Below are 63,475 nucleotides of genomic sequence, written 5' to 3' on the forward strand. Positions count from 1 at the left end.
TACCTTAACTGGCAATATTAAGTCCTGCCACTGAGAGGAAATGGGAGCTGGAGACATAATTAACAATGAAGCAGAAAATTCTGAGAACTACTAAAGAGACATTAATGAAATAAATGAAGAGCCATACTATGTTCATGGATTGGAAAGCTCAAAATTTTGTTAAAATGCCAGTTATCTCCAAATTTTTCTGTAGACTTCATACATTCCCATTCAAAATTCCAACAGTTTTAGTTGGGGAGAAATTGACAAGCTAATTCTAAAGTTCATATGGAAATTCTAAAATATTCATAAGGATCTAAAATATTCATAAGGATCTAAAATATTCAAGAAAACCATAAAGAAAAACAAAGTTGGATGACTTAAACTACCAGATTTCAAAACTTACTATAATGCAATAGTAACCAAGACAGCATAGTTTTTAGTGACTAGAGAATTAGGTCAATGGAGTTCAGAAACAGATCCTCACCTATATAGTTCACTTGATTTACGACAAAGGCTCCACTGCAACTCAGCGGACAAAGATATTCTTTTCAATAAATTATGCTGAAGCAATTGGATTTGGTTATAGGGAGAAAATGAAACACAATCCCTACATCACATACAATACATAAAAATTAATTCAAGATGTGTCATAGACCTAAATTTTACAACTTAAAAGTTTTTTTTTTAAAAAAAAAAGGAAGAAGAAACTATCTTCAGTACATTGGGATAAGCAAGGATTTTTCAAATTGGACACACACAAAAAGACACTAATCATAAAAGAAAAGATTTAGAAATTAGTGTTTATTAAAATTAAGAACTTCTAATATTTATTAAAAATCGGAGAAGGCAATGGCAACCCACTCCAGTACTGTTGCCTGGAAAATCCCATGGATGGAGGAGCCTGGTAGGCTGCAGTCCATGGGGTCGAGAAGTCGGGCACGACTGAGCGACTTCACTTTCACTTTTCAGTTTCATGCATTGCAAAAGGGAATGGCAACCCACTCCAGTGTTCTTGCCTGGAGAATCCCAGGGATGGGGGAGCCTGGTGGGCTGCCATCTATGGGGTCGCATGGAGTTGGACACAACTGAATCAACTTAGCAGCAGCAGCAGCATTTATTAAAAAATAAGTATGAAAGTGCTCTACAGACTGAAAGGAGATTTTAAAACATAATATCTGATAGAGGACTTGAATACAAAATATATAAATAGCTCCTAAAATTAAATAAGAAAAAAGGAGGCAACTTAATTTAAAATGGACAAGGAACCTGCATAGGCACTCTGCAGAAAAAGATCTCAAAATGACCAATAAGTGTGTTCATCTTTAGCCACTGGAAAAATACAAAGTAAAAACCACAAAGAGCTACCCCGACATGCCAAAATGGCTGAAATATAAAAAGACTAACTACTCATATGTTGATGAATTTGGGGAGCTCATCTTAGAGATTACTGGTGGGAGTATGTTTTGATGCCGCCACTTTGGGGGAAAAGAAATGTTTCACAGGATATGTTAAAGCATACAGTATATAACCTAACAATTCTGTTGTCGGATGTACACCCAACAGAAATGAGTGAATATATCTATCAAACCAGACATGTACACGAGTTTGTTATGACAGCTCTACTCATAAAAGGCAAAAACTTGAAACTCAAATGTTCACCACAATAGAATAGGTAATCAAATCATGGTATATTCATTAAAAACCTTCCCTGGATTGAGAAGATCCCCTGGAGAAGGGAATGGCTATCCACTCCAGTATTCTTGCCTGGAGAATTCCATGGATAGAGGGGCCTGTTGGGCTGTAGTCCTTGGGGTCACTCCTCTGTGCACTGGACTCACCTCTATGAACTCTACACATCCCCTGGGGGATCTTATCCACTGCTCTTGCTTCATTTCATGGTTTATTCATTAGGTGCTTATTGGCTGTGTGTCCAGGCTCTGAGGATGACAGACGTCGGCAAAATCCCTGATCTCATCTATCCCCATCCTGACCATTCCCAAATCCCTGTCTTCTACCCAGAGCTCTCCTCTGAGAGCTTCAGCATCTACTTTCACATTCCACTACAGTGACACTCACACCATTTATCAATCAGTGTTGCTACTGACTTGGCAGCTTCCCAAGACAAAATCTGAGAATCATTCTTAGTTTCTCCTCTGCCTAAGCCCCAGATGTAATCGTGCCCCACTGATTCTGTCTGTTCTAGCTTTCTCAGCTCAGTCCCCATCCATCTTCCTTCCCAGCACCTGTGAACTACCATCATCTTTCACCTGCATCGTGGCATCAGACTCCTGACCCCTAACCTCTGTCTTCAGACCCAAGCTAGGTCAGCCCGTATCTGAACTAGATAGAGCCCAAGAGATTTTAAATACAAAAGCATTTATTGCTCTGCTTTAAGTCAGTAGGAGCTCTCCTTACCCTCAGGGTAAAGTCTAAGATGCTCTTGGAAGGTTTATAGAACCCAGCCCACTCACTTCTGCAGCCTTGACTCTGCCTGCCTCTTCTTACACTTCACCCAGCAGCCATACTGAACCTCTGTGACACCCCTCTGTTCCCTGCCTGCCCCACCACTCTCCTATTTGTCCTGCTTAGCTTCCAACCCTCCTTCAGACCTCCATGTAGACACCACTTCCTCCAGGAAGCCTTACTGGCTCATCCTGGGCTCTCAGCACACCTGCATATCTAGGGTCCCACCTCCACCCTCCTGACTATCACCTGTCTCCCTGGTCATCATCACCACTGCATTCCACCATTTTCCTATCACTGCTGCGACCAGTTACTATGGTGGACAGGGAACTGATGGAATGCAATGGTCCAGTTACTATGGTGGACAGGGAACTGATGGAATGCAATGGTCCAGTTACTATAGTGGACAGGGAACTGATAGAATGCAATGGTCCAGTTACTATGGTGGACAGGGAACTGATGGAATACAATGGTCCAGTTACTATACTGGACAGGGAACTGATGGAATGCAATGGTGAAGACGATCAGGGAGACTGATGACAGTCCGGAGGGGCAAGGACAGGACCCCAGATAAGCAGGTGTGCTGAGAGCCCAGCACAGGGCCTGTAATGCAGGAGACTCGGGTTCAAATCCTGGGTCTGGAAGATCCTCTAGGGAAGGGAATGGCAACCCACTCCAGTATTCTTGCCTGAAGAATTCAATGGACAGAAGATCCTAGTGGGCTACAGTCCATGGGGTTACAAAGAGTCAGACACAACTGAGCAACTAATACTTTCCCACTTCCTAGAGGTCAGGAAGTCTGCAAGTCTACTGGCAGGGCTGAATTTCTTGGGGAGGCTCTGGAGAAGAATTCATTTCCTCTCATTTTCTAGCCTCAAGGGGCTGACGCATTCCTTGGCTTCTGACCCCCTCCTCCATCTTCAAAGCCAGCAGCGTAGCCCTGCCAATCTTTCTAACTGACTCTGATCCTCTTGCATCCCTCTTATAAGGACCCTTGGGATTGCAAGGGCTTCCCAGATAGTGTTATTGGTAAAGAATTTGCCTCCAGGGCAGGAGACAGAGATGCAGGTTCTATCCCTGGGTTGGGGAAGATCCTCTGGAGGAGGAAATGGCAACCTACTCCAGTATTCTTGCCTGGATAATCCCCATGGACAGAGGAGCATGGTGGGCTACAGTCGAAAGTATTGTAAAGACTGACAATCTTTCACCACTGAAGCGACGTAGCACACACACCTGTGATTCCATGGGACCCACCAGACAAGCCAGGATAACCACCCCTTCTCAAGACCCTTAACTTAATCCCTCTGCGAATCCTTCCTACTGTGGAAGGTGACATATTCACAGGTTCCAGTGATCGAGGCGTGGACATCTTCCGGGCCATTACTCTATGGACCACAACCTCCCAGTTCCTCGAAGACGGCAGTGTCTTATTCAGCCCTGACCCCCTAACACATGGCACAGTGCCTGGCCGGTGGCAAGTGCTTGTTAAATGTTTTATAAATGAATGGATCAGTTAATGAATAAGGGCATGAGGTGGTTTGTGTGTATGTGTTTGTTATATGTTGTGCGTAAGTAAAAGGCGTGAAGCAGAAGCCTCTAGCCCAGTGAAAAGCCACAGGTGCTGGAAAAACTTCATCCCATGAACTAAAGTTGTGCATGTTGAGTGGGTGCATCTGATCTATAAAAGAACCTGGCATCCAGACCCCAATAAGATGGTTATTTTGAGTCGCTAGCCTGCCATCTTGTCAGACAGTTGGCTTTCTGAATAAAGATTCTTCCTTGCCTCAACCCCTCATTTCTCAGATTCATTGGCCTGTCGTGCAGTGAGCAAAAAGATCTTGGACTCGGTAACAGGAGAGAGATTTGAACTCAGGCAGTCTGGGCCCCATAGATAGCTCTGAAATCAGCGAGTGTAGTGTAGGGGACTAGCCAGGGTGGCCACTTGGCTCTGCATCACTTCTCTGCCCCCAGCCCCACTCCCACCTGGCGTTAACAGCACAGAGAGAGAAGCTAGAGGGAAAAAGAGGAGCCTAGGGTGGGAGCTGAGAGTGGTCAACTAAGGCTTCCCTGGTGGTTCAGACATTAAAGAATCTGCCTGCAATACAGAAGACCCAGGTTCTATCCCTGGGTTGGGAAGATCCCCTGGAGAAGGAAGTGGCAACCCACTCCAGTACCAGTATTCTTGCCTGGGAAATGCCATGGACAGAGGAGCCCCGCGGACTACAGTCCATGGGGTCACAAAGAGTCAGACATGACTGAAGCAACTAACACTAAAAGGTGGGAGCTGAGGGTGGTCAAAGCCCGCCCATACCTCCTTCACCAGAACCACCTGGCAAGGGTCTGCTCACTTCCTAGAATGTGGACGCCAAGCTGGGGGCAGCATGTGGACGGGGTGCCAGGCAGAGTGAGACAGCTCCACCCTCCAGCCTAATGCAACTTATGGGTCTGGGTCCTGAGTCAAGCAAATCAAAGGTCACAAGATGTTGACGAGACAGTCAGAGAACTTTGAACGCTGAGTAGATATTCGATATGTATTAAGTAGCAAGAACTGGGAGAAAAAGAAGTTTTCCTGCTTCCCGGTGTTGAACTTTTCCTCCAAGAGGGCTGCCATCTCACCCAGCACAGAGCTCTGCATTGCTCAGAAACAGGCCCCTTGGAGAGCAGGTCTTCACTGGTTTTAACTTTTCAGTTGTGACATGTGGTCATACTTATTTTTAGAGTCCTTATCTTTTAAATGGGCTTCAACAGTGGCTCAGCTGGTAAAGAATCTGCCTGTAATGTGGGAGACCTGGATTCGATCCCTGGATTGGGGAGATCCCCTGGAGAAAGGAACAGGTACCCGCTCCACTATTCTGGTCTGGAGAATTCCATGGACTATACAGTCCATGGGATCGCAAAGAGTCGAACACAACTGAGTGACTTTCACTATATTTTAAATACTAAAATGTTTGAGGCTTTCCAGTGGCTCAGTGGTAAAGAATCTGCCTGCAATGCAAGAGATGGAGATTCAATCTTTGGGTCAGGAAGATCTCCTGGAAGAGGAAATGGCAACCCATTCCAGTATTCTTGCCTGGAGAATTCTCATGGACAGAGGACCCTGGGGGGCAACTGTCCTTGGGGTCACAGTCAGACATGATTGAAGTGACTCAGTGTTCCAGGGTAGCCACTTGGCTCTGCATCACTTCTCTGTGTGATTTAGCATGCACACATGCCAAAAATATTTCCAAATAAAATGGTAGGATATCTGAGGTTTGTTTACCACTGGGAAGGAGTGGGAATAGAGAAACAAGATTCAGAGAGCTGACAATTGTCCCTGGGAATTGACAGGGCCATTCTCTTTTCTTTTGTGAATTATTGAAATTTTCCAGAATTAAAAGGTCTTTTATGGATGCCTCTGGTTGTCCAGTGACTAAGACTCCACATTCCCAGTGCAGGGTCCCTGGGTTCCATCCCTGGTCAGAGAACTAGATCCCACATGCTGCAACTATAGATTCCCCATGTTGCAACTAAGACCCAGGGCAGTCAAATTAATCAATAAATACTTTTTAAAAAAGACTTTTGAAAAAGTCTCTGACCTGCACAATTGTCAACATTTTACTTTCGAAAGGAAATTTGCAACTACAAGGAAAGACGTGCGGAAGTTACTGAGAGCTTCACTCGCCTGGGTCTGGGGGATGGGAAGGACTTGGCAGCTCATCTGGGCCATGAAGCAGGAGGTGGGGCCAGGACAGAAAATATCCAAAGTCTAACGCTGTAAAGATGTTCTGATCTTCTGGCGCTGTCTCCGTGGGACTGAGGCAGATCCAGAGGGCACAACCTGGCTGGAGCTCAGAGCAGAGGTCCCGGGCCAGGTGAGTGGACCCCACAGTGTAAACAAGGAAAGAGGGTCTCCTATCAGGTTATCTAGAAGTGGAGCCTGAGACAAGCATTTGGCATAAGTGGCTTATGAGGGAGTAGTTTCAGGAGTTCGAGTAAACTCCAGGGGTTGGTGATGGACAGGGAGGCCTAGCATGCTGCAGTCCATAGGGTCGCAAAGAGTTGGACACGACTGAGTGACTGAACTGAATTGAACTGAGTCTCAGGAGAAGAGCAGGGGAAGCAGGACAGGGCAGGGGAAATAAGCCAAGGACAGAGGTGGTTTCAGCTGCCCGCTGGTTTCAGCAGATCCCGCTGGTGTCGATTCAGAAGCACAGACTGGGTCTCACCATCAGGCCAGGGGGTAGGCCTTTTCTACCCCATCCCAGCCAGTCATTGGCTGCAGGGTTGGGGGAGGGAATGTCTTTGTGTGTGTGATTAAGAATATTATATATATATATATATATATATACACAAAGATTATATATAAAAGATTCTTAATATGATATATATATATAATTGTTGCTGTTGTCTACTGGCTCAGTTGTGTCCGACTGTTTGCCACCCCATGTACTAAAGCTCGGTCCATGGGATTCTCCAGGCAAGAACACTGGAGAGGAGGCTGCCATTTCTTCCTCCAGGGGATCTTCCTGACCCAGCAATCAAACCCGAGTCTCTTGTGTCTCCTGCATTGGCAGGCAGGTTCTTTAGCACTGAGCCACTTGGGAAGCCCCTAAACATGTGCATGTGTGTGCATATGTATATATGTATATGATATGTATATCTGTATTTACTTATTTGACTGTGTTGGGTGTCAGCTGTGGCATGCAGGGTGTTCGTCATGTCATATGGGATTGTTCACTGTGGTGCGTGGACTTTATAGTTGTGGTAGATGAGCTCAGTAGTTAGGGCACATGGACTCCAGAGCGTGCAGCCTTAGTTGCTCCAAAATATGTGGGAGCCTAGTTCCCCAACCAAGGACCAAACCTGCATCCCCTGCATTACAAGATGGATTCTAAACCACTGGATCACCAGTGAAGTCCCTGGAGTGTCATTTAAACTTAAAATTTAAAGGGGGCAGCTGTGAGCCCTTCAGTTCAGTTCAGTCACTCAGTCGTGTCCGACTCTTTTCGATCACAGCACCCCAGGCCTCCCTGTCCATCACCAACTTCCGGAGTTCACTCAAACTCATGTCCCTTGAGTCAGTGATGCCATCCAGCCATCTCATCCTCCGTTGTCCCCTTCTCTTCCTGCCCCCAATCCCTCCTAGCATCAGGGTCTTTTCCAATGAGTCAACTCTTCACATGAGGTGGCCAAAATATTGGAGTTTCAGGTTCAGCATCAGTCCCTCCAATGAACACCCAGGACTGATCTCCTTTAGGATGGACTGGTTGGATCTCCTTGCAGTCCAAGGGACTCTCAAGAGTCTTCTCCAAAAAAAAAAAAAAAGAGTCTTCTCCAACACCACAGTTCAAAAGCATCAATTCTTCAGCACTCAGCCTTCTTCACAGTCCAACTCTCACATCCATACATGACCACAGGAAAAACCATAGCCTTGACTAGACAGACCTTAATCGTCAAAGTAATGTCTCTGCTTTTCAACATGCTATCTAGGTTGGTCATAACTTTTCTTCCAAGGAGTAAGCATCTTTTAATTTCATGGCTGCAGTCACCATCTGCAGTGATTTTGGAGCCCCAAAAATAAAGTCTGACACTGTTTCCACTGTTTCCCCATCTATTTCCTATGAAGTGATGGGACCGGATGCCATGATCTTAGTTTTCTGAATGTTGAGCTTTAAGCCAACTTTTTCACTCTCCTCTTTCACTTTCATCAAGAGGCTTTTGAGTTCCTCTTCACTTTCTGCCATAAGGGTAGTGTCATCGGCATATCTGAGGTTATTGAGATTTCTCCCGGCAATCTTGATTCCAGCTTGTGTTTCTTTCAGTCCAGCGTTTCTCATGATATACTCTGCATATAAGTTAAATAAGCAGGGTGACAGTATACAGCCTTGACAGACTCCTTTTCCTATTTGGAACCAGTCTGTTGTTCCATGTCCAGTTCTAACTGTTGCTTCCTGACCTGCATACAGATTTATCAAGAGGCAGGTCAGGTGGTCTGGTATTCCCATCTCTCTCAGAATTTTCCATAGTTTATTGTGATCCACACAGTCAAAGGCTTTGGCATAGTCAATAAAGCAGAAATAGATGTTTTTCTGGAACTCTCTTGCTTTTTCAATGATCCAGCGGATGTTGGCAATTTGATCTCTGGTTCCTCTGCCTTTTCTAAAACCAGCTTGAACATCAGGAAGTTCATGGTTCATGTATTGCTGAGTCCTGGCTTGGAGAATTTTGAGCATTACTTTACTAGCGTGTCAGTGAGTGAGTGAGTGAAGTCTCTCAGTCATGTCCGACTCTTTGCAACCCCATGAACTGTAGCACACCAGGCTCCTCCATCCATGGGATTTTCCAGGCAAGAATACTGGAGTTGTCACTGTGTGAGATGAGTGCAATTGTGCGATAGTTTGAGCATTCTTTGGCATTGCCTTTCTTTGGGATTGGAATGAAAACTGACCTTTTCCAGTCCTGTGGCCACTGCTGAGTTTTCCAAGTTTGCTGGCATATTGAGTGCAGTACTTTCACAGCATCATCTTTCAGGATTTGAAATAGCTCAACTGGAATTCCATCACCTCCACTAGCTTTGTCCGTAGTGATGCTTCCTAAGGCCCACTTGACTTCACATTCCAGGATGTCTGGCTCTAGATGAGTGATCACACCATCGTGATTATCCAGGTCATTAAAATCTTTTTTGTACAGTTCTTCTGTGTATTCTTGCCATCTCTTCTTAATATCTTCTGCTTCTGTTAGGTCCATGCCATTTCTGTCCTTTATCGAGCCCATCTCTGCATGAAATGTTCCCTTGGTATCTCTAATTTTCTTGAAGAGATCTCTAGTCTTTCCCATTCTGTTTTTTTCCATTTCTTTGCATTGATCGCTGAAGAAGGCTTTCTTATCTCTTCTTGCTATTCAATATGCTATTAGCAGTCAACAATTATGGCAGCTGGAAATGGGCATCCCCACCCCAGTAAAGAGCATCTGGGAAGTAGGGAGAACCAACAGCATTCTCTCCCCGGCGAGGAATTTACTTCTTGCCTGGCAGCCCCATCCTGCTGCCAGTCACAGACCACAGGAACTAGAAGGAGCCTTGGTCATTTCCATTCCAACCCCAGAAACTCACACATAGAAACAATGCTGAGGACACTGAGCCCGAGAGAGGGAAGGGAGGTGTCCAGGACCCCTTGGGGCCAGAGCTGGAATCCAAGTGTGACTCCATCTCAGAGCAGAGGCGTCTGTCTCCCGCAAGGACCCTGGTTCCTGACAGTGAACCCCTTTGCACCAGCACCTTGTTCTGATGCCCTGGGGGGAGGCTGGCTTTGGTGAGTTTGTGGCTGATTTCTAACTGGCATCCACTGAACCCTGATCCTCTGCAAGTGTCCCTGGCCCTCTCATCCTCCCCTCGGTCACATGGTGTGTCTCTGTGTTGTGTCTCTCAACCCTGCCTGTCTCTGCTTGGCATGCATGCAAACATACACACACACACACACACATCCTGAGAAGCTTGCCCTGTCCTCTAGGCCTCCACAGTACAGGTTTTCACTGTCTGCTTGATCACAGACTCCCACGGCCAGATCTTACTCATTGCTGCCTGAGTCCCTGGGGTGTTGAGCTCAGGACTCTAGATAAATCTCCGAGTACTAGCTCTGTATCTGCAGTGCTCTCCTGCCCTCCCCGAATCCCGCTCCCCGACCCCTAGAGCCCAGAGCTCTCACGCTCTCTCCCCCGACGATCACCCCTCCTGATGATGAGACCAGGGTGTCTCAGATCTTAACAGAGAACCAGTCAGGACAAAGTGGAGCCCAATGGCAGTATTCTAGGCACGCAGCAGGCAGGAGGTGATGCCGGCCAGCGTCAGGCCCTGCATGTTACATGTTACCCTGCCTAGGCCTCACAGCCCCGCCCCACCCCCATCCCCAGGATAGGCACCAGCCATCCTTACATAACAGGTGAGGAGACTAAGATGCTGAGATATTATCATCTCATTTGACCTGCCCAAGGTCAAAGTTCATGGGAACAGACCCAGGACCAGCCCAGGTTTGTCTAGCATTCATGATCTGGACCTGGAGAAAGGCAATGGCACCCCACTCCAGTACTCTTGCCTGGAAAATCCCATGGATGGAGGAGCCTGGTAGGCTGCAGCCCATGGGCTCGCTAAGAGTCGGACACAACTGAGTGGCTTCAATTTCACTTTTCACTTTCATGCATTGGAGAAAGAAATGGCAACCCACTCCAGTGTTCTTGCCTGGAGAATCAGGGACAGGGGAGCCTGTGGGCTCCTGTCTTTGGGGTTGCACAGAGTCAGACACGACTGAAGCGACTCAGCAGCAGCAGCAGCATGATCTGGACCATTCTTTGGGAAGGGGGTGGTGCTGGAGGGTCCTGCCTCCCGCTGTCCTTGCCTGCCCTGCCCCTGGGAGCTGAAGGTACAAAGGAGATATATTTGGGCCCTGGTTGGCTCCCTGGGGTGTCAGGCTAGCTGGACCTGGGAGTCCTAAGCTGGCTGAGGAGACTGGAGAGGGGTCAAGGCTAAACATGTTCCTCCCACTGCCCATGACAGTCTCTAGCCATCTCCCCTCCCAGCCACCTCCACCCCTGAGCAGCCTATGCCAGGTTCTGGCGGTGCAGTGGACAGGACAACAGGGCACCTGCCTCCTAAGGACCCAGAGTCCACGTCCTTCTTAGAGATCAGGATCTCAGCTTCACAAACAAGAGACTTTGGTTATCTACACCTGCCCTTTGCACCTCTCTCCCCTCCTGCTGTTTAAAGTTCCTTCTGTCTCATGAGAAAATTACTGAGTTGGAAGTGACCCTAGAGACCACAGTCCAATCCCTGCCTCCACCATGATATACACATGAGAAGATTGAAAGGAGGGTAAATGCAAGTGTTAGTCGCTCAGTCACATCCAACTCTTTGCAACCCTTAGGACTATAACCTACCAGGCTCCTCTGTCCATGGAATTCTCTAGACAAGAATAGTGGATTGGGTGGCCATTTCCTTCTCCAGGGATTGAACCTGGTTCTCCCACATTGCATGTAGATTCTTTACCATCTGAGCCACAAAGAAGACCAGGATTTAAAGTTTATAAGTTTAGGGCCAATTGCCCATAAATATTCCCCACAGAGTACCAAGTGTGTAGAATCACTGGACTATGAGAAAAAAAAATGTTCATTTATCATGGCCTTTTAAGTTTGGGAAATGCCCTAAATATTACAGTAAAGTTATTCCATTGCAGGAATTCTCAGAGCCTTTAACATGCTAAAGAGGGGACTGAAGTTAGATATCCAGGGTTTCCCAAACTTATTTCATCATGGAACCCTTTTGCTACTGATCCATTAGGACCAGTGTTCCATGGAACATACTTTGAGAAAGGTTACTCTGGATTCCTGAAAAATGAAAGCCAAGTAGAAGCACCCTTCCAGTGATGGGAGACTCACTATCTCCCTGGACAACCTGTCTCATCCAAGATGCCTCCACCAAGAAGTCTTCCTTCTTTTGTGCTTCCCAGTGGCACTGAGGCTCAGGTCTAGGTTCTGCCTGTCCACGTGCAGGGGAGAAATCTGGTTACAGTCAGTGGATGATCATACTGGCCTCTGCCACTGACCGCACCCCTGGGTCCAGCTCACTGTGCCAGAGGGGCGCTGGGGACTGACATAGGGGTGGATTCCCTTGCAGAGCTGGCCCAGGTCCCAGAACAGAGTCATGCCACCACGTGTCTCTGGGCTCTGCTTCTGGAGCCCAGCCAGGAGAGGGGCCCAGCCTTCTCAACCACCCCTGCTAAACCAGGGGTTGTCACCACAGGCCGGTGAAGATACTGCTTACACATCCCAGCAGCCTGGGCACAGAGCGCTGGAGTCGAACCAATACACACAGTCCTAATCCCAGGCACTTCCTTGCTTGTGTGACTTTGGCCAAAGCACTTGACATCTCTAAACCTCTTTCTTTTTCTATGGAATAGAATTAATCAGCTTCCTGAGAATCAGGGAGGTCGGCATGCAAAAATGCCTTCCCGCATAGTGCCTGCATGGAGCTGGTGCTCACCAGCCCTGGGGCCCCATCCGACCCTTTGGCTCTGAAGGACTCGCAGTCCAGCATCTAGTCATCTGGGCTTCTTGCGCCTCCCAGCTTCTTTCCCTCTTCCTGCATCCCTACCTCCTTGATGGGAAAACAGCAAAATGTGGATGCCCAAGCAGGATCTCCTGAATTCACACAGAATTAAAATCAAGAGGAATGTGACCTCCCCCACCCTTTTTTTAACTAGAAAGAATGGGAACAGCCCAAATCCAGCTCTCTCCACCAACTCTTTTCTCACTGAGTCACCAGGAAGCCCCCAGGCCCTGAAGTGCCCCGGCATCAACCCACGATAGAGTCATCAACCCCTCAGCAAGTGGCACTTTCAGCCTCCTGCAAAGTTTTCCCCCAACCCCTTTCTCATGCCTGTTAAAACATCCAGAGTGTTCATTTTTATTCACTAAGGCAACTGTGCATAAAAGATGGAGGCCCCCAAGCTCTGGAACCAGTCTGCCGAGCTCTGAGTCCCAGTCCAGTCATTCACTGGCTGTGTGACCTTCGTCAGGCAGCTTAATCTCTCTGAGCCCTATCTGCAAAATGGAAGGAAGGATACCATAGGGTTGAGATGAGGATGCAATCAGATAATGCATATAAAATGCTCATCCTGGTGCTTGCAATAGAGAAAACTCTAGTAAATGTTGATTTATTGTCATTGCTAAATGGCTTCCTGGCTCTCTGTTGGCTCCTTGTAAGCCCTCAGCAGAAGTTTCCTTCCCTTCCATTCCCTAATGCCCCACACCCAAGAGCCATCACCATCACCCCAGGTGGGAGCACAATTATTTGGTTCCCATCTGCCTTCTTCTGGCTCATCCTAATCCAATGGAAATTAAAAGACGTTTGCTCCTTGGAAGAAAAGTTATGACCAATCTAGATAGCATATTAAAAAGCAAAGGCATTACTTTGCTAACAAAGGTCCATCCAGTCAAAGCTATGGTTTTTCCAGTAGTCATGTATGGATGTGAGAGTTGGACTATAAAGAAAGCTGAGCACCAAAGAACTTATGCTTTTGAACTGTGGTGTTGGAGAAGATTCTTGAGAGTCCCTTGGACTGCAAAGATCAAACCAGTCCATCCTAAAGGAAATCAGTCCTGAATATTCATTGGAAGGACAGATGTTGAAGCTGAACTCCAATACTCTGGCCACCTGATGCAAAGAGCCAACTCATTGGGAAAGACCCAGATGCTGGGAAAGATTGAAGGCAGGAGGAGAAGGGGACGACAGAAGATGAGATGGTTGGATGGCATCACCAGCTCAATGAACATGAGTTTGAGTAAGCTCCAGGGCTTGGTGAAGGACAGGGAAGCCTGGTGTGCTGCAGTCCATGGGGTCACAAAGAGTCGGACAAGACTGAGCAACTGAACTGAACTGAACTGAAGCTAATGGATGGCGGAGGGGAGCCGGGGGGGGGGGGTGCTGGTTACAAAGATATCCCCACTTGCCCAACCCTCCTGCACCCTGGGCTCTTGGCCAAACTGCAATCAGCCAGTTTGGGTGGGGGTCAATCTGTCTTGCAATGATGGGGAAGTGTGTCTGGTTCTCATCTTTCTGCCCTAGAAGAGGCAGAGGCTGTGAGTCAGCTTCTCCCCATGCCTAGACCCAGCGGATTCCAGGTCAAAGCAAGTTCAGGCCAGCTGCTATTCTGGAAAGTCCTGGTCCAGAGGGCAGACGGGACAGGCACCCAGGCACGAGCCCAAGAAATGAGACAGTTTTGACCTAGCCTTTCTCTTTGGCCAGGAGCCAGGTCCTCAGCTGGAGTCATGGCAGCAGCAGCCGATGGAGCGTCCACAGTTACTCCCAGGTCGGAAGCTGAGGGATGCCCATCAGAGGAGGTCCTCAGCCCTACTCCACCTGACTTGACAGCAGCCGATGGAGCGTCCTCAGTTACTCCCAGGTCGGAAGCTGAAGGATGCCCATCAGAGGAGGTCCTCAGCCCTACCCCGCCTGACTTGACAGCAGCCGATGGAGCGTCCACAGTTACTCCCAAGTCGGAAGCTGAAGGATACCCATCAGAGAAGGTCCTCAGCCCTACCCCACCTGGCCTGACAGATCTACCTGAGAAGGTGACCCAGCCTGCCTTCCCACCTCAAAACTGGCACCAGGAGAAGCCCAGGAAGAGTAGCCGGGTTCTCAAGGAGCTGGGCGTGAGTGTCCATTTCCTGCAGTGCGGTACTGGGGTGGGGGTGGTAATGCAGGGAGGCCTGAGGATGGAGGGGGATTGAGACAGTGCTGAACACTTATTCTAAGATTTAAAAATCCATGGAGGGATGGGAGAGGCAGTCTACATCCACATGACACTGGCTCGGTGTGGCTCATAGAAGCCTCAGTAGAAGAAGCTTCCTCCCCTTCCCCTCTCTTTCCTATCCGCACCCCCCCTCAGCCCCCAGAGACACTGCCATGGCCACAGGTGGTGGGACAGGTACGTGACTCCCACCTGCCTTCCCAAGAAGCAGTCCTTCCTTGCAGGCCCACCAGGATCCTTAGAAGGCAGGAAGTGAGCTCTGTGCAGCTCGCTGGTCCAGGAGCTCAACGACCTCCATTAGGGCCAGTTCCCTGACAGCAGCTCTCTGTTCCCTGCCCCTGTCTTGCCCAGGCCGTCCATGTGGTCATCGCTCTGGTGTACCTGTTCATCGGAGGTTACCTGGTGGCTGCTGTCAAGAACCTTCACCTGGTGGTCCAGAAGTGTTGGTATCCGTTCTGGGGGGCTGCCTCTGTGAGTAGATGTCAAAATGTGGGCCGGCTTTGGGGATGCGCAGGCAGGCCCAGAGAACCTGGCTTTTGGGAGGGGGTGCAGGGTGGGGCGGAGTGAGTGAATAGCAGTGAGGCCACCTGGGCCCCTGCCCAGCCTCCTAGCTCCATGTCCACTCTCTCAGTCACCCTGGAAACAGCTTCTTCCCAGGGGCTCCCGCGAGCCTGCAGCCCAAGAGAGCAGCCCCCAGGCTCTCGGTGTACGCGTGCACTAAGTTGCTTCAGTCGGGTCTGACTCTTTGCGACCCCGTGGACTGTAGCCTGCCAGGCTCCTCTGTCCTGGGGGTTCTCCAGGCAAGAATACTGGAGTAGGTTGCCATTTCCTCCTCCAGGGGATCTTCCTGACCCAGGGACTGAACCCAGGTCTCCCTCATTGCAGGCAGATGCTTTACTGCTGAGCCACCAGGGAAGATCTTGGTACCCTCCTCTAATTACCAAGAGCATCCAGCACAGAGGAGGGTGAATGTGAGCTGGGGCAGCCGCACCTTCCCCAGGCTTCCTCGGAGGCCTTCGGATCTGGCCACACATCCCTGGCGCCCAGAGTCTCTGTCAGGGCCAATATGCAGAGCACAAGCCTGTTGGCCAGGGTGGGAGGAGAGAGGAGACCACTGCCCACACCTTCCCTGGAGGCTCCCCAGGGCATCCTCTTCCATCCCGGGTCACAGTGGAGTCCTGCTTCCACACCCGGTACCAGCTCCCAGAAACCCTCCTGGACACGTGTCCTGGCCCTTCACCTGCTGCCACTTCAGTCTTTTGATCCCACAGCTCCCACTTGAGCTTTCTGCGCACAGTGGAGAAACTACTGTCCCCACATGCGTGCCTATCCATCCCTGTGCTCCCAGTGATGGGTGCATAGTAGGCGCTCAGCACACATATGAAAGAATAATCGCAGAAAAATACCAGAGACCCTGGAACCAAGGGCTAATATCCTCCAAACTGTAGGATCCAGGAAGGGAGCGAGGCTTGGAGTGGAAGCCATAGTTCAGTTGCTTGCAGAAGGGTGGTCTGGGCTGCTACAATGGGGAAGCAGGAGAGAAGAGTAGCCTGGCTGGAGTGGGCCTGGGATGGACTGTGTAGGGGCAGGTGAGCTCCCTTTGTTGGAGGAATGATGTTCCCTATCCCACCAGCCCCCACAAGTTGTCTTTTTTTAAGATCATAGTGGGAAGGGAATTTGTGGGTTTCAAGGAACCCCAGCCTCTCCCTTAAGACTGTTTCAAATCTGTTCCACAGTTTCTTATTTCCGGGATCTTGGCAATAACAATGGAGTCGTTTCAGAAAAATTATCTGGTAAGTTGGAGGGTTAAGACTGTTCTCTCCCATCCCAAGGCTGGGCTAATGTCACCTAGGGCATCGTGTGTAGTAGGGATTCCAGAGGCAGTCTGCCAGGATTTGCCAGAAGCAGGTATAAGCCTTCTGGATGGCACAGAGGGTCCAAGCAGAAAAGCCCCTGTCGTGGAGGTCTGTCTCTCACCCTGACTCCCTGTGTTCTCTCCACCTGCTGCCTTTCCTCCACCCCAGCTCTGGCCACCATCCCATCAGGCCAGGCCTGGAGGTGTCATCCAGCCTGTTCACCCAGCAGCCTGGCTGACTGTTCTGGCAATCACCCCTCAGCTCCCCTGTGCCCTCGGCTTACCTCCCATGTCAGCAATTCTGAGAGTCCTAAAAGCCAAGCCACAGCTGGGAGTCCACCAACCTCTCACCTCTAAAACCCAGCCAGACACAACTGTTTCTTGCCTTGTTCTGTGCTATTTTCTGCCAGAGTACCTTACCCTCTCCCCACTGGGCATTCTCTCCCGGCTTTGACTTTCCTTCTGATCATTCTTCAAGGCTCAGCTTACATGTCTCCTCTTCCAGGTAGTTTTCCTGATCTGCCGTGGCTGGCTTCTGTGTTCCCACTGCTCCTTAGACCTCCTGTCTCCCTCTCCCATGCACTAAGCTTGGGCAGCAGGTGTCTAAGCATCTTTCTAGCCTGGGGTGGCCACGGGAAGCAGAGTGGGCACCCTCACAAGCCTGAGTGGACGGAGGTGGATGGAGGATGGAAGGACCATCCCACCAATCCTGTGTCGTGGCCTCAGCCCAGCCTCCACCCCCAAGCCCTGGCTGGGTCCACACTTATAGCCCCCCAGCCTGGGCTGAGCGGTGGCTGCCCTCTTCCCTCTCAGGGATCACATCAGAAGGGTATAGTGCCATTTAGCAGAGCAGAGGCAGGAGATGCTTGGCAAAGCCCTGGCTCTTCCTCCTGGGCTGGGCCCCTTGCAGAACCAAAAGCGTCCCCATTTCCTACACCTGAGCCTAGGGAAATACCTACTGCAGAGAAATCCATTCTAGCACAAGGGCTTGGAGGAGCCTTATGTTCATACTCTTTCCCTGTTACAGGGGTTTGCATTTGGCAAGAAGCTCATGGAATAATGCACAAATAACCCAAGATAAGGATGAACAGAGTCATTTCAGGGCCCATGGTGGGTGGGGGAGGAGGCAGACCTGAGTGAGAGAGGATAAGGGACTATCGGAATTCGTCGTGTCCTTTCGTGTGGAGGATGGGGGCATTTGGATGCCTGAGAAAGTGAAAGTGAAAGTCGCTTAGACATGTCATGTCCAATTCTTGGCGACCCCGTGGACTATACAGTCCAAGGAATTCTCCGGGCCAGAATACTGGAGAGGGTAGCTGTTCCCTTTTCTAGGGGATCTTCCCAACCCAGGGATAGAACCCAGGTCTCCCACATTGCAAGCATCAGTTGGCATATCTGATGCCAAGATGACTGGAAACCTAGGGACCCAGTGGCAGTCCTTTGGTTCTCGTGATCCCACCCAAGAGAACAATGGTACCCAATCTTTTTTTCCACAGACTGGGGGCGGGGTGGGAAGGTTTCACAATGATTCAGAAACATTACATTTATCGCACACTTTATTGCTATGACTACATCAGCTCTATCTCAGATCATCAGGCATTAGAACCCAGAGCTTGGGGACCCCATCATAGAAGATGAGGGCTGGTGGGAGCCTCCTTGGGTGGTCGGCTGGCTCAGAAAGCCATGTTGGCATGAGGAGCCTCTGACCCAGAGATGGGCAGTGTTTTCCTGAGGTCCCAGGGTGAGCTACTGGCTGGTCGGGGAAGAGAACTTAGACCCCCATCTGTAGCCTTTGGACAATGATTGTTATTTCTTCTCTGCTTATAGAAGGTGTGCCTGGTAGCAAACTCCATCAGCTTCCTCTGCGTGCTGGCTGGCCTCTTTGTCATTGTCAAGGACCTCTTTCTGGAGACTCCATTTGAGTTCCCCATCTGGAAACCGTACCCCAGTGATACTGTGAGTGTCCAGCCCCCAAGGGTCCTCTGACTCCCAGGAAGGCCTGCCCTGGGCTTGGCTCAGAGGAAGTTTCTAGCTCTCAGAAAATCTCATCTGGAGCCCAGCATGGGTGGCCAGCCCATCCCCCCACGCCAAGGTACAGAGATGATATTGGCCTTCTTGCTGGTCAGCATCAAGGAGCTGGACAGAGCCTGGACTCATGGCTCCCACTTTAATCATTAAGGAAACTGAAGCCCAGAGAGGGAGAGGGGCCTGCCTGAGGTCAAGTAGCAAGTTGGCAGCAAATTCAGTACCATAATCTAGGACTGCTGATTCCTTGTTCAAGGCTCTTTGAATAGCATAGCCCCAGTGACCCCAATAACTCTGAACCTCACAGCAGCCTTGCAGAGCTGGCCGAGTTCACTTTGTTACCCCCATTTTATGGAGGTGAACACTGAGGTCCAGAGAAGCTAAACTAGTAGATCAAGACCACACAGCAAGGCAGGGCTGCAGCGAGGACTCAGCGGGGTCTAGACTTCAAGCTCAGTGCTCTTTTAGCCACAGCCTCCTCTGAACCAGGAGAAGGGCATGACGACCCATCACAGTACTCTTGCCTGGAGAATCCCATGGACAGAGGAGCCTGGGGGGCTACAGTCCACGGGGTTGCAAAGAGTCAGACACGATTGAGGCAACTTAGCACGCAGGCACGCACTCCTGAAGCAGAAGGTGGGCCAGCTGTTCCATGTGGGTGGCTGCTGGCCTCAAGGTCAGTTTCCAAGTGTTCTGACCACGGTGGTTCACTATTCCTTATTGCCCTCCACCATGCTCACACAGGTTGAGCACACACATGGACACGTGTGCACAGACACACACATGCACACGTTCCCTACTGGATGCTCGTGGCCCCAAGAGAGATCCCAGCTGTATGGTGGTCCTCAACCCAGTTCTTCCCCTCCCCTGCTGTAAGCGATGCTGCTTCTCCCTGAGCTTAGATATCCCCATCTAAGTGGGACTGGATGAGATGATGCTGAAGACCACCTGCCATTCTACCAGGGGCCCATCAGAAAACCCCAGTCTTCAAACACTATGCACCAAGGACCCATGGGTGCCTGGTACTGCACATAGAGCAGAGCCACACCCTGCCTACTGGGCACACCTGGGAGCTGAAATCCCACTGTCCTTGCTGGCAGGTCTGACTGCTGCCCGTGCCCAGGTGATGGGTGCAGATACCCAATGGAGGCTCACCTGCCTTTCCCTCCCCTCTCTCCCTCGCAGGTCCACATCCAGAGGCTAGTGCTAGCCCTGCTCTGTGTCACCTGTGTGGAGGTCTTCCTGCCGGGGCTCATGGCCGTCATGGCATACAGGGATACCCGCCTGTCTGCAGAGGTGAGGGCCTCCAGGAGATGGGGAACGAGGCTATGGAGGGCAAAGAGAGGGGAGCATCAGGCAGAGGGGTGTTGCCCAGTCAGCTGGACCACACACAGAGGCAGCCCACAGTCTAGTAGGGGAGACAAGGCACAGGATGGAAGAGGGCGCCAATTCAAGGTGAAAAATGTGGGGCCACCGGGGAGGAAAGGCCACGGATGCTCAGACCAACAGGCTCCAGTGCTCCCAGCTCTCAAGCCCTTGGAGACCTTATCGGGGAGATCCGTGGAGACAGGCAGGATCTGGACCTGCAGGTGGGATGGAGAGGGACCCGTAGTAGAGGGAAAAGTAGGGGCAATGGCTCGGAGACCTGCCAGGGAAGGCTGGTGGAACCATAGTATGTTGTGGGCTGTGGCTGTGGTGGGAGCCAGCGAAGGGGGGATCACAGGGACTGAGCGCTTCAGGGATACCAAGTACCTTCTCTGCTAAGCATGTGAGAGAAACACGACTTAACATAATCTTGTCAACTGCCCTTTGAAGTGGGCACTGACCTTCCCCCATTCTACAGATAAGTAAACCAAAACTTAGAGAGGCCACGTCACTTTCCAAGGTCAAACACCTGTAAGGAAATCCAGGACTCAGTCCGAGGCATGTTTCACCCAGATCCAAGCCCTCGAGTACTTGTGAAGCTGGCAGAATGGCAGGCTGGGACCAAAAAGATCTAGAAATAAAAGACTAGTCTCTCCCCACCCCAGAAGTGATATCCTAGGCTCATTTCTTTGAAGGGAAAAAAAAAGTTCACACTATACTCCTAACTGTAAAACACTAAAAAAAAAAAAAAAAAAGGAAAATGTGTGGTCTAAACTCCCCATAATTCTACAAGGTTAACATTTCAATTGTTTTTATGTTAAGGTCATGATGTTCTGAGTTTTTACATAGCACTGACATGACGTTACATTTGAGTTTTACTCACACCAAGCAAATAAGTTGTCTCAGTCACTGCCTGGCTGTCTGGCAGGAAGTCTTCTTGTTAAGGCATCAGAGAGCTAGAAGGGGCCTTGTTTGTGTCAGTTTCCCCACCTTCATGGGAACTTGAGGCTCCAACAAGTGAGGCATCAGGAAGGGCTTTGTTGATCGCCACATGCCCCTCATATTTGAGCATCAGGGACAGTGGCTTCTCTCTTTGGCAGGAGGATGACTTGCCTCTTGTCCCCGACTCACCACTGGAGCTCAAGGAGCAGTCAATGATGCCTCCACCATCCTACGAGGATGTCACTCAAGGCGACCTGCAGGACAAGCAGGAGAGGAGGTGAAGAGGCCTTGGGATCCCCACACTGTCCAAATTCACCCCATCTCCCTGGCTAATATGAACTGGTTCCAAGGGGCAGTTACCAGGAAGGGGCAAACAGTGTCATTGCTAGAAATGTCTGCCCCATGCTGGTAGCCGAGCCAAGGACCCAGCCCAGCCCCTCAGCCCAGAAGGAATCTCCAGGCCCCCACCTGCTGTAACATTTCCGCTGGACCAGAGCACAGCCGGGAACTGCCCACCCACCCGGTCAGCCCCAAGAGTGGCCCTCTGGGCCAGCAGCCCCCCAGCACACTCTTCACCAGTCTGCTTCCCTCAGTCAGTGATGGGTGCACCAGGAGCCTGTCCACATGGGGCTGAGAGTGGAGCCAGAGAAGGCCCCTGAGAACCCAAGGAGGCACCATCTTCCCTCAACTCATCCTATCGAGAGGTCTCTGCAAGAACTTGGGCATCTGAATCCCTGGATTCCGGGGGGGTGGGGGTGGGGTGGGCAGCAGCAGAGGCAGAGTCAGACACAAAATGACCAACTCTTCCCACCAAACCGTCAATGTGTCTTCCTGCCCCTCCCTCTCCCCACCCCAGCTTCAGTGTCTCCATCTGTACAGTAAGGTGGTGGGCAGGTGAGATGATCAGCTGGAAAGCTCTGAGATCAGAGACAGGTTCAGAATCCCAGCTGTGACATCCGAGGTTGTCGTGAAGTTTCAGCCTCAAAATTCTCCACCTACTTGGGCTGAGTGAATGACGTAGGGGGTGGGAAGAGACCGACCTTTCTCATTTCCCAAATTTCAGTCATCCAGAAACGGTCTTCATGAGTTTGATTTATTGTACTGTATTCCGTTTGTTTCCTTAAATTGCCTTTTTTCTCACATACAATAAAGTTAGCCAGGTACTTTATATCTGCAACAAACAAGAAGTCAGTATCTTTCCATAAAAAGAAGCCAACTACAAAAATCATGTAAGCACGGTGAAAAACAACAATAACAGCAACTTGCTGCCCCATCTCTGTGATCTCACCTGCTTCTCTCTGCCTCTTGCCCGCTAATACCGCCGCCTGGCTTCCTGGTGGTCTCCCACACATCTCTGGCACACCCCTGTCTCTGAGCCATCCCTTTGCCCTTCCTCCACCTGGACGCTCTCCACATGGATTTGCAGAGCTCGCTCTTTGAATCCTTACTGGGCTATGACTCTGGGCCATTGATGATGTCATCTAATCCTCCCATCAATCTACGATGTAGGTTCTGTTGCCATCCCCATTTCATGCAGGATCGGAGAAGTTAAGCAGGTTGTCCAAAGGCAACCAGCTATACATTTTCAGCAACACAGATTAGAGATTATTCTATTAAGTGAAGTAAGTCAAAAAGAGAAAGACGAATACCGTATGCTATCGCTTATATGTGGAATCTAAAATACTACACAAATGAACCTATCTACGAACCAGAAACAGACTCAAAGACGTAGAGAACAGACTGCGGTTTCCAAGGGAGAGGTGAGTGGGGGAAGGATGGAGTGGGAGTTTGGGATTAGAGGTGTAAACTATTACATAGAGGATGGATAAACAATACTCCATAGCATAGGGACTGTATTCAATATCCTGTGAAAAACCACAATGGAAAAGCATATAAAAGAATATATATGTGTATAACCGAGTCACTTTGCTATACAGCAGAAATTAGCACTGCATTGTCAATCATCTATACTTCAATTAAATTTTTAAAAAATAAACCAAGTGGCAGAGATGGGATTTGGACACAGACAATCTGGCTCCAAACTGAAGGGCTGCCTCCTGGCATTGCCCTAACACAGCTCTAGCATGGCCCCTGCTCCCGGGGACCTACACTTTCACTGGCCAGATGAGACCTGCAGGAGTGGGCAGCTACAATTCCTGGCTACACAGCAAAGTCAGCCTTCGCAGCTCGTGGGAGCCCTCTCCTCCCAGACCGACCATTTCCCAAGTGGTTGTAGCCCAGGTTTGCGGTTGCCTGGAATAGGACCCTCTGTGCAGTCTTATAAAACTCCTGTGTACATGGATGCGCTCAGATCACTTGCCCTTGCACCGAATATTCCTAGGGTTTGAAGTTCTTCAAATTCTCCTGTCTGCTTTGTCACCTCCCCTGTTGCTTCTGGTTGTCACCTCTGGTTTCAGTCACCGACTTACCTTTTTTCTCCTCTTCTGACCTGCAGCTTTTGCAGGTTGCAGTTCGCTTTAGGACAGAAAGTGAAGTATTGATAAGTCACTGGACTCCATGGAAGCACCACAGACAGCCAGGAGCCATGCAAATATTTGAGACAAATGTAGTCTTTGAGAAGCATGCCAAACAAGCCCTGGTGGCTCAGACAGTAAAGAATCTTTCTACAATGAGGGAGACTGGGGGTTCGATCCCTGGATCGGGAAGATCCCCTGGAGAAGAGAATGGCTACCCACTGCAGTATTCTTGCCTGAAGAATTCCATGGACAGAGGAGCCTGGCAGGCTATAGTCCACAGGGTTGCAAAGAGTTGGACATGACTGAGCAACTAACAGTGAAAAGATGAGAGAAAAGTTGTGATGGGCAGCATGGCTGTCTGGAGATGTGGGAGCAAATTCCAGCCCTGCTCACCACGTGGTGCTCCACAGCCCCGCTCACCCTCTTTCCTGGGAGCCTAAGAGCAGGAACAAGGCCGATCACTAACTGCAGACAATCCCCACCCTAATTTTTCCCCAAACCTATGGTCTCCTGTCTATAGGGTAACTGCAAATGCTAACCCCACCCCTACTGGAGAACTGGAGAAACCACAAAGTCATGCCCTCCTCCTTCCCCACACTCCCACCTTGCACCCCTGTCCTCAAGGCAGGTGATGGAGGCAGGGCAGCCTCACATTCATTCATTCCCTCCTTCCACAGGTAAAGACTACACTTCACCTGCTCCACCTCTGGAGAGGGGAGAGGACCACCCCCAGCGAACCCTTACACAGTCCTCAAGCTCTTTGAGATTAGATTCTGGTGGGGGAGACAGGCAGTAATCAAACAATCCACACCAATAGACACCTACCTGCTGGAAGAGAAACCGAGAGGGGTTAGGAAGAATGTAGTGGGGACCTGATGTGAAACACGGGGCAGGCAGAGACAGGGATGGGGTGCGGCTCAGCCTTTTCTCTGGAGGTTGTGTTAATCGAGGACTGAAGACTGCCCAGTGCTGACCAGTGGAAGGGCATTCCCTGATATAGGTTTGCGCTGCCTCAGCCTTCATCCCTCGCCTTCGCCTCCCCATCACCTCCAGAGGGCTGCCATCACTCCCTCCCCGCTCCCTTCCTAGCATCCTGCTGCCCTGAATTCATCCAGTAGCAAACTGCCTGCTCAGTGTCAGGCGAAACAGAGCCAGTGGGAGATACACACTGAGATTTGTTGCAGAGAATTGGCTCCTGGGGTTGTGGGGCTGGACGGACAGTCAGGAAGGACATGCTGGATCTTCCAGGCTTGGATCTGCCATGCATGGGGGAGTTTCTTCTTCATCAGGGAATCCTCAGTTCCACTCTTTAATCCTTTCAGCTGAATTGATCAGATCCCACCCAGGTTATCCAGGAAAATCTCCCTTACCTAATAGCTGACTGTGGATTCAATCACAGCTACACAATACCTTCACAGCCACACCCAGATTAGTGTTTGATTGAGCACTAGCCTCATAACAGTAGCCTCACCAAACTGACACCTTCTAAGGCTATCCCAGACACACAGACACAAAGAAGTTGCAGAGAGGGGTAGACGTAGGATTATCTTTGGCTGGTGCAAAGAGGGATCACCTGCAAACAACCACATGTTAAGGAATTTTATCCTGCTCTAGCAACTAACTGTGATTGAGTGTTTTCACTACACCAGCCACCAACCTAGTTCTTTTATAAGAAATCCTCACAAAAAATGAGTTTACGGTTGAGGAAACTCAAACACAGAGAGGTTACCTAATTTACTGAAATCACACAGCAAGGGGGTGGTAGAACCAGGAATTATCCTCAGTCAGATGCCAGACCCTGAACTGATGACCACTCTGCAGTGCTCCCTCTGTTTGTCAGCTTATCTATGTCAGAGGAGACTGACCAATTTGTTAGCACCATCTCTTAGTCCTCCAGAATCTTATAAGGAAAGGTCTGGGGTTGCCCCAATTTTACAGATCACTGCAGCCTCAAGAGGTTGTGTAATGCAACTCCCAGGTGGCAGAAGTGGGACTCAAGCCTTTGTTTGATTGACTGCCAGGTCCAGCTCTTCACCTCCTTGAAACAGAGATGGAAAAGCCCTTCTTTAATGGCTCTGGGGAGTGAGAGATGAACACAGGACAACATAGCGAAATTAGGACACACAGGGCAGGGTGCGGAGGAAACACAGAGGGGACAGCGCAGCCAGGGCCAGGCTGCAGGAGGGCTGGAGAACTTGCTGAGCCTCAGAGCGGGGAATGGTGTCCTGGCAGAGGGAAATGGTGTAAGCAAAGCACCGGAGGGAGGGGAGAGGGAATTCCAGCCTCCACATGAAGAAAGTCCCCTTTACAAAGAGGTTAGTGCCCAAAGTCAGCAAGGGTCAGATAAAAGCTTCCTGGGTAGCTCAAATGGTAAAAATATGCCTACAATGCGGGAGACCTGGGTTCCATCCCTGAGTCAGGAAGATCCCCTGGAGAAGGGCATGGCAACCCACTCCAATATTCTTGCCTGAAGAATTCCATGGACAAAGGAAGCCTGGTGGGCTACAGTCCATGGAGTCAAAAAGAGTCAGACACGACTGCGTGACTGACGTGCCCAGGGACTGAACGTTTGTGTCCCCACCCAAATTCACATTTGAAACTCTAACCCCCCATGTGATGGTGTTGGAGATGGGGTTTCGGTTTCTGGGGGTCCTTAGCTCATGAGGGTGGTGTCCTCATGATGGGATTAATGCCCTTAGAAGAGACAGGAGAGACCTCGCAACTCCCTCTGTTCTTTATTGGGCAGTCTGCACTGAGTCTTTGTTGGCACACACGGGTTCTTTAGTTGTGGCAAGCAGGCTTATTTTCCCTGAGGCACGTGGAATCTTAGTTCCCAGACTAGGGATTGAACTTGCATCCCCTGCACTGAAAGGCAGACACTTAACCAATGGTAAGGTAAGCTAAAGTCGCTCAGTCGTGTCCGACTCTTTGCGACCCCATGGGCTGTAGCCTACCAGGCTCCTCTGTCCATGGGATTTTCCAGGCAATAGTACTGGAGTGGATTGCCATTTCCTTCTCTGGGGGATCTTCCTGACCCAGGGATCGAACCCGGATCTCCCACATTGTAGACAGACGCTTAACTGTCTGAGCCACTAGGGAAGTCCAATGGACCATCAGGGAAGTCCCATTCTTTCTCTGTTCTTGACTATGTGAAGATACATTGAGAAGGCAGCCGGCTGCAGACCAGGAAGGGGGCCCTCACCAGAACCTGACATGCTACCAACCTGAAGTCAGATTTCCAGGCTGCAGTAACTGGAGAAATAAATAAATGCTGGTTGAGTCAGCCAGTCTATGGTCCTCTACACAGCAGCCTGAGCAGGCTAAGACAATCATGTAGGGTCCAAGTCGAGTAGGGACTTGTCCTCAAATGCCATCAATTACCCTGAAGTCCAGGTAAGACAAACCAGAGCAACCAGGCAGCAGTACCTCTGCTTCCATCAGGGCTCACTCTGGGGCGTCAGCTTGTGGACAAGGTGATGGGGAAACAGAGCAGCACCCTGTGGTCCGTGTCCCACGTGTTCTCAGGCTACTTTTTGTCTGCGGACAGCCTTTGTTGTTGGCGTTCAGTCGCTACGTCATGTCCGACTCTTGGCGACCCCACAGACTGCAGCATGCCAGCCTTCCCTGTCCTTCACTGTCTCCCGGAGTTTGCTCAAATTCAAGTCCATCATGGATCGCTGCCTTGTCATTGCGGAGGGGCTTGTGTAACTCAATGAAGTTACAAGCCATGCTGTGCAGGGCCACCCTGGATGAACTGGTCATAGTGAAGCATTCTGACAAAACATGGTCCACCAGAGGAGGGAATGGCAAACCACTCCTGTCCTTGCCTCGAGAGCCCCCATGAACAGTATGAAAAGGAAAACCTTTAGCCAAAGAATAAGTTTAATCTGAGAAGTGAGAATATGCAGAAACAAAGGAAAACAGTCCAACAAGACTAAATAATAATAGTTGAGTCATTAAGCATAGTCAAGGACCTTTAGTTCCTTCTTAAGGGCTATAGATAATATTCTGAGCGACAACCTGTGAGCTGTCTTGTAAATACTAAAACCCCCACCAGGTGGAAGACGTTAACTACATGATAACCAGGTTGTAGCCAAGACATAAGCTGCCACAATTCCAAGAGCTGGGTTCAAGGAAATGGGAACAAACAGACCCTGGAAGTGAAGATTAACTGTCCTTCTACCCCAAATCCCTGAGAAATTCCTCTGGAGGAGTTCCCAGGAGTTGGACCTTCCCTCTTGTCTGGGAGAGCTTGGCTTAGGAGGCTCTGAGGAAGGGGAAGGAAGGAATAAGGAAGCAGGGGGTCCCCTGCCAGCCTGACTCCCTGGGGGCCCACTCACCTGCAATTCCAGAGAGCACACCCCTGGCCCTAGGAGCGCAGCTGGTTTCTGGGGGCAAGAAGGAAGCCTGGGGAAATTTGTCTGTTACACACACATCCCTCCAGGATGGTCTTTGCAGCTGCTAGAGGACCCCACCATTCTTCTCCTCTCCTTTCCAGAATTGCCTCACTGCAACCACAGGACATCTGGTGTCCTCCTCCCCTGACACACAGAGTCCTGTGTCTCCACTCCACTGTCTATCTGTTCTTCTGCCTGGAAAGCCCCCAGCCCCAGAGTGCACCCCCCTCATACACCTCTGTGGAGCCCCCTTACCCACACTCCTCTCTCCCATAACACACTGGCTCTCAGAGTGTGCCCCCTCTTTTCAAAATTAACTGATATGAATACATGGGGTTTTTTCTGTTATTTTATTTTTATTTATTTTTTCCTCTCTTCGCAGGATCTTAGTTCCCCAACCAGGGATCAAACCTGTGCCCTCTGCAGTTGAAGCATAGATTATTAACCTTTGGCTGCTGCTGCTGCTGCTAAGTCGCTTCAGTCGTGTCCGACTCTGTGCGACCCCATAGACAGCAGCCCACCAGGCTCCGCCGTCCCTGGGATTCTCCAGGCAAGAACACTGGAGTGGGTTTCCATTTCCTTCTGGAGCATCAGGGAAATTCCTGCTGTTCATTTTAAGGATTTCAAACTCAGAGCCTTTCAGGGGTCAGGTACACTGTATAAATGAGTGAAGAAAGTGGGTATGAGTCAACATAAATGGCTGCAACTGTAGAGGGCTTCCCCCTTCCAAAGTCATGTAACTTCCAAAAAGTTGAAATGAGTACCCTGCTGGTCAGACAAGGCCCGTGAAACAGGAAGGTTCTTCTGAGGGTCACAGATGCCTGTCCTCTCATCTATGTGCATCTTCCCCACTAGACCACATGCTCCTTCAGGCTGGAGACATCTTTTATTGCTCTGCTTGTAAAATAAACTAGACAGAAAGGACAATAGGGTTCAACCAGCAATGGCAACACAACTCTCACCAAATCTCTGCCTTAGTCTGGATATAAATCAGGCACCCCAGAGGGGAGATTTCCTGGTTGTCCAGTGGCTAAGACTCCATGTTCCCAATGCAGGGGGCCCGGGTGTGATCCCTGGTCAGGGAACTAGATTCCGCATGCCTCAACTAACAGTTCACATGCCTCAAGGAAGATCAATGATCCACCAAAATAAATAAATACACCTAATGTGAAGAGTCGACTCATTGGAAAAGACCCTAATGCTTGGGAAAGATCGAAGGCAAAAGGAGAAGAGGATGGCAGAGGATGAGATGGTTAGATAGCATCACCAACTCAATAGACATGAATCTGAGCCGACTCCAGGAGATGGTCAGGGACAGGGAAGCCTGGGGTGCTGCAGTCCATGGGGCCTCAAAGAGTCGTCGTACATGACTTAGCGACTGAACAACAACTTTTTAAATTCTGTATCAAAAAATTTTAAACGTGTGCCTTTGAGGGTGCAAGGTATTGTTGGGAGCATTACTGAATTTGTAGATTGATGTCTTCACTCTCCTGGAAAGTGTCTTCCCTGGTCATCCTCTGTACTGGCCCCTTCAGAACATTCCAGTCATCTTGCTGGCATCTCTGTTTGCTGGGCAACTTCATCTGAATATGCATGAGGCACTCAAATTGGACACGGAGTAGAATTTTCATTCTTCTCTGCTTCCACTGTAGTGTGAGCCAGAGGGGTGCCCCACTCTATAGCAATGTTCACAGAATTTACAGAAATTACGAGAGCAGGGGACAGAGTAAAATAGATACATAAATTCAATAAAAGTAAGCTTTGGAGAGCAATGAATGAGGCTGGGAGAGAGGAAATCCAAAAAGTGAGGCTGCTGGACAGCCTGCATCAATGGGTCCCAAAAGGAACAGAAGACACACTCAACATGGGTAATGGGAATAGGGTTTAAAGAAAGGACTGTTACAAAGACAAGAACAGGGTTTAGGAAAAGGGATAAAGGTGATATCCTAGGCCATTAATGCTAGGGGGTTGTTGTCCTTAACAGAGGATGTAGTCAATCCTTGGTGACCAGGGAGGGAAGGAGGGAAGGAGGGAATAAATACCTCAGCTTCACTCTCCCTTCTCCCTGAGATTTCCTTCCAGCATCTCTCATTGGCTGAAACCAACAGGAAGCTGGCCCATAGGGGGCCTGCTGTTACAGTCATCCCCCTGGGATCCTGGGTGTAGAACAGGAGGGAGACAATGGGAGAGTAATCTGGGAGAGGCACACGTGGAGACTCTAACACAGCACTGGGATGTTAGCACACTGGTTGCCCCAAATCATCTGCAAATTCTTCCCTTTGCCTTGATGAAGACAGCCTCCCAACTCCTGCTGTTTGGTTCTCTCTCGTCATCATGTGCCTGAACAGATCTAACACCAGCCCCTGCCTTAATCCTCCAGCTCCAGCTCAAAGAATCTCAATGCCCGCACTAGAAGGGACCTCAGACATCACCTGGTCTACTTCCCCCCTCCCCTTTAAGCAGAAGAGGAAACTGAGGCTGAGGGAAATGCCCGAGGATTAGAAGGTGAATAGAGAAAGAACAGGGACTAGCCTTCAGGCTGCACACACGCCACTACAGACCTCTGCGGGTGCACACTGAATGAGAAATACATCAGTGCTCCTGCAGCCACATCAGTGTCTGAGGAGGCAGGAAAACATAGGCAAGAATCTTCAATGTGTTAGCCACGGAACTTTTTGAAAGTCTTCTGTAGATGAGAAACATAATGGACAAAACAGATAAAGGTACGTTTATGGCAATAAACTTACCTTAAGACTTCCCTGGTGGCTCAGACAGTAAAGCATCTGCCTACAAAGCGAGCGACCTGGGTTCGATCCCTGGGAAGATCCTCTGGAGAAGGCAGTGGCACCCCACTCCAGTACTCTTGCCTGGAAAATCCCATGGATGGAAGAGCCTGGTCAGCTACAGTCCGTGGGGTCGCAAAGAGTCAGACACGACTGAGTGACTTCACCTTACCTTACCTTATGGTAATAAAATACCATCTTTATCTGCTTTGTCCTTTATGTGTCTTGTCTACAGAAGACTTTGCTTTTAAAAAGTTCTGCTGCTAAAACACTGAAGATTCTTGCCTATGTATTCCTGCCTCCCCAGGCACCGACGTGGCTACAGTGCTTTTCATTTGCTGTGCGCCCACAGATGTCTGTGGTGACGTGTGTGCAGCCTGAGGGCTAGTTCCGGTTCTTTCACAGGGGCTTCCTTGGTGGCTTAGAGGGTAAAGAGTCTGCCTGAATGCAGGAGACCTAGGTTTGACCCCTGGGTTGGGACGATCCTCTGGAGAAGGGAATGGCTACCCACTCTAGTATTCTGGCCTGGAGAGTTTCATGGACAGAGGAGCCTAGCCGGCTACAGTCCACAGGGTCACAAAGAGTCAGACACAACCGAGTGACTAACAGGGTGAAAAGAGCAGGCTTAAAACTAAATATTAAAAACAAAACAAAAAACTAAGATCATGGCATCCAGTCCCATTCAGTTCAGTTCAGTTCAGTTCAGTTCAGTTCATTCGCTCAGTCGTGTCTGACTCTCTGTGACCCCATGAATTGCAGCACGCCAGGCCTCCCTGTCTATCACCAACTCCCAGAGTTCACTCAAACTCACATCCATTGAGTCAGTGATACCTTCCCAGCTATCTCATCCTCTGTCGTCTCCTTCTCTTCCTGCGCCCAGTCCCTCCCAGCATCAGAGTCTTTTCCAATGAGTCAACACCTCGCATGAGGTGGTCAAAGTAGTTTCAGCTTTAGCATCATTCCTTCCAAAGAACACCCAGGACTGATTTCCTTTAGAATGTAGTGGTTGGATCTCCTTGCAGTCCAAGGGACTCTCAAGAGTCTTCTCCAACACCACAGTTCAAAAGCATCCATTCTTCGGTCCCATTACCTCATGGCAAATAGAGGAGGGAAAGGTGGAAGTAGTGATAGGTTTCCTCTGCTCGGGCTGCCTAATTCTGAAGCCCAGTCTTCTAATTCCAAAGGCCAGGCTCCTGGCCACTTAGAGAAGATACACTGGGAGGCCCTTGCACATCCAGGGATGATGTAGGAGGAGTCCAGGACACAGGGTACTCCTACCTCTTAGCAGACCTCCCAAGGGAAGCTGCAGGCTCCACTGAAGCCCTATTTCTGCCAAAGAGGTGGAGGCTAGTTCTTGTTTTAAATATCCACACCACAAATCATCCAACAAAACAGACCCAAACTTCTTTCACTGTCTTCGGGAGATGGTGAGGGACAGGGAGGCCTGGTATGCTGCAGTCCATAGGGTCACAGAGTCAGACAGGACTTGGTAACTGAACAACAATGAAAGTTCCTCCAGTTCTCCTGTTTTGTGTCCTAAAAGCACACCTGCGTGTGTGAATGAGCGTGTTTGATGTCAGGAACTTCTGATGGGTCCAAGGATTTGATGAAGTCATTGATAGAGTCAAGGACACCATGTGCCAGCGCCAACTGTGTGCCCAGCCCCATCACAGGTCTTTACACCCATATCTTAGTCTATCCTCTAAATACAGAGGTTGCTGACACAGGTGCTGGTCTTTCCCTCACTTCACATGAGAAGGAACTAAGGCTTGGAGAGGTAAAGTGACAGCCCTCACCCCCGACCCAGAACACACAGCTGAGTAATGAGACCACCAGACTCCAGAGCCAGCTCATCTAAGGCTCAGGTGTATACCAGCTCTGGTACTTGCAAGCTGTGTGGCCTTCAGTGATTCCCTTAGCCTCTCTGTTTCTCTAAACTTGAGAAGTAGTTCATTTCACAGGATTGTCAAAAAGACTGCATAAAAACTGCTAAAAGAGTGAATGCATCCATGATTGAAAGAATAAACTGGGGGGAAATATAAGCTATAATTATTTTGTAGTCTACAAGGAGCTATGTGAATGTTAGCTATGAGCAGACAGCTGGACGTATTGCTGGGTACATACACTGGTGCCCGGTGTGATGAACTCAGCAGACATCATTCACTCCACACACTCAGTGAGCATCCATCTAGCCCTTCACTAGTTCACTGATGACCCATTGATTATCTCCTATGTGCCCAATACTATGATAAACTGAGAAGAGAAGCAGATACGTCTTTAAGTCAGTGGTTTTCAAACTTGAATGTGCATCAGAATCACCTAGAGGGGTTGTTAAAACACAGATTGTCTGGCCCCATTTCCAAAATGTCTAATTTAGCAGGGAAGGGGTGGGAACTCATAATTTACAATTTTAACAAATTACCAGGTGATGCTGCTATGGTCTCCAGGGACCACACTTGGAGAAATATTGCTTTAAATCAGCAAATATTAACTGAGTGTCTATTACTGTGTCTACTAGTGTTTAAAAACTGGGCTTTATGTATGTTATATCTTTTGATACAGTGGCTCTGTACTATTGTATCTGTGCAAACTAGCTAATGGAGGATTGATACCAAACCTCCCTACAACTCCCAGAATGGCCAGGAATGCAAGCCTCCTGGTGAACATTCTCCCACCACACTTGGGATCTTTTTACACCTACTCCTGCAGAATGAAATCCACAAGAGAAAGCACTCCATAGGAGCCCTCCATCCCACCATGACCGCCATGTGTGAATGCACAGGTACAACTCAGACGTCATCATGCCCATAGACAAATAATGTAAATGGCACCCCTTGGAATCACCATTCCACCCTAAGTCCTGAGAGTCCCACGAACAAATATGAACCACTGGTGACTGCTGCAGGAAACTCTCCGGAAAGCATGAGTGGGATGGAGTGGGAGGGTGGAAACTTGGAGAGGGGGTGGAGGAAGTGGTTTGGTGATGGTGGAGAGTGGGGGTTGCAGGGCCTTAATTCCTCAGGAGGTCATCCTCATGGTCACTGCTGAGTCCCAATAGTCCCTTGGGGTGAGGCTCACCTCTTTTCCCTGCAAAGCCAAGCATCATCTCCCTCGGAAGGATAATAATATCAACAGCCCTGCCTCCCTGAGCTTTTGCTGTGCCTGGCAAAGTGCTAAGTACATTTCAACATTTAACCTTCTCAGTAATCCTGGGATGTAAGTATTGTTTCTCCCATTCGACTCTTTTGGAAACTAAGGTTAAGTGATTTGCCTAAGGACTCCCAATTAGTTAACAGGGAGGTCTGAATTTACACCTGGCTGTTCCAGAGGCTGCCAGAGCCCTTTCCCAACCTTGCTTCCTCCTGGGCGACTGTTTCCTTTCTGATTTAACTGTGTGAACATACGATTGCCCAGGACACTCATGTATCGGTTGCAGCGATAATGATGGTGATGATCCATTTAATGATGGTGAACTTCATTTACCAAACCATTCTGATGTGCCAGGCACTTCGCAAGGCCCAGGATGAACATTACCTCAAATCCTTACCATGTCCCCACAAGTTCATTTATTATTACATCAACAACACAGATAAAGAAATTGACACCCAGGATATAATGTACTGATAATATGTTGGTTCAGAGCACACACCAGGGACCAAACTTTCCAGGTTTGACTCCAGCTCTTCCTTCCTCTAGCTGTGTGACCCTCGGCAAGTTACTTAAGTCACTTAACCTCTCTGGCCCCCCATTTCCTCATCTACAAACTGGGATGATAGTTTCCACCTCATAGGGTGTGTTAAGGAATAAATAAGTCATATATATATATGTGTGTGTGTGTGTGTGTGTGTGTGTGTGTGTATGTATATATATTTGTTGTTGTTTAGTCACTAAGTTAAGTAGTCACAGCTAAGTAAATAGCTATGAAAACAAGAGAAGCGAAAAGCAAAGGAGAAAAGGAAAGATATAAGCATCTGAATGCAGAGTTCCAAAGAATAGCAAGGAGAGATAAGAAAGCCTTCCTCAGTGATCAATGCAAAGAAATAGAGGAAAACAACAGAATGGGAAAGACTAGAGATCTAGTCAAGAAAATTAGAGATACCAAGGGAACATTTCATGCAAAGATGGGCTCAATAAAGGACAGAAATGGTATGGACCTAACAGAAGCAGAAGATATTAAGAAGAGGTGGCAAGAATACACAGAAGAACGGTACAAAAAAGATCTTCACGACCCAGATAATCACGATGGTGTGATCACTCACCTGGAGCCAGACATCCTCGAATGTGAAGTCAAGTGGGCCTTGGGAAGCATCATTATCAACAAAGCTAGTGGAGGTGATGGAATTCCAGTTGAGCTATTTCAAATCCTGGAAGATGATGCTGTGAAAGTACTGCACTCAATATGCCAGCATATTTGGAAAACTCAGCAGTGGCCACAGGAGTGGAAAAGGTCAGTTTTCATTCCAATCCCAAAGAAAGGCAATGCCAAAGAATGCTCAAACTACTGCACAATTGCACTCATCTCACATGCTAGTAAAGTAATGCTCAAAATTCTCCAAGCCAGGATTCAGCAATACATGAACCGTGAACTTCCAGATGTTCAAGCTGGATTTAGAAAAGGCAGAGGAACCAGAAATCAAATTGCCAACATCTGCTGGATCATGGAAAAAGCAAGAGAGTTCCAGAAAAACATCTATTTCTGCTTTATTGACTATGCTAAAGCCTTTGACTGTGTGGATCACAATAAACTGTGGAAAATTCTGAAAGAGATGGGAATACCAGACCACCTGACCTTCCTCTTGAGAAATCTGTATGCAGGTCAGGAAGCAACAGTTAAAACTGGACATGGAACAACAGACTGGTTCCAAATAGGAAAAGGAGTACGTCAAGGCTGTATATTGTCACCCTGCTTATTTAACTTATACACAGAGTACATTATGAGAAACGCTGGGCTGGATAAACCACAAGCTGGAATCAAGATTGCCAGGAGAAATATCAATCACCTCAGATATGCAGACGACACCACCCTTATGGCAGAAAGTGAAGAGAAGCTAAAGAGCCTCTTGATGAAAGTGAAAGAGGAGAGTGAAAAGGTTGGCTTAAAGCTCAACATTCAGAAAACGAAGATCATGGCATCTGGTCCCATTACTTCATGGGAAATAGATGGGGAAACAGTGGAAACTGTGTCAGACTTTATTTTTGGGAGCTCCAAAATCACTGCAGATGGTGACTGCAGCCATGAAATTAAAAGATGCTTACTCCTTGGAAGGAAAGTTATGACCAACCTAGACAGCATATTCAAAAGCAGAGACATTACTTTGCCAACAAAGGTCTGTCTAGTCAAGGCTATGGCTTCTCCAGTAGTCATGTATGGATGTGAGAGTTGGACTGTGAAGAAAGCTTAGTGCCAGAGAATTGATACTTTGAACTGTGGTGTTGGAGAAGACTCTTGAGAGTCCCTTGGACTGCAAGGAGGTCCACCCAGTCCATCCTAAAGGAGATCAGTCCTGGGTGTTCTTTGGAAGGACTGATGCTAAGGCTGAAACTCCAATACTTTGGCCACTCTGCATGAGGCAGAGTTGACTCATTGGAAAAGACCCTGATGCTGGGAGGGACTAGGGCAGGAGGAGAAGGGGCCGACAGAGGATGAGATGTCTGGATGGCATCACCAACTCGATGAACATGAGTTTGAGTGAACTCTGGGAGTTGGTGATGGACAGGGAGGCCTGGTGTGCTGCTATTCATGGGGTCGCAAAGAGTCAGACACGACTGAGCGACTGAACTGAACTGAGTCACTAAGTTGTGTTTGACTCTAGTGACCCCATGGACTGTAGACCACCAGGCTTCTCTGTCTATGGGATTTCCCAAGCAATAATACTGGAGTGGGTTGCCATTTCCTTCTCCAGGGGATCTTCCTGACCCAGGCATAGAACCTACGTCCTGCTTAGCAGGAGGATTCTTTACCACTGCACTACCTGGGAAGCCCTAATATATATATATTTGTAGCAGTACCTTAGCATAGTAACAGATTCTGGAAAAGCCAAGATCTCTCATTGGTAAATGGGCTTCCCAGATGGCTCAGCAGTAAAGAATCTGCTTGAAATACAGGAGACATGGGTTAATCCCTGGGTTAGGAAGAACAGACCCAGGGTAGGTTAAAAGGTTGGTAACCTTTGAACTAATAACCTTCCAATATTTGTTTATGATGAGGAAATCATTTTTCCATTAGTGAAAACCATAACCCTTCTTTCTTTGTGTTCAAAACAGAGTTGTATTATGTGCACCAAATAGAACTCTAGTTATTTGGAGTTGTCTTTCTCCTGGTTCTTCCACCACTCAAACTGGAGAGCATTCCTCTCAGTTCCAGACTGCAGAGGTGACTTGCTGGGGGATAGTAACAAATCTTTTTCCAAATATAGCAGCCAAGTGTTTTCAGGTGCCCATGGTTTACTGTTCTGAAACTGTTATTCTCCCTGGAGTTTTCTTTTGCAACCAAACAGCTTTTTAGGAGTCGTTTTAAAGGCTTGTAGATATGTTCTTGGTAAAGAGCCTGTTGCTATGCACTATTTGGTTTCAGAATCTGGGCTTCCCAGTAATGCCCACTCCAGGGGCTATCAGCTGACGGGTCTCAGGCTCTAACAGGCCAATGGATACAGCATCTTGCTATGTGCATCATAAAAATACCCCCACGAAGGTGGGCTGGTGCTAGGGAGGAGCAGTTTTTCTTCTTATTTGAGGTATTATCTACTTAAGTATTTAATTATCTACCTAAGGATATTAGGGCAAAAGGGACACTAATTTCCTTTCCACCAGCTGTGTGAGGATTTACAGGTGGAAATCCGAGTTAACTGGAAGCAGGCCTCTGATGAATCCCCGTAATGTTTCAGTGTTCCTCAGAGTCAGCTGGGGAAGCTGCCCACCTGGACAGTCTCTCAATCCCCCCGGACCTGCCTCCCTCAGGAAGTCCTCCTATATATCCCCTCACTCTCAGGAGCCTCAGTGGGTGAAACCCTACAGGTTTGTGACTTGGCCTCGCTTGCCTCTCTGGGCTGGTTGTCTCACCTCTCCAGCTGGACTCAACATGGCTAGACAACAGCATCCCCATCTCACATTTATTTGTGGTTCCCATGATACCGAGCACACAGAAGGCACAAAGAGATTGCCTAAATTGATTCTTTTTCTTTTCTTTGACTATACCATGAGACTTTCAGGATCTTAGTTCTTCAACCAGGGATTGAACCTGTACCCTTGGCAGTGAAAACAGAGTCCTAATTGGACCTCCAGGGAGCCCCCTGAATCAATTCTTATTAAGCTTGACTCTAAATTCCTTTAGAGAGTGTCCAGGAAAAAATTAATCACACAAACTTCTTAGCATAGACCTGAAATCCCTCAACTGCTCATCATACAATTAATGATTCTTTTTTCCTTTAAGAAAAGTTTGGGACTCTCAACTATGAACTATTAGCTCCTAACTCTCTTGAGTGTGTTAGTCACTCAGTTGTGTCTGACTCTTTGCAACCAGATGGACTATATAAGCCCACCAAGTTCCTCTGTCCATGAGATTCTCCAGGCAAGAATACTGGAGTGGGTTGCTTTTCCCTTCTCCAGGGGATTTTCCAGACCCAGGTATCAAACCTGGGCCTCCCACATTACAGGCAGATACTTTACCATCTGAGCCAGCAGGCAAATTTCCCTATTATTCTTACTTCTTTTCTAGTCTGTTCTCTACTATGATTCTCAGGAAATTCCCACTTCAATGTGAGCTTGCCATTAGCTAAAAAATAATTTCCTATTGTAATAACTAGAACCTGGTAATGTTAATGAAATTGTCTTAAGAAATCATTATCAGAATGATTGTGTCCATCCATGTGTCCACTTGATGTTTCATATGCATTCACTCATTCATTCAACAACTATTTATTGAGCAACTGCTAACTGCCAAGCATTTACTAGTCTGGGCTCTAAGAATATAGTAACATACAAAATAGAAAAAAAAAATCCTGTCCAAGGGAAACTGACATTCTAGTCAGTGGGAAATAAAAAATAAACAAGTAAGCAAGTCAAATATATTAATATACTGTGACTAGAGAACAAGGCTTGGTATTCAATCTGCCTCTAATGAAGTCATGAGGCTTCGATTGGGTGTCATCCTTGCCAATCATACATACCCTGGGAGAAGGTGCAAAAAGGCCACAAGACATTCTCTCTTGAGACAGACTCCTGTTTATGAGAAAATACCTCCTGTTCCAGTTAGTACTGCTGTGTAACAAACATCCCCAAAACTCAGTGGTGTAAAGCGACCATTTCATCATGCTCACAGATTCTGTGGCACAGAACTTGGACATGGCATAGTGGGGAGAGGTTGTCTCTGCTCCACGATTTCTGGGACTTCTGCTGGGAAGACTCAAAGTGGGCAGTGACCTGACAGGTGGTGGCTAGAATCCTCTGCAAACACGTTTGCTCATGCCTGTCAGACAGTGTGGGTTGTCAGCTGGGACTTCAGCTGGGCTGTCAGCTGGATCACCTTCATCGGACTCTCCATGTGGTCTCTTCATGTGGGGTGATTTTGGCTTCCTCACTGTGTGGTGACTAAGTTCCAAGAGCAAGCACCCCATAAAAGTCAGGCAGAAGCACATGGGATTCTTATGATCTAAGCTCAGAAGTCACAAAGCAACAGTTCTGCCATAATCTTTTTGCCAAGGCAATCACAAAGGTCTATCCAGGTTCAAGGATTAGGGGAGAGTGGGCGGGGCACAGACCCTATTACTCAAGGGAAAAGGTGTCAAGGTCACATTGGAAGAAGAGCCCATGGATGGGAGATACCATTGCAGCCAACTTCTAAAACTGCAATCTTCTAAAACACCTTCTGTGGCTAATTTCAATAACCAAAAAAGTAGGGGTATGTAGATCTACCCAGAGTCATCCCACAGGCAGAGAACTGAAACTGCTCAAGCAGAAAGTGATAACATCTGAGGGTTATGCAATATTTTATTTTGAACAGAAAACAAAAGAGCAGTGGAACAACCCTTTAGTCTTCCAGCCCTGCTCTGTGTGGAAGGCTTACAATTTCCTAATGACCTGAAATTTCTGCCTTGGGACTTATTTTTAAAGAATAAAAAATTAGGCCTAGGCTAAAGAAAGAATTAATTTTTTATTTAGGTCAAGTGCTTAAAACATAGAGGCAAAGAGGAGTGGGGAAAGGCACCTTGGGAGGCAGAGTCTCATGGATTCCAATCCATTCTCTGCCTTTTCCCAACTGCCTGTCCCTGGACACGGTCCTTCGCCTCTAAAAACCAGGGTGGTAGGGTTAATTTCCTCATGAGGTTTCCTGAGATGAAGTGAGATAATCCCTGCAAACACGCTCCATGCTGGGCAGCCACTCTGAACAGAATCTCTATCTTTTAAACTGCTAATGGAACAGGTGTATTTTTGTATTTGTTAATCTATAGCAATAAAATGCCTTCTCCTCAATGTTGCTATAATTTTTACATCCTTAAAATCTGGCATAGGGACTTCCCTGGTGGTCCAGGGGCTAAGACTCTGAGCTCCCAGTGCAGGGGGCTCCAGATTCAATCCCTGATCAGGGAACTAGATTCCACATACCGCAACTAAGAGTTCACATGCCGCAACTAAAGATCCCGAGTGTAGGAACTAAGAACCACACAGCTAAGTAAGTAAATAAAATTTTGAAAGAAAAAAATTTATCATAAACACTATGCTTTTAAATCTGTAAGCATAGGAATGGGCCTTTAGGGTGAAATGATCTATATGTTTCTACAATAATCTTTCAGTAGAGCAAGCCTTGGGAGTGTGAGGTCTGAAAGGATGAGCCTGGCTGGTCCACTGAGCTCTGGGAGCATGAACTTCTGGATGCAGAGTGAGAGGAACAGAGAAGCAAGATTAGTGACTAAGGGAAAACCTCAATGCTGCTCAGTCTGATACAGGGCTGATTTTTGTTCACCACTAGAGTGTGCAGAGGTGGAGAGAGAGTGAAGATTCTCCTGCCAAAGGGCCAGCAGATGCCCACCCTCAAGTTGGGACCTCATTGGCCAGCGCTTCAGAAAAGGGGCCTCATCATTTGTTCCTTGGTCACCAAGGCAAGTTCTCTAGGGGTTGCCTTGGAGACGAGGCTGCCATATTGGATGGGGGAGATAACCCTCGCTGGAGAAGATATGGCATCAAGGAGGGACCAGAGCTGTAGAGAAACCAAATATTAGAGGAAATGAGAGGAGAGGGATAAGTGAACAGTGAGGAAGGGAGGGGAAGTGACTCACTGTGAAACTCTGTAGTTATCCTGGTCTCAGGAACTGAGTTGGCTGTGAGCGTGGGGGAGGGGGGCCTGCCTGTCTGTCAAGCTTGCCTTCCATCCATAAGGATGAAGCTCCCAGCGGTCATGTGTCCAGGGTCTGTAGCTCAGCCATCTAAACCCAGCCCCATGAAGCTGAGATGGCTCACAGCCAGGGGATGGCAGTCAGATTTTGAGTTGAGAAGTTCTGAGTTTAAGTCCTGCCACTTAACATTCACATGACTTTCAGCAAGACATATAACCTCTCCATGATGCTATTTCGTCACCTGTGATGGGGCATGAGCTTCCGTGTCTCACTTCTTGGGGTATCTTCCTCACACCTGGCATGGGTGTGAAACAGGGATGCCAATTCCTGCTCAGCCTTTTTCAAAGGGCAGTTCTGAGACTCAAGTGTTTAATATCTGTGCCCCCAAGACACTGTAAGTGCCACTGAGGCAGGGACCATGACTGCCCTGCTCCCTGCTGCACTTGGTGCCTCTCAGAGTAAACATTCAATCAATATTTGGTGAGTGAGTAAATAGGAGGATGATGGGAACTCAGGTTCTGAGCCATCCAACCAGGTAAAGCAGGAAAGCTTTCACTCCTCCTGCAGGACACAGCTCCTCCAAGTGTGGCCCACAAACCAACCGCCGAATCGCCTGGGATTTGTAGAAATGCAGAATCCCAGGCCTACTCCAGACCTACTGAATCATCACGTCTGGGGTCAGGGCCCAGAAACCTGGGTTTCAGCAAGTCCTCCGTGTGATTCTGAAGCTTACCCGAGTTTGAGAAGCATTGCTATTGGACACCGTGGAGTGAGGGTGAGGTGGGGCATGAGCTTCCATGCCCCTCTTCTTGGAGTGCCTTCCTCCCACCAGGCACAGGTGTTAATTCCCCAGCCCACCCCCACCCTTGCTTGGTCTGCCCAGAGCAGGGGAACAGGCTGGGGAAGCTGTCCTGGGGGGCAGAGGGGGACCAGCAAGAGGAGGTCTTGCTACCACACCCGTGGTAGCATGTCCACCCCTTCCTGTTTCAGCAAAACCTGTAGATGCTGGGAGGAGATCAGGAGATAAGCTTTGCAGGTACATGAGAGCTTTGCAAAGAAGTCCCTTCCCAATCCAGCCAGCCTCTCTGTACCCCAGGAATACCCAAGGGTCCCAGGTGCCACTCCTGCCCTTCCTTCCCCCCCGGCCCCCTGCTGAAGTCTCTGCCCCCTCCTGTTGAGGACTGGAAACTCCCTACAAGCTGCTGGGAACACACAAAAAAAGATTAACCTCCAAGATAAGAGCCTGTGATAAGAACTGATGTGATAACCCCACTCTCATTGCAGGTTCTCAGTAGAGCCTGATTCACAGTACCCACAGCAGCTGTTCACACACGCAAAGGACGAGCGGTGGCAAAACTGAAGGAGGAGAGATGGGTCTCCCAAAAGGTCAAAGAAAAACACAACAAGGCCTAATGACAAGTCCTGCCCTTGTCCAGAAAGGCCAGCAGCTCACGTCCAGGATCCTGGGATCGGCAGCTGGAATCAGATGAAAGGGTTCAATTGGCAATCCCTGTTGAGAAAGAGGATGGCTGCCTGGCCATAGTGACAGGAACCATGGAGAGGGAGGGGACAAGTCCACTCAGCTCTCTGTGGGGCAGTCAACCCTTGGGTACCTGCGGGAGCCCTGGACATCACATTCTGGAAGGTTGTAGACAACCAGTGTCTTCTCCAAGGACTGACTGTGTTGTGGGAGAGACAGCTAGAGAAGCAGATGTCTGGTCAGCACAAAAGGCAAGTCTAAGGGAAGCTACGGGAAAACTGTCTTCAAATACTTGAGAACTCTGAGTGGAAGAGAAAGCAGCCTGGACCCACGTGGCCCAGTGAAGGTCAAGCAGGGGCAGCCCAAGTCCGGAGATGCCTCCTCCTCATCCAGGTCCTGTCCTCACTCCCGCAATGCTCAGCCATGTCCCAGTCGCCAGATCCACCCACCCAGTCCGAGAAATTCCTCACAAATCCTCAGCCTGTTTCCTGATCCTGAGCACAGTGGATGTGAGAGTGGGGGATTGGATTTAGAATCAGGAAACCCTAAGTTCCAGCCCTGACCTCGCACCTTGCAGTGAATCTTTGGGTCACCTTGTACCAAATCACTGCCTCTCCCAGCCTTGGATTTCCTTGTGGGTAAGCTGGGGAGGTTCCTCCCTGCCCCTTCCCTCATCCAGCCAGTGCTGCAACCCACCTCCCACACCAGGGGATTAAATGACCACCCAGGGGAGGACAGGCACTAAGTGCTCTGTGAGTGCATTAGGTGATGTGACTGCCAGGACCCATTCCCCCACCATCTCCAATCTTGGTGCTGAGCAGGGGGTCCCTGACATCTCAAACCTGACTTGTCAAACCCCCCCAACCACAGTGCTCATGGCTGGGTGGAGGATCGATGGCTCCCAGATGAACACTTGACCTGTATCTTCCATCATCTGTGGTTACATGGTTTCCTTCAGTCAGCAGATCTTAGGTTACATAAAAAGCCAGGTATTGCCAATTCAGCACACTCTGCCCTGCCCATGTATGCACAGGGCCTCAGCCGGCAGGTGGAATGACCTGACACCCAGCCTCTTGCAGTAAGCTGACCAGGATCAGTGTGAGGAACAAGTGAGGGAGGCCCACGGGAAGGGCAGTTGCAAGGCAACTAAGCTCGCTAGTTCTGGAATTGTAGTCCTTGCTCCTTGATGTAGAGTTATGTGTCTTTAGGCAAACACCTTAGCTTTTCTGTGCCTTGGTTCCCTTACCTGGACAACAGAGAGATTTACTCTTAAGAGTTGTGGCTCTGCAGTCAGAAGCCCACATGCAGATCCCACCTCCACCATTTCTCTGCTGTGTGACCTTTACAAGTGTTCCAGCCTCTCTGTGCCTCTTCTTTATCTGTGAAATGGGAGTAATAACAACAGCACCTGCCTCACAGGGTGGTTATAAGGACAAAATGGGTTTGTACATACAGTGTGCTTGAAAGAATGCCTGACTCAATAACTGATTGCCCCAGGGTTTTTTGTTGAGTTTCTCCATAGCCAACTCAGGGACAAGGATGTAAATGCAAATAGTCTATTCAGAAAATGACCCCAGCAAGCACCTACAAGGGAGTGGGAAACTGAGGTGGGGACACAGAAGAAACCAAAAGACCGTGGATAAATGACCAGGTTTCTTCGTAAGAAATAGGGCTCAATCCTGCTTGGGCCTCTGGGAGTCTGTAGAAGACCCACCCTTGTCAGCATCCTTTCCCCCAAGAACAAGAGGTTGGTCTATCTGCAGCAGAAAGACAGGAAGCACAAGAGAGCAGAGTCCCAACAGTGGCTGCCATACCAAGCTTTTCTGAAAAATTCAGGAGTGTCCCCGGGACCCCTGCACACCATTTATAATGACAATGACAAACCGAGCCCAGGTGGAAGAGAGGGTTCTGGGCCCTTAGTTCACCTGATGCCTCCACTGGTTAGGGGCCTCCTTACCTGATCTGAAAGATGTCTGTAAAACATTGCCTGCTCTTACACCCCCTGGCAGGGATCTGAGATCACTCTCTGAAGTAAGTTTAAGCAGAACTAGGATAGGATCCAACTGGCATTTGAGAGTGGGCTCTGCAGGATGGGAACTCAGGAGGCAGGGAGAATGGAAGGGCCCCTGGGGTAGGGCGAGGTGGTATGCAGTCTTCTACACAGCCCTGGGGTGGATTAAGGCCTCCAGGCTGGGTTAGGGAATTTAAGGAACTGAGAATTGGGGGTTGGAAGAGCTGGGCAAAGAAGGGACTGAGCTGTTTCTGCAGTGGGGAGCTGGCCTGGGGAAAAGCCTTGCTGTACGGCCTTCAGTCCAGCAGCAAGGGGACCAGGAATGCTGAGCCTGTGGGTGGAGCCTCTGAGAGTGGCCAAGAAGGCCGGGACTGACACAGGATTTCAGTGCAAGGGTGCAACTATTTCTGACAACTTGGAAGAATACTGGTGAAGCCATGCCATGATCCTACCCTTATGGGAGGTAATTTCAACAAGCTCACCTCACTGGGAGGCATTTTGAAAGCTGTGTGGCACCAGCTAAGGAGTGAGAGGTTTTAAGGGATCCTCAGTCCTCTTTTTGATCATCCAGGAACCTTGCAGGGTTTTAATCCTCCTTACCTCCTCTCCATCAGCCGTCAAGACACCCGGGGCCCGATCTGACACTCTCACTCCTGCTCCAGTGTCATGTCCACAGTGACTCAGCAGGTGCGGGCTGTGCCCAGCACTGAACCGCTTGGATGTCTACCTGGCCTCTGAGCAGGCAGAGGCCTACTCTGGACAACTTCCCAGGCCTGTCATAACTCCTTAGGTTAAATACTAATGGTTCCTAAAAGAAGTCGCTGGGACAGCAGGGCAGGGTGTCTGGATGCCCGAAGGGATCCCCAGGCAATTCCAAAAATACACTGGAAAAGAGCTGGAAGGCATGTGGTTGGGCAATTTCCAAGATGTTCTTCCTAAGAAAGGTAAGTGCTGTGAGTAACTCAAAGTCCCCACCTGGGTCTCACACAGAGGAGGGAAGGAGGCAGCCTCACACGCTGGGGAGGGGACAACTATGTTGGCTGAAAGAAAGCTCAGAGATGATCCAACTTCTGTTTCTAGAATGGAGAGGATGCGCAGCATGGCTGAGCACCCGGGGGTGCCACAGGACAAACAAAGGTGGTACGTCTCTCACTGGTCCCTTAACCTATGTGGAAAGCTGAAAATGTTGCAAAGAGAGAGCTGCAGATTTTATGCTTGAGCACAGAATGGGAGAAGAGAAAGCAAGGATTACACTTTTTTGGGGGGGGGGCAGCACAACTCAGCATGAGGGATCTTAGTTTCCCCTTCAGGGATGAGGGCTGGAACTCGTGCCCCCTGCAGTGGAAACTCTGAGTCTTAACCACTGGACCCAGGGAAGTCAAGTAATTACATTTAACACACAATTCAGGACTTAAGAAATTTCCCACTTTCAGGATCCGCCAGCTACCACTCACTCTGGCGGTCAGGAGTACCCCGACAGGACCAAACTAGTGCAAAAGCATCCACCTTTGTACAAATGAGAAAATCGAGAACCCCTGTCCAATTGCACAGGACTGAGTTAGCGGTAAAGTTTCCATCCAGCCTTGCCTTCAGATTCCCTAAATGTTTTCCCAATCCTCTTGTCTTCCAAAAATGGGTCCCTCTCTTCCTTTTTCCGCCTGCACATTCTCTTTCCCAGGAGACCGGGTTCTTGGGAAAAGCAACTGCGGCTCTTAATCTGGGACTCGTCTATCACAAGTAAATGCGCCAATGCGCTTTGCGCATGCGCCTAGTGAGCCCAGGCCCCACCCCCCCGGACTCCACCCACTCCTCTTCGCCCATCACCAACATGGCCTCTGCGGCAATAGCCTCTCTTGCCAGGCACAGACGTGGCGACTTCTGACGTCATAGGACGGCGCCGGTAGTCCCGGAGGCTGCACGTGGGCTCGGAGTTGGTCCTGGAGCCATGGATACGCCGCTGAGACGCAGCCGGCGGCTTGAAGGCCTAAAGCCTGAATCTCCGGAGAACCCCACCTCAGTTTTGCGGGTGAGACGGGCCCTTGTGGAGTTCGAGTCGAACCCAGAAGAAACGGAGGAGCCTAGGTCTCCACCGGGCCTGGGATCTCCCAGTCGTCAGCCGGAGACAAGCCCAGGATCACCTAGTCTGCGGAAGGGGCCAGCCTTGGGGTCCCCTCGAAAGCAGCCAGAGCTGGACTCAGGGTCCCCCCAAGGTCAGCGAGATCCAGACCTGAATTTTCCCCAAAGTCAGCCGGAATCGAGTCCTGAATCCCACCTACTTCAGACAAAGCCAAGTGAGGAGTCATCAAAGTTCTCCCAGAACCAAGGAGAAGCGGACTCGGAGTTGCCCAAGAGTAAGGAGGAGCCGACCCCGGGGTGCCCTCAACATCAGTTGCAGCAGGACTCAGGTTCGCTAGAGCCTTTCCCCGGTCAGAAAGCACCGGGTCCCGAGCCCTCGAAGCCAGTACCGGAGCTGACACCGCGGTCACCCGGCTCCCCACGGGATCAGCATGAGCCGAGCAAGCCACCTGCAGCTGGGGAGCCGGCGAGAGAAGGCCCCGCGCCAAAGAAACGAGAAGGTTCTTCGGCCCAGGCCCCAGCGTCCAAGAAGCCGAAGGAGGAGGTTCCTGTAATCCCGAAGGGGAAGCCCAAGTCTGGGCGGGTGTGGAAGGACCGCTCAAAGAAGAGGTGAAGTGGGGGACAACAGGGCAGCCTTGGGGTTTTGTGTGGTGCTGGGGCCTGGGTGCAGTCTGGAGATAGGCCATGGGTTAAACAGAGCTCACATCAGTGGGAAGTCACACAAACATGTCATTATAACCCGAATGTGGTAAAATGCACTGAGATCTCAGGCAGGGGTGTCCTCAAAGGACCCCTGGATAGCACTCTCCTGTCTGTGTTCATTCAACACAATTTTATCTTTGTCTCCGCCTTCTCTAATAATGGGGCAGAAGCAAGTATACCAGCAAGGGAGGTCTTCATGGACCAACATCCATTACAGTTATTTGCCTTTTTAATAAAGGCGTTAATAAGCACCTAGTATAAAGGATGCTACTAAGCATTCTAGTACCTATTGTTCAGGGGAAGGGCCTTTCAAACAGGGACCAGCATGCATCTTGGCATTTAATCTACCCATCAGGTCTCTGAAAACAGCAGGCATTAGGATTATCCTCATTTTACATGTGAGGACCTCTTGGCTCAGGGAGGCTAAATTAGTGGTAGAGGCAGGACCTGAACACAGATCTGACTCCGAAGTCTGCATGAAAGCCTTTTACCTATGCTCTGTAGATCCACCTTGCACTGGATTGCAACCTTCTTTTTTTTTTTTGATTTTTATTGGAGTATAGTTGATTAACAATGTTGTGTTAGTCTCAGGTGTACAGCAAAGTGATTCAGTTATACATATACCTGTATCCATTCTTTTTCAAATTCTTTCCCCATTTAGGTTGTGACTTAGTATTGAGCAGAGTTCCCTGTGCTATACAGTAGGTCCTTGGGGCTATCCATTTTAAATACAGCAGTGTGTACATGTCAATCCCAAACCCCCTAACTTATCCCTTCTAAAGGGTATGCATGAGGTCATGTCTTTCTGTACTGCAGGCAGTGCGTACTCAGTTAAATGCTTGTTGAGTGAAAGAACAAAGAGGCTCAGCTGATTAAGGAAGTGTTTAGGCTGCCAGTAAGGAGAGGTCCTGGGAAATCCCATGGACAGAGGAGCCTGGCAGGCTACAGTCCATGGAGTCACCAAAGAGTCAGACAAGACTTAGCAACTAAACAACAATAAAACCACCTGGCAGGCAGGAACTTGTGACAGTGAGGGACCACGGGGAAGGCAGTGATTTTAAGGAAGAAGCAGAAATGTACTAAGAATTGACTGTATATCATGCTTTGTGTGCTAGGCCTTTTGCAGATGTCATATTGCTGAATCCCCTGAAGCCCAAGGCAGTGGGAATTATTCCCCTCCCCCATTAAATGGAGAAGAATCTAAAACAGGGAGTAATTTCCCACAAGTCACCAATCAGAGACTTTGGACTGTTGGACTTGGAGAAGTGGGTGGTGGCACTGCCCTTCCACATCGATGCCAGCAGGTCCCAGAGGATCCTGAGGCCACTGATGGCCAGGCAGGACCAGATGAAGAGGGAAGAGGGTGATGAGCAAGTTGAGTGTGGGAGCCTGGTACTTGGGAGGTGGAGGGAGGAGATGAGCTCGCTGAGCAAGAGGGGACTGCCTCACCCACGAACAGGCTCAGCAGAGGATACCAAGAAGTGAGAGAAACAGGGTATTTTGTCCCAGCTCACGGCATGAAACCCTTCCTGACTTCCTGTTGTTTGCCTGGAGACGTGCTCCGGACTGCTCCCTCTCCTCCACCATCACTGAGCATCTCTCCCGCTGACCTCGCCTCCGTGTGCCCCTGTGGGTGATGCTTCCTCCCAGCTCAGGACCTTTGCACATACTGTTCTGCTATTGAAAGGCCGTCCCCCTGGCCAATCCCTGCTCATCTCTCAGGGCTCAGCTTAAACATCGCTCCCTGAGAAGAGCCCTCTTTTTCCAACCCAACAAGGGTCAAGTCCTCAAGCTGTGTGTTGTCATTGTACCTTATACTTCTCTTTTGTTAACACCCCCACTTGCACAAATGCTTGTTTAGTTGTGTGGTTCTTGTGGGCTGCCAGCTTCCCCTCTAGACCAGAGGCTTCAGGAAAGGGGGGATTTACCTTTAATGGCTGGATTCCCCCAGAGCCCAGCACATGCTAGACACTGAGTTGAACAAGTAGATGAATGAAAACAAAAGGCAGTTCATTCATTTAACCAATTTTCATTGCATCAAGCTAGGGTCTGGGGCTAAGCATGGCTGTAAACAAAACATTCTGGTTGTGAGAAACGGGTAACCAACCCATAGTATATCAGTAACAAGTAAAAGAGCAGAGAGTGTGGGCCGTTGTCACAGTGATCGGAGATAACTTCACTGCCCCAGGGATGTGAGCAGAGGCTTGAATGAACATATCCGAAAAGAGTATCCAGGCAAGGGGAACAGGAAGTCCAGAGGCAAGCTTGTGCTCCCCTGTTTGAGAAATAGTCCAGAGGCTTCATCAGTGGGCATTGGGGGCACCGTAGGAGGAGAGTGGTCAGAGGGGTCACCGGGCCAGGTCATGCGGGTCCTTGTAGGGACCCCAAGTGCACAACGGAGCCATGGGGAGTATTGAGCAAAAGAGTGATTCAATCTGACCTCTGGGAGGACCGGTGTGGCCTGTAGAGGACAGACTGTTCCGAGGGCTGGGGCGAGAGCAGGGAGACCAGTAAGGAAGCTGCTATGGTAGAATTAAAGCACCTTCAGAAGCTGCACCAGGCCTGTGGATAAGGGCCAGAAGGGCAGTGGAATGGGTGTTTGGAATCTTTGAGGAAGCAGCTCTGGCGGTTGGTGAGTGAGCTCTAAGATCAGAAGGTGGGGGGTGGGGTGCGGAGGCCAGCACCTACTACAGCTGTGGGGGGATGGGGTGGGGGGGGTTTGAGGGAGGCAGCCAAGGCTGGGAAGGCCCACCTCCCGTATCCAGGCCCAATGCCCCCTTCTGCCCAGTCTTCCCTGAGTGAGCCAGCTCCCATCTCTAAAGGGTGGATTCAGTGGGCACCTACTGTGTGCAAAGCACTGGGCTAAGTGCTTCTCGGGCTGAGAGCCACTAACCCTCCCACCACCCTTTGCAATGGCAATGGCCCTCATCTCCAGGTAACACAGACTCAGAGGCTCCCTGGCTGACTGTCACACAGGTAGTAAGTGGTGGATCCACACCTGGCTTCCTTCAATCTTCAGGTAAACGCAATGCTCTGAGACTGCACTGCCTCAGTGTCTTATCCATCAGTCACCTATGGCTGTTTAAATTTAAATAGCTTACAATTCAAGTTCAAAATTCAGTTTCCTGGTCATCAGCCACCTTTCAAATGCTCAGCATTTGACTCGACGCTCCCTGATTGGCCAGTGTAGATAAAGGGCGTCTCCACCGCTGCCCCAGGGGGGATTCAGCACAAGTCCTACCTGAGGCTCTGTGTGTCCAGCTCCCCTCTGTCTTGTCCCTTTTGGGGCCTCGTGCCCCAGTCTGAGATGCCTGGATGTAAGGGCAGGGAGGGGGTCCATGCAGCAGGCCCTTGGGGAGGGCGACAGGGAGCAGTCGGGGGTGGGCTGGGGTGGGGCAGGCAGAACTGGGGAGGGGGGAAGCAGGCTGAGGATGGACAGGCCTGGGGTCAGGGTCCAGGCTGTATGTGCCAGACTCCTAGGGAGCAGGCAGGGGGAGAGACGAACTGGAAGAGCAGTATTGAGCCTTCCCCGGGGGGGTGGGAGTGGGGCCTCTGCACGGTGCCCACTGCAGCCTTCAGAGCTCTGCTTACTGTGACCATGTGGGCTGTGATACAGTGGATGTGGATAAACAGGAGCTCTGGAAAGTCAAGAAATTATTGAGGGAGGTGGAAAGGCCACTACGAAAGGATCTGTTGAGAAGGAAAGAAGGCCTGTGGGACACCCGCACCCAAGGTTTCAAATCGTTCAGGAAAAAAGGAAAGGGAGGGGCGTGGTTGCAGAAACCCCCAGGCCCACATCACCAGGCAAGGCAGCCCTCAGCATTTGCCTGGTCTTGCTCCTCATTCCTTCTTGCTCCTCAAAGTGTTTTTCCTTTTTCCTGGAAGATTTTACAGTGTATCCTACATAGGTCATCCAACCCCTAGATCCTGGTGGTGTTCTTACAGAGGTGATCTCGCTCCTCCTGTGACCTTGTCACTGTCACTCTAGAATATCCAGACTTCCCTGATGTTGCCTAGCTCCCACTCCGTGTTCACATTGCCCCTGCTGGGAAGAGAGACTCTGAATCACTGCAGGGGACCGTGACCATTCACATGTTCTGAGATGAAACGGGCACCCCAGTAGAGAGTGAACCCTGCTCCAGAGGCGTCCACACCCAGGCCCCCTGCACTTGGGCAGAGCAGTGGAGCTTGGTAGCAGAGGCCATTTGGCCTGGACCTTTAATCACAGACTGCTCCTCAGAAGCAGGATGACCCAGAGCAATTATTTAGCCTCTCTGAGCCTTGGTCAGCACCTCTGTAAAGTAGAGAGAATGAGAGTACCCGCCTTAGGCACATAACCAGGGCTTCAGAAATGGCCTTGGGTGTGATTGGGAGCCCTTTCCTGCCCCAGGCCTGGACAGTCAGCTGCCTGGGAAGCTGGCAGGTGGGGAGGTGATTCTGACTGCGTTCTGGGGAAGAAGGCCCAGAGCCGAGAGGAGGGAGAAAAGCAGGCATCGCACTGGCTCCTTGAACACCCGCTCCCCCCATCCAGGTTTTCCCAGATGGTTCAGGACAAGCCCCTGCGCACATCCTGGCAGCGGAAGATGAAGGACCGGCAGGAGAGGAAGCTGGCCAAGGACTTCGCCCGGCACCTGGAGGAGGAGAAGGAGCGGCGCCGGCAGGTGAGGGGTGGGCCGGGCGGGGGGCTGAGCGGGTGTTGGCCGTTACAGGCAACTGGGGAGAAGAGCTGTCCTCTAACCCAGAGACCTTGGGAAGACAGGGAGCTGGGCCAGAAGCAGAAGCGCAGTCCAGGACCCCAGGGTAGGGAAGCCCAGTGGAACATCACATTTAGCCAGGAGGCTTATGTGAGCCCCAGGGATGGGAGGAGGCCGAGGATGAAGACCCCTGGTTCCTCACTGGTGATCAGAGCATTCAGTGAGATGGGCTCAGGGGTCCCTGCCCTGGACCTGCTCTGATGGGAAGAGCTGACGAATTGGCGGCTTTATCCTGGGTGTTGTTGCCAGTGTCCTCTGAGACACAGCTCCCATACAGCAGAGAGGGCTGCCTGCAGAATCCTCCAGTCCTCCCTGACACTCAACCCAAGGCCACAAATGTCCCTTAGAGGTTCATGCCCAACCTCTTTAGTCTCCAGGAAGCACCAGCAGGCAGCATCCAGAGAGAGGGAGGTGCTGGTGTTGGTTCACCAGGAGCAGAGAGATCAGTGGGACCTTACTCACCTGGGGGTCCCAGGGGCCCCCAAAGAGTCGGACACCTCACCCCCAGCTTGTGGTCCCTGCCCACCCTCAAGGGAAGAGGTGGGCCAGTCACTCAGTCATCTGTCCCCCATCTTGAGTCACCCCAGCTCAGCTCCTATGGCAGAGACCTTGCAGATGGTGTGGCTGCCGCCATGTTCTGGGGCCTTATCTCACTTCCTGTGCAGCCCTGGCTCCCTCTTGGGCAAGACAGAACCTTCTTGTCGCCATCCTCTTCAGGGGTGCCCCTGCCCAGCCCCCAGCCCGGACCTTCCCCAGGCTCTGGGGAGCTCAAGTGTCACTTCTCCTTTCTCCCCACGGGCCCAGGCTACCCCTTCTACCTTGAGTTGCCAAAGCCTAAAGAGGCCCCTGACTACACACAGCCTCGAGGCTGCCATCCCTGCCCCGGGCCCACCAGGGACAGTAGTCAGCGTAGCCATTCCGGAGGAAGACTCCACCTAGATTCACCTTCTGAGTGTCCCCCGTGGGCCGGTACAGATCCAGGCCCTGTGAATGTATTCGTTCATTTAGTCCGCAAAGCAATCTCATGTAATCACATCTTCACTTTAAAGATAGGTGGTAGAGGCCCAGAGCTTAAAACACTTGGCCAAAGTCACCCATTTAGGAAGTAGCAGCGTCAGGATTCAGACTGACCCAGATCGCTCTGAGGTCTCTTCTCTGTAGCCTTCACCCTTCCTAGCCCTGCACTGGGGAGACCCTTGGGAAGCCAGCCTCACCCTTGCCCTTGCATTCTGGGGGCTCGTGGACTTTAAGGAGGGGGACACTGAGGATGGAAATGACGGGAAGAACAGTGATCCTTTCTCCCCGGGCGGCAGTTGATGAGGGGCATGGTGCAAAGAACCACTGTCCACGTGAGCCTGAGTTTCCAGGTGGGGTACTACCCATGTCTTACGCCTGATCGGGTGCCCACCTTCTCAGGCAGAGTCAGGAACTTCCTGCTACAGCAGGCCTCTGGGTGGTGGTCCCACAGGCACAGGGATAGTTTCCTCGCTGGCTCTCCACCCCCACAGCACCAGGAGCAACCGGGAGCTGGGATAAATGGCCCTTTGGCCCTCCTCCCTGGGAATTCTCTCAGCTCTCACTGCCTGGGAGACCGGGGCCGCCTCAGCACCCAGACCCATACGTATTTCCTTCCCCTTTGTGTCCAGGAGAAGAAGGAACGCCGTGCTGAGAACCTGAGACGCCGCCTAGAGAACGAGCGGAAGGCGGAGATCGTCCAAGTGGTGAGTGTCACCCTGTCTGGGGGATAGGCTGGATATCGGGTTCCAGACACCCTGGCGCCGCTTCCTCATGGCCCCCCGCTTATGCCACAATCCCAGGCCCCCGCGGTGACCTCCCTTTCCTTGGGGAATGAGGTGGAAAGCCTGGCCACACTGATGCCCTCCCCTCAACCATCCCCAGATCCGAAACCCCGCCAAGCTCAAGCGGGCGAAGAAGAAGCAGCTGCGATCCATCGAGAAGCGGGACACGCTGGCCCAGCTGCAGAAGCAGCCACCACAGCGGCCGGCCACCAAGGTCTGAGCTCAGGACGGCCGAGGTCTTTGGTGGCCAACCACCGTGTCACACACGGCAGCCCCCGGGCCACTGGCCACATGCCTCTGTTGACCCAGCTCTCTGGCTCTGTGGCCCCCAAACAGGGGCTCCACCCGAGCCGGGGCTCTGAGCCTTCAAGGGCCATCGGGCAAGTCTCTGTGGAGTGGACAGAGCCTGGAACCTTCATCCTAGAACAGAGACTGGAAGACAGAAAAGGATCAGCCCTCTCCTCCCCCACTTCCGACCACTGCCCTCTTCTTTCCAAGTGCCTTCAAACTGAGAAGAGTAATTTCTACTTCCTCAGGGAGCTGAAGACTGGAGGTGACTTCCCAAAATGTGTGGGCTCTGTCTCAGGGTCTTGGGTCCAACCCAGGCCAGGAGACCGGAAGTCAGGAATCTAGCTCCTCCCTGAACCTTTCCAAAGGTTGTTTTGGATCCCTCTGCAGCCCACTGACCCTGTCACCCAGCAGACTAAATCGAACTCTACCACACTTTGCAACACTTAAAGTTAAAATGGGGTGGGGAAGGTGTTTTTCAGGGGGGGCAGTGTCTCTCTATCTCCCCCTTTCCTGTCCCAGACTCTGCAGAAGCCCCCAGAAATCTGATTAATTGATGCCATCCAGTCTCCAGCAAAAAATCTTTATTGAACGCCTGCTGGGTACCAGCACAATTCTAGGTGGCAGGGAATATAGACAAAAGTCCCTGTCCTCAAGGAGCTTTCATTCTGATGGATAAAACATAATAAACAACTAAAGTGTATCGTGTGTCAGATGGCGCCAAGTGCTGAGTGAAGCAAGGGAGCAGGGCTGAGGGAACATGGGTGAGGCATCAGGATGGGATGTCTGTTCAGGCAGCTGTCCATCAACTGTTCGTTTGCCTAGTATGGGAATAAATGAATAAACACTGGGAGCCCTGAACCATGTCCCAGAAATTTCTGACCCGGCTCTTCCATGGGTATTCCATCAACCAGACGTGTACTGCACCAAATGCACCAGGCCTGGGATGCTGAGCCAAACAGACAGGATAGTGGAGGTGCTGCGGTAAGTTATCCCTCGCACCTGCCAAGTGAGGGTCAGAGCTGCAGCCCCTGTGAGGTCAGGAGGAGAGGGACGCACAGATCTGGGGGTTACCAGCATTCCCCAGAGGGCATCCCACGGAACTGAAGGCCGGCACATCAGGTGAGCTCAGAAAAAGGGCTGTGGTCTTGGAGGTTGCCAGGCACATTCAAACACTATAGACCTCAGTACGGATACTCACTGTACTTTAACTAGGCCAGATTTCCCAAACATTTGACCATAGCACCCCTTGCTTTGCCATTTTGGGCAGTGCTGGGGCAGACAGATGGAGGCTCCCATGCAGCTTACTATCTTAAGGACCTTGGGTTTGGGGTGGGGGGTAGGGGGCCTCTTTCACATACTAATAGTAATCGAACAGGTAAATGCCAGTGGTTAGTATGCAGATCCTCTATGTTGGGCAGGGTATTTAACTGTCCTCCACTGCAGTTTGTACATGGTATCAATAAAAAGTGGGGCTAATAGAACTTGACCCTCTTCCCCAGACTGAGATAAAGCCTATATAGGTCAGTAAGTGACACCTAAACGACCACAGTGAAAAGGTTAGCCCCGAACAGCGCTTCCCAAAACTTTCCTCTCACTTTCTACTCCAAAACTACATGACTGGTTTAATGTAAAACTCGACCTCACCCATCACCTGCTAAAATAGCTCCAGGGAGATGCGTCCTGTGTATCCACTACCCTAGCTTGAGACGTCTTAGGGTTTTAGCCTCGCATTACTCTTGGGAACTTGGAAACAAGGAATTTCAGTCCCGCCCCCCTCCCCAGCCCCGCGGCGCCCTTGGCCCGGCCAGCTCAATCGGACAGAATCCCTGGATAACTCCCGCGCAATAATGTTTGAGAAGCACTGCTTTAACTCACTTCTTTTCTGAAAAGAATTCACTGAGTCACACGGGGGGCTTTAACATGCAGATAGATTCCTTAGCCTCCCTTAGACATATCTACATTTGGACATCCTGGCCCTGGGGAAGCTACTACGCGCGATCGTTCCCAGCCCCTGCCTCCCCGGGGAGAATGGAATGGTTCTGAGCCGGGCGATTCGGGTCCGCGCCTCCTACCCCGAGGTGGTGCTCAGCGCCCGGTTCAGGGGGCCCCGCTCGTCCTGAGACAGGGTGCGGTCCCTCTGCGGGGGAGCCGCGCGGTCGCCCCGCAGCCAGTCGAGCAGGCGCGCGGGCCAGAGTGCAGGCAGGAGGTGGCCGCTGCTATCGGAGATGGAGGAAGCCGAGGCGTTGGTGGAGGAGGCGCGGCGGCGCCGGCGATTACTGCTCCCGGCGGTCAGGTCGCTGTCGTCCACCAGCACGCTCTCCAGCACGCTCCGCAGCGAGCGCCGCAGCTTGCGCAGCACGTCGGGGCAGGTGAACACGTAGAGCAGCGGGTTGATCACGCTGTTGATGAAGGCCAGGCTGGTGACGAAGGGCAGCCCGCGCCACACGAGCGGCCGCAGCGACGGGTTCGCATGCGCCCGCGCCTCCATCACGCTGAACACGTGGTAGGGGCCCCAGCAGAGCGCAAAGGCCGCCACCACGGCCGCCACCAAGCGCACGAAGCGGCTGGACCGCCGGCGGCCGCGGTGGCGCAACTGCGCGCTCACAGCCAAGTGGCTCGAGGCGATGATGGCCAGCGGCACGGCGAAGGCCAGCAGGAACTTGCTGACGGCCAGGGCCGTCTGGCGCGAGTCGCACGTGGCGTTGCGGTCCGGCCCAGGGCTCAGAAGCAGCACGTTGTAGTAGCACATGATGCGCCCGTCCAGCCGCGGGATGGTGTCCCGGAACACGAAGTAGGGCACGGTGTTGATTACGGCCAGGACCCAGAGTGCCAGGCAGACCTTGTGGGCCGCAGCCACCGTGCGGTGGTTCTGCGCCCACACGGGCCGTACCACCTGCAGGCAGCGGTCCAGGCTGATGGCGCTGAGCAGGAAGCCACTGGCAAACATGTTGAGGAAGAAGATGGAGGAGTGTAGCTTGCAGAAGGTGGTGCCCAGCTTCCAGGAGTGGCCCACAGCCAGGAAGTAGGTGAAGAAGGGCAGGGAGGCGGTAGCCAGCAGGTCGGACAGGGCCAGGTGCAGCACCCAGGTGGTGACGACGGTCTGTCGCATGCGGCACCCCACCACGAAGAGAATGAGTCCGTTCTCCACCAGGCCCAGCAGCGAGGCCAGCCCGTGCAGCAGCACCGACGCATGGTCCATGTAGCGGATGCTGGAATTGCTGTGGCTTTGGAGGTGGCTCATCTGCTCCAGGAGGGGACAGAGCGGCTTCGTCGTGACATTGGCCAACATGATGGGCTCTGCAGCAGAGAGGAAGAGGCGCTGTGGGGGGGAGGGGGACAGTTCTGGGCAACGGGGGACCCTGGCCAGGATAGGGGACTGTGTCTAGGTTATAGGGTTGTTGGGAGAATTAAATGAATTAATAAATATACAAGCATTTCAGGGGCTGCCCTGGTGGCTCAGTGGTAAAGAACCCACCTACCATTGGGAGACATGGTTTCAATCCCTGGGGTGGGAAGATTCCCTGGAGAAGGAAATGGCAACCCACTTCAGTATTCTTGCCTGGGAAATCCCATGCACAGAGGAGCCTGGTTGGTCTATGGGGTTGCAAAAGAGTTGGACACGACTTAGCGACTAAACTACAGCAACCATTATAGGCATTTCAAACAAGAGTAAGCACAAAGTAAGCACTATATCAATGGCATGATTAAGTAGATAGCCTAAGATCAATTGGAGAAATAGGTACCAAGGTCAGGCCAGGCGGGACTCCCTTTTCCCAATCCCTAGAGCACTGGGGCGTGAGTTAGGCTCCCCTAAAGGGCAGGAGGATTCAGCTGGGCTGGGGGACGGGAAGGGAAGGAGTCTGTGCCTTTAAGGGGTGCCTTCCCTCCACCCACCCCCAGCACCCCCCAGACCTTGCCTCCCTGCCGATCTTCCCGCAGCCCTTCACTCCTACAGTGGTGGCTGGTTGGGTGTGTGGCTGCAAACAGTGGAAGCACCCCCCCCCCGCCCCGCCCTGGCCCCCCGCCCCGGCCCCCCGCCTTGATAGTTGAAGAGGAAATAAGATAAGAGCAGGGAGAGAGCTGGGCAGGAGGAACTACCAGATTTGGGCTCTGGAGGCCCAGTAGGGCCAAAAGACCTCTCCTCTGCCCAGGGGCGGCCACAGGCACTCTGCCAGTTCCAGGAAACCCAGCCTGATTCATTCATTTATTCACTCACTCACACACTCATTCAACAGCTCTTTATTGATCAACTACTTAGGTAAGTGCTGGAGAAGCCAGCCTCTGGCCAGATGTGCAGACATCCCCGAAGTGCAGACCCACAGCCTCATCAAGAATCCAGGACCACCCAAAGTGGAGCCAGTGGAGATCAGTGAGGGCAGAGAGGTTGGGGTGGGAGGCTACCTGCAGGAAGTCAGCAGGGTAACAGGGGGCGGGAACTTGGATCGTCCTGGGCCCCCACAACATGCTAGGAGCCATGGTAGGTCCTTTATGTAGGTGTTCTCCTGCTCACGGCTCTAGAAGAAAGGGGCTGGTACTTCTCTCCACCCCATTTTGCAGATGAGGAAACTGAGACTCAAGTGTTTCCATCACTTGCCCAAAATTTCCTGAATAACACAAGCAGGTGGAAAAACAAGAGTTTAGCACTCAATCTGTTCTCTTTCCTCTGCCTCTGAGCTCTAAGCATGAGGTGATGGAGGGAAAGAAGGAAAAGCAAGGCAGGGTCAGGGGGAGTGGTCTTCACTATCCATCTTTCCACAGGAGACACTTCTGGCCAGGATGAGAAAATCCACACCCTTCTTTGGGGACCACGGTCCTTCATAGGATGAGGGCCCAGGATATCAAACTAGAATTTCCTTGACAGGTGAGGCACTTGGAGCTGGGGACCTGCAGGTATGGAAGAGGGGAGCTGTTGTCCCCGTGTGCTCCCTAGAACGCTAGAATTTCCCAAGTTCTAGAGTCTGCAGAGCAATTACACTCACTGACCCTGTGAGACCCCATTTTTCAGAAGAGGAAACAGAGGTTCAGAGGAGCGCAAGATCTTACCCAGTGTCCCTCAGCTGCTGGGGAAGGGGGGCTGCAGGAACTCCACTCTCAGCAAACACACACATGCCAGCCCCTCCCTGTGCTGAAACGTTCCCTTTAGCCCCATCTAAGTCCCCCGAGGATGCTGCGAAAGCATGTCCTGCTGTGCCCTGGGGTCTGAGCCAGAATGGACCTTCTGGCTGACAAGAGTCTGGCCCCCAGCCTCCCAGGATTCTCAGGAAGCCCAGCAGCAAGGGTCCTGTTTTGACAGAGGGCTGGGGGCAGAGAACACTAGGTTTTTGGTGTCAGAGACCTGGCTTTAAATCCCAGCTCCTTGACTTCCTGGCTGGGTGAATTTGGGGTCCATTACCGTAGGACCCACTCTTGGAACCCTTCCACCCAGATGACTCCTGAGTCTTGAAAAAGAGCTTTAATGGTCTATCACTGTGACTGCTGTCTAGTAATTACCTAAGGAACTGTGGCCCTTTCCTCCTCAGAGCAGTAAGTCCCCTCCAGTCTTCGGTAAACCCTACTCTCTACCATCCTAGCTGGTAACAATCCTCTCCCCTGATAAAACTATGCCCTCTCTCCTGGGTCCAGAGAAGGCACTGAAGCTGCCCAGCCCCAGGGCCACCGTCTCCTTACCTGGCATAGAGAGCACACAGGATTCCAGCCCCAGTGGCAGTCAGCTCCTCGAGGCAGACAGGAGGCAGCGGGCAGGCAGAGAGAGGGGAGGGAGGCTGAGGGAGGAAATAGCTGTTAGCCCCAGAGTCAGTGCGTGTATATTTAGGGGAGGGGTGCGGGGGGAGGCGGGGACAGCTAGAGAGTGAGCTATTACACTGGTGTTCAAGTAACATCCATCTCCACTGATGGGGACTGGATGTAACTGCCAGCAGCCCAGCTCATCCTGTCTCTCTTTACAAAGGCGATTTTGCAAAAGCCCAGGGTCAAGTGTAAGTGCACATGGAAAAAATAGGTGTAGGGCAGAAAGTGTGAGCCCATGTTCATTTTGAGAGTGGCAGGTGTTTAGGAGAAGTGCTTGAGGAGAAGGGTGTCCTGTCCATCTGTCCTATCCTGGACTGCCCTCCCTGGTGGGGTCCCCTGACCCCATCACCCTCAGGATAGAAACTCATGTGGCTCCTGCCATGTGCGCAGGCAGCACAGGGGCCTGGGGTAGGGGTGGTCTGTGCAATGGCCCTGAGGGCTCTATGGCCAGGAAGGCAGGGTGGGGCTGTGGTAAGAGCACGGGTCTGGCTGTCCAGGCTGCCCACAGTCCTAGCCGGGAGGTAAGCCACTTCCCCTTCCTGCCCCTGCTTGGCCATCTGTGACCAAGAGCGACAGTGTCACCTCCAAGGCTGACCAGGTGCCCTCATTCACAACGGACCCAGCACACAGTAGGTGCTCATAAAAATCAGGTTTCTTCCCTCTGGGAGAAAAATGGGTATAGACTGTTGGGCAAGGGCAATACAGCTTTTATTTCAAATGGACTGGGAATTCCCTACTGGTCCAGTTCTCACTGCCAAGGGCCCAGATTTAATCCCTGGTCAGGAAACTAAAAACCCCACAAGCCATGCGGGGGAGGCCAAAATAATAATAAAAAGGTCTGGGCTCGGACCCTATGGATGAAATGATTGATCTCCTTTTGCTAACCAAGCTTCCTGAGGTCAGGACTCTTCCTCCAACCTCAGCATCTAGCACCCAGGAAATACCCAAAACACATTAAGAACTCGGAAACCCACCCCCCACTACAGGACTGACTCTAAAACACTTCCATTTTTGGTACAGGCTTAATGTAGGGCCTGGCACTTGATAAATTTGCTGGCAGACTGCAGTTCCTGAGTGAGGAATGTGATGGGGAAGCTTGCTCACTCTCGTCCAAGATGGAGATTGGTAAGAGCCTTGATTAAACAAATGACTAGCACTAGGGCAATGTCCCCTCTCCGCTTAGTGACAGAGGAGCCCTGTCCTCTGAACACAAGTGCCTACAGCCCTTGGCGGGTGCTTCCATTCCACTTTGGGGAAAGTACCTTCATCCTCATCCCACCACCACCCGACCTGCTGAGCACGGACATCCTCTAAGGCCACGCAGGCAGCGGAGTACGGCCAGTGACCTTGGGCAAGTAACGTCACAGCAGTAAAACAGGAATTTTTTAAAAGATGCTCCTTCTGCGCAGCTCCTACCCCAAAGTGGTGCACAAACTGCTCTTTGGGCTTAGAAAGAATTCCACCTTGGAGCTTCCCTGGCGATACAATGGTTAGGACTGCATGCTTGCGGTGCAGGGGTCCTGGGTTCGATCCCTGGTCAGGAAACTGAAATCCTACATACCATGCCGTGCAGCTGCTGAGTCGCTTCAGTCGTGTCAGACTCTGTGCGACCCCATAGACGGCAGCCCACCAGGCTCCCCTGTCCCTGGGATTCTCCAGGCAAGAACCCTGGAGTGGGTTGCCATTTCCTTCTCCAATGCAGGGAAGTGAAAAGTGAAAGTGAAGTCGTTCAGTCGTGTCCGACTCTTCGAGACCCCATGGACTGCCGCCTACCAGGCTCCTCTGTCCATGGGATTTTCCAGGCAAGAGTACTGGAGTGGGGTGCCATTGCCTTCTCTGCTACATGCCATGAGGCACACACACAAAAGAATCCCCCCTTTCCTCCTAAAGGCACATCTTAGCTCCAGGGCATCAAGCTTGGGACAGGGCTCTGCCTTCCTCCTGGCTCTCAGCCCTCCCTCACCCCCTCGACCAGCACATACCCTTGTGCAGTGAACACCCTGTACAACCTCTCCTGGCGGCCCTGCCAAGGTGCTTCTCACCTGAAACCCTCGCTTCTCTGATCCTTCCCCCATCTCTCCAGTTGAAGCCTTTTCCAGACCGGAACCCCCACTACTCTGACCCTCCCTCCCCTAACCCTCGTTGCCAACTCCACAGTCACTGTGGTGACTCGTCTCCCAACCATCCGGGGATGGACATTTTATGAAAAGTTACTAAAACAACCAAGACAGTGCTCCAGATGAGCAGGGCCCTGAGGCATTTTCTAAACAAGGAGGCAGGGCTATTTGTTCCTGAGGGGCCAGCGGCTGCGCTCCCACGGTGGAAACCGGCCTCCCGCGTGAGTCCCACAGGCTCCACATGGAGGTTGCCTGGGCAGGATGGAGTTGGGGCAGGGAGCATGGGGAGAACGTGCCTCCTCTCCAGATTTCAGGAGTCTCGAGCGCTGGGTTTCAGCACCAGGCACTGACGAGGAGTCTCACAAACGGTGGGGGCTCAGAGAGGGGGCTTCCTGGCTGAGAGCAGAGGACAGGCACTCCCGGGAGAAGATACAAGCAGAAAACCCTGTGGAGGCCGCCACAGTGCCAGGCCACTGCTGCAGGCAGGGGGACACCCAGACTGGCAGGGGGGCCCTCGTGGAGCCCAGAGTCCAGAGGCGAGTGACATGACCAGGGCTTTCAGCTGGTGAAGAATCCTCCTGCAATGCAGGAGATCCTGGTTCAACTCCTAGGTTGGGAAGATCCCCTGGAGAAGGGAGAGGCTACCCACTCCAGTATTCTTGGGCTTCCCTTGTGGCTCAGGTAAAGAATCCGAATGTGGGAGATGTGGGTTCGATCCCTGGGTTGGGAAGATGCCCTGGAGAAGGGAAAGGCTACCCACTCCAATATTGTGGCCTGGAGAATTCCATGGACTGTATAGTCCATGGGATCTCAAAGAGTCAGACACGACTGAGTGACTTTCACTTCACTTGGCAGATACACCAGCCCACCACATGTTCAATGTGCGTCAGAACCTCCTGGGGGGCTTCTGAAGCCCAGATTGCTGGGTCCTCCCAGAGTGTCGGATCTAGCATGTCTGTGGGGGCTGCCTGGGTGTTTCCTTCATGTCAGGTTCCCCGGGAGATGCTGACACTGCTGGCTCTGCTAGGGTGGAGAGCTCAGGGTCCTTGGATCTGGTGCCCTCAGAGCCGGGAGCAGCAGGGTCCTGGTAGCACTGGGAGGGAGGGGGCTGTCCACTGACACCCCCCACCCCAGGACCTAGAGACAGATGCAGCCACCTCCAGACTGCAGACCCTAGTCACTGAAGCACAACCTTCTCCATGGCTTACAACCTGACGTCAGAGCCAGATAGAGCCAAAGTCAGGTCCGTCTCCACAGGAAACACATGTACCACCCTGGAGGAGACAAGCTGGAGCCTAACAGAGCTCTGCAGGGGCTCTGCCAACTGTGGAAATGGTCCAGACTCCCAGCGCCACCCTCAAGTCCTCTTGGGATCCAGTGCAGCACCCACCCATCCCTGCCCCCTTCCCAGTGTCCCCAGCTACCCCATCCCCTCTGCTCACCTCTGTGCCTTTGCATATGCTATTCCTGCTGCCTGGAATACCTTTCCCCCTTCCCCACTTATCCTGCAGGGCCCCTTTCTGAGACCATCAGTGTCTCTCGGCTCCCAAGAGGATGCTCTCG

The 63,475-nt window shown here is 50.8% G+C and overlaps 3 protein-coding genes across 4 annotated transcripts; 2 read left to right on the forward strand and 1 right to left on the reverse strand.

Annotated features, from left to right (window-relative positions):
* Window positions 14,242-22,056, forward strand: MS4A10 (membrane spanning 4-domains A10). The gene is made up of 6 exons (XM_018042748.1): window positions 14,242-14,625; window positions 15,075-15,194; window positions 16,460-16,516; window positions 18,406-18,534; window positions 19,789-19,899; window positions 21,069-22,056. Exons 1-6 carry the CDS (start codon window positions 14,242-14,244, stop codon window positions 21,189-21,191), a joined length of 924 nt encoding a protein of 307 aa, XP_017898237.1. The 3' UTR covers window positions 21,192-22,056.
* CCDC86 (coiled-coil domain containing 86) lies at window positions 46,214-54,713 on the forward strand. Its single transcript, XM_005699654.3, has 4 exons — window positions 46,214-47,071; window positions 51,696-51,825; window positions 53,565-53,639; window positions 53,818-54,713. The coding sequence occupies exons 1-4, from the start codon at window positions 46,332-46,334 to the stop codon at window positions 53,935-53,937; spliced, it is 1,065 nt and encodes a 354-aa protein (XP_005699711.2). The 5' UTR covers window positions 46,214-46,331; the 3' UTR covers window positions 53,938-54,713.
* PTGDR2 (prostaglandin D2 receptor 2) lies at window positions 55,966-59,770 on the reverse strand. Of its 2 annotated transcripts, none has more exons than XM_018043475.1 (2): window positions 59,676-59,770; window positions 55,966-57,305 (listed from the first exon to the last, which is right to left on the reverse strand). In XM_018043475.1, exons 1-2 carry the CDS (start codon window positions 59,680-59,682, stop codon window positions 56,077-56,079), a joined length of 1,236 nt encoding a protein of 411 aa, XP_017898964.1. In that variant the 5' UTR covers window positions 59,683-59,770; the 3' UTR covers window positions 55,966-56,076. The 2 variants fall into 2 exon arrangements, with proteins under 2 accessions (XP_017898964.1, XP_017898965.1); XM_018043476.1 differs by lacking the exon at window positions 59,676-59,770 and adding an exon at window positions 58,410-58,599.

The sequence above is a fragment of the Capra hircus genome, chromosome 29, assembly GCF_001704415.2.
Source record: "Capra hircus breed San Clemente chromosome 29, ASM170441v1, whole genome shotgun sequence".
NCBI lineage: Eukaryota > Metazoa > Chordata > Mammalia > Artiodactyla > Bovidae > Capra > Capra hircus.

Excerpts from the sequence above, each read along its gene's own strand:
- MS4A10 (XM_018042748.1), top strand. The coding sequence starts at position 14,242 with ATGGCAGCAGCAGCCGATGGAGCGTCCACAGTTACTCCCAGGTCGGAA. Across the intron at positions 15,195-16,459 it reads CGTTCTGGGGGGCTGCCTCT|TTTCTTATTTCCGGGATCTT; the intron begins GTGAGTAGATGT and ends TCTGTTCCACAG. Across the intron at positions 19,900-21,068 it reads ATACCCGCCTGTCTGCAGAG|GAGGATGACTTGCCTCTTGT; the intron begins GTGAGGGCCTCC and ends TCTCTTTGGCAG.
- CCDC86 (XM_005699654.3), top strand. The coding sequence starts at position 46,332 with ATGGATACGCCGCTGAGACGCAGCCGGCGGCTTGAAGGCCTAAAGCCT. Across the intron at positions 47,072-51,695 it reads AAGGACCGCTCAAAGAAGAG|GTTTTCCCAGATGGTTCAGG; the intron begins GTGAAGTGGGGG and ends CCCCCCATCCAG. Across the intron at positions 53,640-53,817 it reads AGGCGGAGATCGTCCAAGTG|ATCCGAAACCCCGCCAAGCT; the intron begins GTGAGTGTCACC and ends AACCATCCCCAG.